General features: G+C 46.0%; 2 protein-coding genes across 2 annotated transcripts; both read right to left on the reverse strand.

The window, feature by feature from the left end:
* Positions 1–15,466: 15,466 nt before the first annotated feature.
* Positions 15,467–25,675, reverse strand: LOC113936360 (cytochrome P450 2B4-like). Its single transcript, XM_027619420.1, is given in 11 exon segments — positions 15,467–15,735; positions 18,128–18,269; positions 20,742–20,938; positions 21,874–22,006; positions 22,981–23,157; positions 23,539–23,663; positions 23,666–23,698; positions 24,353–24,439; positions 24,442–24,501; positions 24,595–24,747; positions 25,507–25,675. Coding segments are annotated over 11 exon segments (1,545 nt in total).
* Positions 25,676–27,337: 1,662 nt separating this feature from the next.
* LOC113936245 (cytochrome P450 2B11-like) lies at positions 27,338–39,051 on the reverse strand. The gene is given in 8 exon segments (XM_027619306.2): positions 27,338–27,867; positions 31,005–31,146; positions 31,353–31,540; positions 32,989–33,130; positions 34,065–34,225; positions 35,452–35,601; positions 35,754–35,910; positions 38,836–39,051. Coding segments are annotated over 8 exon segments (1,302 nt in total). The 5' UTR covers positions 39,007–39,051; the 3' UTR covers positions 27,338–27,676.
* Positions 39,052–71,772: the final 32,721 nt, after the last annotated feature.

The following is a 71,772-nucleotide window of genomic DNA, read 5'->3' on the forward strand; positions in this document are numbered from 1 at the left end:
TTGGATGTCTTTGATTTCTTTTTGTTGTCTGATTGCTGTGGCTAGGACTTCTAATACTATGTTGAATAGCAGTGGTGAGAGTGGACATCCCTGCCGCGTTCCTGACCTTAGGGGAAAAGCTCTCAGCCTTTCCCCATTGAGAATGATATTCGCTGTAGGTTTTTCATAGATGGCTTTTATGATATTGAGGTATGTACCCTCTATCCCTATACTCTGAAGAGTTTTGATCAAGAAAGGATGCTGTACTTTGTCAAATGCTTTTTCTGCATCTATTGAGAGGATCATATGATTCTTGTTCTTTCTTTTGTTAATGTGTTGTATCACGTTGATTGATTTGCGGATGTTGAACCAGCCTTGCAGCCCAGGGATAAATCCCACTTGGTCATGGTGAATAATCCTTTTAATGTACTGTTGGATCCTATTGGCTAGTATTTTGGTGAGAATTTTTGCATCCATGTTCATCAAGGATATTGGTCCGTAATTCTCCTTTTTGATGGGGTCTTTGTCTGGTTTTGGGATCAAGGTAATGCTGGCCTCATAAAATGAGTTCGGAAGTTTTCCTTCCATTTCTATTTTTTGGAACAGTTTCAGGAGAATAGGTATTAATTCTTCTTTAAATGTCTGATAGAATTCCCCTGGGAAGCCATCTGGCCCTGGGCTTTTGTTTCTTGGGAGATTTTTGATGACTGCTTCAATTTCCTTAGTGGTTATAGGTCTATTCAGGTTTTCTATTTCTTCCTGGTTCAATTTTGGTAGTTGATACATCTCTAGGAATGCACCCATTTCTTCCAGGTTATCTAATTTGCTGGCATAGAGTTGCTCATAATATGTTCTTATAATTGTTTTTATTTCTTTGGTGTTGGTTGTGATCTCTCCTCTTTCATTCATGATTTTGTTGATTTGGGTCATTTCTCTTTTCTTTTTGATCAGTCTGGCCAGGGGTTTATCAATCTTGTTAATTCTTTCAAAGAACCAGCTCCTAGTTTTGTTGATCTGTTCTACTGTTCTTTTGGTTTCTAGTTCATTGATTTCTGCTCTGATCTTTATTATTTCTCTTCTCCTGCTGGGTTTAGGCTTTATTTGCTGTTCTTTCTCCAGCTCCTTTAGGTGTAGGGTTAGGTTGTGTATTTGAGACCTTTCTTGTTTCTTGAGAAAGGCTTGTATTGCTATATACTTTCCTCTCAGGACTGCCTTTGCTGTATCCCAAAGATTTTGAAGAGTTGTGTTTTCATTTTCATTGGTTTCCATGAATTTTTTTAATTCTTCTTTAATTTCCTGGTTGACCCATTCATTCTTTAGTAGGATGCTCTTTAGCCTCCATGTATTTGAGTTCTTTCCGACTTTCCTCTTGTGATTGAGTTCTAGTTTCAAAGCATTGTGGTCTGAAAATATGCAGGGAATGATCCCAATGGTACCGGTTGAGACCTGATTTGTGACCTAGGATGTGATCAATTCTGGAGAATGTTCCGTGGGCACTAGAGAAGAATGTGTATTCCGTTGCTTTGGGATGGAATGTTGTGAATATGTCTGTGAAGTCCATTTGGTCCAGTGTGTCATTTAAAGTCTTTATTTCCTTGTTGATCTTTTGCTTAGATGATCTGTCCATTTCAGTCAGAGGGGTGTTAAAGTCCCCCACTATTACTGTATTGTTGTCAATGTGTTTCTTTGCTTTTGTTATTAATTGCCTTATATAATTGGCTGCTCCCATGTTCGGGGCATAGATATTTACAATTATTAGATCTTCTTGTTGGATAGACCCTTTAAGTAAGAAATAGTGTCCTTCCTCATCTCTTATTACAGTCTTTGTTTTAAAATCTAGTTTGTCTGATATAAGGATTGCCACCCCAGCTTTCTTTTGGTGTCCATTAGCATGGTAAATGGTTTTCCACCCCCTCACTTTCAATCTGGGGGTGTCTTTGGGTCTAAAATGAGTCTCTTGCAGACAGCATATGGATGGGTCTTGTTTTTTAATCCAATCTGATAGCCTGTGTCTTTTGATTGGGGCATTGAGCCCATTTACATTCAAGGTAACTATTGAAAGGTATGAATTTAGTGCCATTGTATTGCCTGTAAGGTGACTGTTAACTGTATGTTGTCTGTGTTCCTTTCTGATCTTTGCTGCTTTTAGGCTCTCTCTTTGCTTAGAGGACCCCTTTCAATATTTCTTGGAGGGCTGATTTCGTGTTTGCAAATTCCTTTAGTTTTTGTTTGTTCTGGAAGCTTTTTATCTCTCCTTCTATTTTCAATGACAGCCTAGCTGGATATAGTATTCTTGGCTGCATATTTTTCTCGTTTAGTGCTCTGAAGGTATCTTGCCAGTCCTTTCTGGCCTGCCAGGTCTCTGTGGATAGGTCTGTTGCCCATCTAATGTTTCTACCATCGTAGGTTACATATCTCTTCTCCCGAGCTGCTTTCAGGATTTTCTCTTTGTCTCTGAGACTCGTAAGTTTTACTATTAGATGTTGGGGTGTTGACCTGTTATTATTGATTTTGAGAGGGGTTCTCTGTGCCTCCTGGATTTTGATGCCTGTTTCCTTCCTCACATTAGGGAAGTTCTCTGCTATTATTTGCTCCAATATACCTTCTGCCCCCCCCTCTCTCTCTTCTTCTTCTGGGATCCCAACTATTCTAATGTTGTTTCGTCTTACTGTATCACTTATCTCTCGAATTCTGCCCTCGTGATCCTGTGGTTGTTTCTCTCTCTTTTTCTCAGCCTCTTTATTTTCCATCATTTGGTCTTCTATATCACTGATTCTCTCTTCTGCCTCATTTATCCTAGCATTTAGTGCCCCCATTTTTTATTGCACTTCATCAATAGCCTTTTTGATTTCGACTTGGTTAGATTTTAGTTCTTTTATTTCTCCAGAAAGGGTTTCTCTAATAACTTCCACGCTTTTTTCAAGCCCAGCTAGTATCTTTAAAGTCATGATTCTGAACTCTAGGTCCTACATCTTACTAATGTCCGTATTGAGTAGGTCCCTGGCTGACGGTAGTACCTCTTGTTCTTTTTGCTGAGGTGTTTTTCGTCTTGTCATTTTGTCCAGAGGAGAATAGATGAATGAGAGAACAAAATGCTAACAGGTTTACAACATCCCCAGCAAATATACTGTATACAAATCAGAAAAGACCTGAAACCAGGGGAAAAGAAAGGGAAAGAAAGAAAAAAGAAAGAGAAAAAAAAGATAAAAACAAAAACAGAACAATACAAAAAAAGCAGAATATGATCAAATATGATTAGGCTAGTGCATAGATCAGTGCCACACACTAGATTTTGGGCGTATTTTGGTCTGTTAGAAAAAAGTGCCTCCTAAAATTTTAAAGGAAGAAAGACATATATGTACAAAATAAGGGTTGATACAATGAAGGGATGGAAGATGACTGTAAAGATGAAAATTATAAAAGATTTTATAAAAGGACTTGATAAGATAAGAAGTTGTTTGAAAAAAGAAAGAAGATTTAAGAAAAAAAAAAGGAAAAAGGGAGAGAATGTGATCAGGCAGGAGAGTAGAACAAAGCCATACACTAGTGATTTAGGGTATATTTTGATCTGTTAGAAGAAACTGTATCTCAAAATTTTAAAGAGAGAACAACTTATATATATATGCCAAAAATAAGGGTAACTACTATGAAGGGATAAAATATGACTCTAAAAATGAAAAATAAAAAATGTTTTTTTTTTAAAGGATTGATAAGATGTTGGTTGAAAAAGGGAAAAAGAAAAATAAAAAAAACAGTTAACAAAAATTAACTTTGATGAACTAATGAATCATGGTAAAAAAAAAAAGCCATGAATTCTATGTGCAGTATTCCCCTAGCGCTGGAGTTCTCCCGTTCTCCTTGATCGGTAAACTTGGTCTTGGCTTGCTGGCTGTTCGTGCTGATCTTCTGGGGGAGGGGCCTGTTGCTGTGGTTCCCAAATGTCTTTGCCGGAGGCTGAATTGCCCCGCCCTTGTCGGTCCGCTCCGGGCTAAGCAAGCTGCTCGGGTTTGATCTCAGGAGCTTTTGTTCCCTGCAAGCTCTCGGTACAGCCTTGGAGGACCACGGCAAAATGGTGGCCTCCCAATCTCCACCCGGAGGAGCTGAGAACTCGGGGCCCCGCTCCTCAGTGCGCCCCCATAGAAAAGCAGTCACTCCCGTGTCCCCGGTTTCCGGCTGCACTCCGTGCTCACCCGGCCTGTGACCGAGCATTGCTATCTCTGGCACCTGACCCCGTGTGGAGTCTCCAAACCCAGCAGATCCCTGCGGTGCGTTCCTGTGCCGCTCCTCCCTGGGAAGGAAGGGGAGTCTCCCCAGCTCCGCCACTTGTTGGGTCCCTGCTGGAGGAGCAGTGGCCCATAAACTGGGCCGCGGATCACAGTTTATGGCAACCCCGAGCTGAGAGCCCGCGCCTCGGCTCCGTCTCTGCAGCCGGCTTCCCCGCTCCAATACCTGGGTGCTCTGGCGCACTCAGGCACCCCCGGTCTTTCTGTGACCCCAAGGGTCCTGAGACCACACTGTCCCGGGAGGATTCCACCCCCTGCTTAGCCACTGCAGCAACGTCCCTCCACGGAGCCGACTTCTAACAGTTCCGATTTTGTGCTCCGTGGCTCTATCACTTGCCAGAAGCGGCCGACGGAGGCCCCCCCCCGCCATCTATCCTCCCGAATATTGCCTTGGATTCACTTCTCCGCACGTCCTACCTTCCAGTAAGTGGTCGCTTCTCTGTTCAGAGAGTTGTTGCTACTCTCCTCTTCGATCTCCTGTTGAGTTCGTAGGTGTTCAGAATGGTTTGATCCCTATTCAGCTGAATCCCTGAGACCAGATGAAATCTAGGTCTCCTACTCCTCCGCCATCTTGCTCTGCCCCAAGTCAATCCCATTTATTTTTCCTCCTTTTCCAGCATTGTGTTTGTTTCTGTAGCAGCTGTGTACACCAATCTTTCCTATATATTGTCTTTTTGCTGGAAAATGTATATTGAATCAAACTTTCTATAAAAATTAGAGATGGAGGCACCTGGGTAGCTCAGTCAGTTAAGCATTCAACTCTTGGTTTTGGCTCAGATCATGATCACACAGTTGTGAGATTGAGCCCCACATGGGGCTCTGCACTCAGTGAAGAGTCTGCTTCAGATTCTCTCTCCCTCCCAGTCTCTGTCAAATAAATAAATAAATAAAATCTTTTTAAAAATTGGAGAGAGAGGGAGAGAGAGAAAGGGCCACCTCACCCAAGGTCATGCCCTTCCTAGGGCAGCCCACTTCAGTGAATGATGGAGATGCAAGACAATTCTAATGGTCTGTGTTTGTTCCAGAGTGCCCACGAAATTGGCCAAGACTGGTGTATCTTCAACAGAGCTGAACTTCTCCCTCCACCCACTCCTGCTTCCTTCTCTCCCTTCTACAGTTGTTGGTTGATCCCAATAACACTCCCTAATAAATAAATATCTTGCACACAAAACTCCATATCAGAGTCTGCTTCCCAAAGAACCCAACTTTCTTTTTTTCATGCAATAGCCATGAACTGCATGAAGATGGTCATCTAAGTATCTAAGTAGATAGAAGTTAACCGTGTGTTCCACTGGGAGAGCACCCAATGTTGTGGGTGCATTAAGAAGTACATTCAGGACATGCCTACCACCTGCTGGCTATCTGTCACGTGTCTTTCATGTTGTTATGTGCCACATCCACTTCATACACCATGGAGGGAACCACAGGAGGAATCTGGAGAGAGAGTCTGAGAATTGGTACCATCAGGAGCTTCTTAGACCTCTGAGACTCTTCAGATGCCTCCAGTTTCCTTGGCCTGTGATCGCCCAAGTGGATTCAGGTGAGCCCAGGTTAGCTTGCCAAGGATATCCCTTCTTTGTGGTTCTGTTCTCATGACCTGAGTTGTGTAAACTGTAAAGCCATAGCAGATATGAAATACTGGAGACTAGGTAAACTGGGTAGCTAGGATATAGGTGGAAACGTGACCATCACCATGCAAACAGAATGTGCCTGATGGGTGCAGCCAAACCACAATGACATGGCCTATTTCACTAGATAAGGATATGAGCCTGGTACACATTGTAGTCAGCTCCAGCTGCCATAACAAAAAACCCACAGACTGTGTGGAAAGTCCAAGATCAAGGTGCTGGCAGATTCATTTCTCAGTGAGCAGTTCTGGCTTGCAGATAGCTGCCTTTTCCCTCTATCTTCACATGGTGCAGAGAGGATACAAGGTGCCTGCTGTCTCTTCTTTTTTTTTAATATCTCATTTATATATTTTAGAGAGAGAGAGTGTGTGCACACGGGGAGGAGAGGCAGAGGGAGAGGGAGAGTCTTTGAGTAGACTCTGCACTAAGTGCAGAGCCCAACATGGGGCTCAATCTCACAACCCGAGATCATGACCTGAGCCAAAACCAATAGTTGGACACTTAACTGTGCCACCCACTGTCCTACTTCCTCTTCTTATAAGTGCACTAATTTAACCCAGGGGGCTCCACGTGCATGACCTCATCTAAACCTAATTTCCAGGGTTGCCTGGGTGGCTCAGTCAGTTAAGCATCTGCCTTCGGCTCAGGTCATGATCACAGGGTCCTGGGATAGAGCCCCACGTTGGACTGTCTGCTCAGCGGGGAGCCTGCTTCTCCCTTTCCCTCTGCCTGCTGCCCCGCCCCGCTTGTGATCTTTCTCTCTCTCTCTGCCAAATAAATAAATAAAATAAAATAAAAACACCTAATTTCCTCCCAAAGGCCCTATCTCTTATACCATCACATTGGTGGTTAGGGCTTCAACCTCTTACTTTGGGGAAAACATAAACAGTACAGCATCTTTGTTTTCTAGTTAATCACTTGAGACCTCACATGCCAATATTAGCAAGAATCCAGTGTTTACCTCTCCTTCCCAAATTGTTGAGGAATCCGCTCAGGTCATGATCTCAGGGTCATGAGATTGAGCCTCATGTCAGGCTCCATGCTGGGTGTGGAGCCTGCTTAAGATTCTCTTTCTCCCTCTCCCTCTGCCCTTCCCCTCTCCCTCTCTAAAAAATAATAAAAAGTAAAAAAAAAATAAAAATCTGGAGATGTTTCAATATTAGGAAATGTATTAATGTAAGCCATCACATTAATAGATCAAAGGGGAAAAACCATATACTCTTACTATGGGCCAGGCCCTGCAGATACTGCAGAGAGTGACATCATAGTGTAGAGGAAGTAGACAATAAAAAAAATTAACACATAAACAAGGTGTTGGCTAGTGAGTGTAACCAAGAAAATAAAACAAAGTAAGAAAATTAAAAGTAATTTGGTTGGAGGGCTACTTTAAATAAGTTGATTCAATCTTACAAAGAGCATTTATGCAGAGGTCTGGAGGATGAAAGTGAAGCCACCTGAGAAATAAAGAGGAAAGAGAACCACAGGCAAAGGAACAGCAAGTGCAGGAGCCCTCAGGCCAAAAGGGTGTCTGGGGTTCAGGAAACAGAGAGGCCAGTGGGACTGGGGTGTGGTGATTGATGGGGGATGCGGCAGAAGAGGATAACTCTGGCTAGGTCTGGAAACAGGAGTCTGGGTTCTCCCGTTTGAATCACTCAACCACTCAAAATTCAAAATCCAGGGAGGAGTACTTGATGGATCTGATGTGGATCATGTGGCCCCGGGGAATTTGCAGGGGCAACTTGATCAACCCCCAAATAGATTTCATCTAGTAGGGATGGGGAGATACCCAGAGCTAAATACAGGGGCTCCTACCTGAAGAAGGGGTAATGGAAGCTGGGAGATCCCAAACAAAAGATACCCATTGTACCAATTCAGTGGCACAAGAGCTTCACCCCCAGTGAGAAAAAAAATACAGTATTTCTTAATAGGAGCAATTGTTGGAAAACGATGTCAACATGAATCTCTCCTTCTTCCTGGCTCTCTGTGATGCTACCACTTCAAAAGCTTTTGTACATTTGTTTCTCCTTCTGTTCAGGTGCCTTTCCTTCTCTTTCCGTAGAATTCCTTCTTCTGCTGCATCAGATGCTTTGGAGGTTTGTGGAAATTCCCATTTCTTCAGGACTGGGAGAAAGAGCTACAGGACAGAAAGGCAACCACTCCTCAGCACCACGAACAGCGGCCCACAAACTTCCTTTTCCCTCCCAAACATTTTCCAACCTCATGGTGGTTTTTAGAAATGCCCCTAAATTCTATGACACTCCTCCAATCAGAGGAAGAGTCTTATGCCCCTTCTCTTGAATATGGGTCTGACTTCCCAACTTGTTTCTCTTTGAGTCTGGTGGACGAATGGTCTGATTGGGCTGGTGATTAAGCAAGGCCCATCTAGAATAATCTCCCTTTTGATTAACCCAGTTAAGGAAATGCAAGTAAAAATACAGAAGGTACTTTCATGGACCCCATTATGGGAATTAGGGCTGTATCTCAATATCTCTCTCTGGGGACTCATAGCCTGTTTTGCTTCACTCAGCATGCCTACTTATTCCCCTTTCTGTAGATCAACTTCTTCTAGATGGCTTTTAAAGATTTTATTTACTTATTTATCTGAGAGAGAAAGAGAGAGAGAACATGCATGTGCAAATGAGGGGCAGAGAAGAGGGGGAGGGAGAGGGAGGAAGAATCTCAAGCAGACTCCCTGCTGAGTGTGGAGCCTGACACGAGGCTCAATCTCATGACCCTGAGATCATGACCTGAGCCAAAACCAAGAGTCGGACACTTAACTGATTGAGCCACCCAGATGCCCCATTCTAAATGGCTTTTAATTTGTGAACCTACAAACTATAGCATGAATATGTCTCTGGCTTTCCCTGGCATTGTGTCTTACCCAAGCAAAAGTGACTTTGGGTTCATAGTGTCAAAAAAGAGAATTAGATCGATCTAACCCATGGATTGGTTCCTTGTCCTCTCACCATGTCAGAAGATAATCCTTAGTCCAAACCACTGTGGCCAAGAAGGTGAGGTAATATAGTAAAAATTATACGACTGCCTAACACATCCCTTTGGAAGAGACTAGGGGTGGGGAATAATTTCAAAATGTCCCTCTGGCCAGATCTTTGTCAATCTCATTGACCACCAATCCAGCCTCTAGAAAGCTGCCTTCTTTTGGTGCAGATGTGGAAACTCTGGGCTTGGGAACAAGGTCACATGATGTAAACCATGGAAACTGATGCAGAAGGAACCAACCTTTTCTCAGAGGCAGATATTGAGACTCTGATGGATTCCCTTCTGGAACACTTTTCCAAGTATCTTCTAGACTGTCTCCTAAGTACTGAATCCTCCAGGGTTCCTAAAACTTGTCACAAGAAAGACCTGGGGGGAAGGGGTCTACAAGAATGGACTCTGGCAGAACTCCTGCTGCTGACAGCTTAAATGAATGTTTGTGTGGATTAAAAAAAAAAATAAACAACTGGATGACTTAGGAAGAATGGATACTCTAAGTAATGAAGAACTGGTAGAAATGGCAGAACTGGTAGAAAGCGTGGGCCCTTGGAGAAGAGTCGCTCTAGAGGCAAGAAGTGGTAGAAGCTCTTAGTACAGGTGATAGGCTTGACTCTGCTATCTTGAGCGGAGAAAAAGGTCTTGGAAGGCTGTAAATGAGTCATAGAACCCATGACTGCTGATGGCTGACCTCCAAACATTGTGTCTTTTTTTGTCGTCACTGGCTCAAAGCCCAAGGAATGAGCACTTGATGAATATAGATTAGATTAGGTGCCTGCCCTCTGGCTATATGGTGGCTGGGTAAGAAAAGAAACTTACTCTCTGAAAGAGACTAAATTGTTCCCAAATTTTCACTTTTCCGGTATAAAGACTATACACCCACATCCTTTGCCAAGTACCTTTGCGATGCCTTTCATTTGGGGAAGAATGTATAGCCCAGCCCCACTGATGTTGGGCTTGATCACGTGACTGCTTTAACCAATGGAATGCAAGCAGATGCTTTAAATCTGTGGGCCCAAGTTGGGTAGCTTCTTCTTCTTCTTCTTTTTTTAAAAGATTTTATTTATTTATTTGAGAAAGAGAGCACAAGCAGGGTGAGGGGCAGAGGGAGAAGCAGAATCCCCACTGAGCAGGAAGCCTGATGTGGGGCTGATCTTGGGACTCTGGGATCATGACCCAGGCGGAAGGCACACGCTTAACCAACTGAGCCACCCAGGCGCCCCAGGTTGGGTAGCTTCTTATACTGCTATCATCTGTAGCAGCTCAAGTAGCTGCTTCCCCATCAGTTTGGGCCCCAGAAGGACTGAAGGACTCCAGACGTTCAGTTGGATTCAGGTCTCAACAAACAGATTTTCTGGTATATATATATATATAATATATATATGTGTATATATATTATATATATAACATTATATCAAACAATATGAACATACCTGCTACATTGCCTGGCACATAAAAGGTCATTTCATTCATTCACTCATTCAATTCATTCATTCATTTACCATCTTCCTGTGTATCTTTGTCACACTATTACCCACTATTCTCCCTCCTTCTAGTCTTGCCCTTCCTTTCCTTTGCCTCTCCTCCTCTCCTTCCTCTTTCCCTGATTCTTTTCCTCACACACTCCCTTTGCTCTTGTGTCTGACTTGTCATCCATTCTCTGACACCAACAAGGTGTTATGCAATCCAGCTCCGTTCTGACACTAACTGTCTGGGGTTAACATCAAATTTCATAGATTGAAGGGCTCCATCCCACAAGACTGTCCGCACTTCAGATGCTACCTTCAAGTTTCAGGTATCCTGAGGCCACCCACTCTTCTGCCTAACTGGATACAAATTCACGGCTTCCTACAACCCTCTCATTAATTCACTAATTCACTAAAACAACTCACAGAACTCAGGAAAGTACTATACTTAGGACTACAGTTTTACTACAAAGGATACAACTCAGGAACAGCCAAATGAAGAAGGCACACATAAGGGAAAGGGATGCAGAAATTCTGCTCCCTCTCCTTGTGGAATATGGGCATCCTCCCAGCACATCAGTATGTTTGTCAACCAGGTAAGGATAAACCAGTTTTTATCTGGGTTTCATTATACAGGAATGATTGATTAAATCATTGGCCACGTGATTGAATTCAGGCTCCAGCCCCCTTCTCCTTCCCAGAGGTCAGACTAGCTTAAAGTTCCAATTCTCTAATCATGTAGTTGGTCATTCTGGTTGACCAGCCACCATCCTATCTCAGGGCCCACCAGGAGTCATCTCATTAGCATAACAAAGTCTTAAGAACCAGGAACAACTACTAGATATATAGTTTTTAAAATCGTATTTTATCTCATTTTCTTATATTTAAGATTTGTCCATTTGTTTCCCATAGGGAGACTGAATAAATAGGGAACAAGGGTGCCTCTCCCTGGTCCAGTAGAAATCAGTCCCAACACCAAGTCCCCATGTGTGGAGAGTGGATGTGATCTGCCTACCTCAAGAGATGGGAATAAAGACCAGATCTTCCTCTAAAGTCTCTTCCTCATCTAGGCTAAGAAAGAAAATATTTAACTTCTCACAACAGTGAAACCATAAAGGACTAGGCTCAGGGTAGAGTATATCCTGGGGTTGAGTGATCCTAGGAGAGTTACACAGTCTCCTTCCCAAAAAAAGCCTGGGAGAAAACCCTCAGTGCACTTCAGTGAACAAAAGAGTGTCTCAGGATAAAGACCCTCATTCCAAGTTTTCCTGGCCCGAACTAGTCTTATCTTGGGGGTGAATTATTGCTAAAACTAAGACTTATTGGGATGGCAAAGCACTTCAACAAGGGGGAGGTTACAGGGTCTCTGGATCTCACGAGGAAGAGCTTTAGTTCAGACATTTTTTTCTATGTGGTCAAGTGCTTGTGGGTCAGCAGGCCAATCACCTTGTAAACCTCTTCCTGTGCTTCTCCTGGATGAAGTAAGTCTTGGGGAACCTCACTGACAAGGAGCAGCCTTCCAAGAAAGCCTTAGAAGGACTGGCGAGTCTGGAAAAATTGGTCCCAAATGGTTGAGTCATGTCCATTCCATACTCTAACCAATAGGATCAAAAGTCAGGTCTCAGATACCCACTATTTAGTGAGATCATCAAGTGTTGTATGAATAAAAGTCCTATATGGACATTCCTTTGATTTTTAATTCCAGCTTATTTTTGTAAACCTGCATTGTGATGGAGTGGGGGAAGTCATGAGGAGTCTGGAATCCTGGATTCCAAATTTTGCCCACACTACTGATCTCCTTTGAGATATTGGATAACCACCTCCCTCTTTAGATCCTAATGTCTGAGATGTAGGGTTGGTCTAGATAACATCTTCCATCTCCCAAAGCTATCTGAAGAGTCAAGCGTGATGATGACTGCAAAAGTGCTTTGTAAACAGGAAAACATTTTGTAGATGGCCAGTTGGTGGGGGATGTCTTTTGCAGTGTTCTCTGACTGAATATTTTTTCTCTAAATTAGCTCCCCACCTCTTCCTTTTGTTTCCTATCTTCACCAGTTCTGAGCTGTCTTCATAGCGCTTATCACTGTCTGCCATGATTTTGTTTATTTATTTTCTCCCCCACTTGATGTCAGTTCCAGTAGGGCAGGGACATCTCCCTGGTTTGCTGCCTAATTCCCATCTTAGCATCCTAACATCAGATGAAAGCTGGAGGGCCTGTAAACTGCACCCCAAGTGCTTTGGAACCATTTAAGCCTTCATCAAGTGCTGTTCTATTCTGACTTGTTCTATAGGTAGAAATAAAGCCCTTTGTGAATGACAACTTCTCTGTGAATATTACAAAGGAATGAATAAATATGCACTTTGTAAAATGGAAAAATCACTTTATTACAATGCACCGTGCCACTCTGCTAAGATTTTTGTAAACAGAAAAATTTTTATGTTACAAAATGCTGTACAAACCACAATGTTTACAAATACTCTATCCCATGTGCCGTCTGGAATCTTTGCAAATGGTAAAGTGCTTTGTAAATGTCAAACTACTTAAAAACTACAAAATGTTCTGTAAACAACAAGGAGTTCTGTATACTACAGAATCCTCTGCAAACCTCAAAGTGTTTTGCTGAAGGTAAACAATATTTTTATTTTTTTATTTTTTTTAAAGATCTTATTTATTTATTTGACAGAGAGAGACACAACGAGAGAGCGAACACAAGCAGGGGGCAGTGGGAGAAAGAGAAACAGGCCTCCGCTGAGCAGGGAGCCCGAGGCGGGGCTTGATCCCAGGACCCCGGACCACGACCTGAGCTGAAGGCAGACGCCCAACGACTGAGCCACCCAGGCACCACATGCAAAATTATCTGTCCACATCAAATTCCTTTGTAATTATAAAGTGCTCTTAAACTGCAAAACACTTTATATTTTGGAAAGATAAATAAGTTGCTACGTGCTTCATAGTAAATTACTGACAAGAGGCAAAGTCTCTTACACAATGTAAAGTCTATTACTGGTAGTAATAGTAATTTGTAAATAGGTGCATGTTTGTTGATGGTCACCTCCTTTGTTAAATACATGATTTGTTGATTATCCAATGTCATCTCTTTCCCCTCCTCTGGAATCTGGGTGGAATTCGTAGCTGCCTTGGCCCATGGAATGCATAGGAAGTAACAGTGCCAGACTTCCAAGGCAAGGTCCTAAAACGAGTAGTTTCTACCGGGCTCTCTCTGCTCCACCCTCCACTCACTGATTCCCCATGAGACTAGTGTCAGCAACCCAATCTCATCCCTACTGGAGGATCCCTGGACTGTTCCGTCAACTGCTCTTGAGCAACCTCAGTCCCACACAGCTCAGCCACTGACCAGAGCCCTTGGAGGAAAGACCGATGCCCTGTTTTCCTCCTAAAGCTAGAGTATAGCTTCCAGTTTTCCTTCTGGCCACCTGCTTCGGTTGAACCTGAATCTTACTGCCCATGACCCCTATAGGGAAGGGAAGGAACACTGGTTAGGTCCACACGTGACCTCGACCATGACCCATCCCTCAGCAGTGAAGGTGTAGCTCAGACTGTCCAAAGACCATAATCTTACTACTAATCTTACTACCAAAGGCAGTAAGCCCCTCACCCATGCCAGACCCCAGCCTCCCTTCTCCTGAGCACTGGGATCAAGCACCTGCCTGGGGTTGAGGCAGAGAGGATGGAACAGGCAAGGGGGGTTACCTTGGCTGACTGGGACCCCCATCCCTACATCCATCCTCTCAGGCATAGGAACCAGCTACTTCTCCCACCCTTCTCTGTGAAACAGCCTCACTCCAGACATGCCTTGAATGGCCCCTCAGCATGAGACAGGAGGAAAACCGAAGCACAGGGCTGATGGGACAGGCCACCCCTCTCCACAGCACCTCAGTGTCAAGAGCTCAGCCTTGGGAGTCACTGGCCTCTGGTGTTGTCAGGCTCTGCCTTCAGGCCAGTGACTTCACCTCCTGGAGAATGTATTTACTTGTCAGACACTTCAGTGGTATTCACTTGGTGCCAAACACTGTTCTAGCCACTCTGTCAGTACTGTCTCATTGAATCTGCAATACTGCCTGTGAAGAGCGTTTGGGTGGGGAGGTCTGGCCCTGTCCTTCCAGAGCCTCAGGTCCGAAGGCAGAAACTAAAGAACACCTGCCTTCCATTCCTGATGGAGAGTAAAACAAACGCAGGGCCACCCTGCATGCTAATAGCCACAGTGGCACTGTTGACAAAAGCCAAAAGGTGCCAACAACCCACATGCCAATTACCTGATGAAGGGATAAACTAAATGTGGTGTTTCCATACAGCAGAGTATTATTCAGCCCTCAAAAGTACAGAACTTCCTTTTGGGGTGATGAAAATGATTGGACCCTGGACAGAGACAATGGTTGCATGATACTGTGATTGTACTGAATGCCATTGAATTGTATACTTTAAGATGGTTAGTAGTTAATTTTATGTTATGTGAATTTTAGCTCAAAAAAAGAAAAAAAAAAGCATGGTAGCACAAATAGCCACTGGGTCCAGAAAGAGCAGAACTTTATTTTGATCTCACTGGTTTTGATGGATATGATCAGAGAAATATGGACGATGTTTTATTTTATTTTATTTTTTTTAAGATTTTATTTATTTATTTGAGAGAGAGAGAATGAGAGATAGAGAGCACGAGAGAGAAGAGGGTCAGAGGGAGAAGCAGACTCCCCGCCAAGCAGGGAGCCCAATGCGGGACTCGATCCCGGGACTCCAGGATCATGACCTGAGCTGAAGGCAGTCGCCCAACCAACTGAGCCACCCAGGCACCCTTTTTTTCTTTTAAAGATTTTATGGACGATGTTTTAAAGTCACAAGCACAGAGGCTGAGGGCTGAAGTGGCCTTTTCAACTCAAGGAAAGAGCAGGAGGGTTGGGGGGTGGTTAGGTATACATGTGGGCCTCAGTTTCCCCAACTATGCTATGGATGGTGATGACACCAAGTTACTGAAGGTATTTCTTGGCCCTGAAACCCAAGGTTTTACTCTCCATCAACAGTGCAGGCCATCTGGGGATGAATGGTGTAGACAGCAGCCTGGACAAAGGAGAGACTACAGAAGGGAGAGTGAGCAGGGAGGAGTCAGGATGCCTCCGCGGATTCCCTGTGGGCAGAGGTGGGGGCTGGATGGAAGGGCTCTGAGAGGATCTGCATCCCTGGTCCCACTCCCTGGCGGGGCAGGAAGCAGAGCTGGAACTCAGGGGGCATTTTCACCAGCCCGTTCCTCTGGGGCTTGATGTCAATGTCTTCCAGGGCCTTGTGAGAGCCCATGGTGAAGTTCTGCAGCACCAAGGTCAAGATCTGGAAGAGCTCAGAGCGGGCCAGGCTCTCACCCAGACAGAGGTGTCTTCCTGAGGGCGTGAGGGGGGGATGTGTCATTGGGGGCGCCCTCAGGAGCACTCAGCTGCCTACCCCCACTCTCCTGGACATTTGCATGCTCATTTACATAGATTTACATGTGAGGTACTTCTATTCTTGACCTCAATACCAGCAACACCAGTGTACGTGTGCATGCATGTTTCCATCTGGTCCCACTTCTTCTCAGCCTGTCCTATATTGTGCCCTCCTCTCTCTCTCTTGGTCCCCAGTCTTTGCCTGTTAGGAGTTCTTTATCTTTCTCTGTGTATCTCTGGTTAAGTATATTCTCAGCTCACCCAATTTTTTGAGAAAATGTGCAAATAGTGGAAAAAATCTTGCTAGTGTGCCCTGCGTATGAGGAATCATGAGAGAGAGGTAGAGGGGAAATGAAGCCTCTGAGGTCCTGGGCCTCGGCCTATGTGCAGTACGCGGGCCCCAGTACTAAACAGGCTATTAAAATATAGAGCTACTGGGGTGCCTGGGTGGCTCAGTAGGTTAAGCTGCTGCCTTTGGCCCAGATCATGATCCCAGGGTCCTGGGATCAAGCCCCACATTGGGCTCCCTCTTCAGCAGGGAGCTTGCTTCTCCCTCTCCTCCCAACTCATGCTCTCTTTTGCTATCTCTGTCTCTTACTCTCGCTCTCAAATAAATAAATAAAATCTTTAAAAAATATATAGAACTACTTCTGAACCCTCAATGTGCTGTAGCTGCTACTCTAAGCTTCTGAGTGTCCCACTCTTCTGGTCACCTTGGCCTCCAAACCCCCCAGACCTACCCACAACCAGTACTAACAGCATAAGCCTCCCAGACCCGGTCCCCACACCCCAACCAGTGACAGATCCAATTGCTCGGTGGGCCCCATCATGCTTGATAAACATTCAGAATCGCACCCCTGCCTCTCATACCTCCCTGCAGGATGGGGTCAACCACCACAAAAGTGTCCCATCCAAATAGAGCCTGGGTGGGATCCCATCTGCTGGGAATTTTCTAGAACATAGCTAGTCTATGTCATTTTTTATGGAAGCCTGAGCTGAGGGAGACAAAGAGCCTCTGTGAACAACAGCCACAATCTCTTCCCGCGTTTCTTAGAAATAAATTTAGCCAGAAATATGCAAAACTTAAATAAGAAAACAAAAGCCTGAGATGCCACCAAATCATGCAAGAGTTGCTTCAGTGGACACACACTCTAGTTTTGTCTGGGGTATCTCAAACTTCTCAAGTTGTCAAAGCTATCCAAATTCATCTGCAAATTTGAGTTAATCCTAGTAAAATTCCAGTGGGATATTTTGAGACCTTGAAAAAAAAATTCTAACGTATACTTGGAAGAAAAACAAAATGTGTTACAAGAACCATGTAACTCTCTGAGAAAGAAGAGTAATGGAGGGAGACTAGACCCTGTAAAATAATAGAACTTATTATACAGGTATAATAATCCAAATAGTATGGTATAGCTAGAAAAAACACATCAGTGAATCAGTGTGGGTATGGGTTGGTATTAGTAAGCCAGGAATAGACCTAAGGAGATTTAAAATGTTAGCATATGATAAATTTCAAGTTAGTGGCTAAAAGTTGAATTAATTGATAGGTGAATCAAGGCACTTGTACACCTATAACAGTGAATGAATATTCCTTACATTTTTTGCCCTAGGTGCCTCCTGGGCCTCATTCTAGTCTGGGGCTTGGATTTCAACAACTAGCTAATAAGAAATAAGTCAATTCCTTTTCCTCTTTTCCTTTTCTTTTATCTACTTACCTATTATCTACCTACCCATCACCTACTTTTGTGTGTGTGCATATATTTAACAAAAAATTTGGAAGGACATCCTCTGTGATATTAACAGGTCTGGGTTTTGGAGCCCCTCTCTACTTGCTAGATGGGATGCTTCCCAATTCATGAATCAGTTAATAAAGCCAATTAGATTAAAAAAAAACAAGTCTGATTTTGGTAGTGAATTACAGGTGATTTTCACTTTCAATTATATTGCCTCCTTACCTGTATAAAAATTAGATATAATAAAGTTCTTTTTATTTTGAAAGAAAAGCTCAAATACCTTTCTCAACTCTTGGCACATAGCCAAGAATGCTCAATAATGGATCACTCATTTGTCTGTTCTTTGTGTGAGAATGTGCAAACATGTGTGTGTCTTTGTCTTTCGCTTCATCTCCGCCATTGACTTAGTCTCTACCTTCCCCATTTACCCCCTCCTTTTCCTTCTCCCCACACCATCTTTGTCTCTGTAGATTTCTTGCTTTCTCTTTCCTTCAGAATCCTCATCTTTTTCAAAAATCTTCACCCAGTGTTTGGGGTTGGACAAAGGGAGAAAGTCACACAAAGGGGAGGTGGTGAGCAGGTGTTCTCAAAATGTGGGGAAGGACCCAGCTTACCCAGGGAGAATGGGATAAAGTCCCCCTGTGTCCTGAAGTTGCCCTCTGCATCCAGGAAGTGGCCAGGGTGGAAGGCTTCTGGCTTCTCAAAGTGGCATGGGTCATGGAGGACAGAGCTCAAGATGGGATACACAGTAGTGTCCTAAGAGGGTATCAAAGCCAAGAGGACCCAAATGGGCATGAACAAGGAGTGGCTGAATCAATTATTGTACATCCACAACTGATTAATAATGAGCTTCATCCACTGTATGGTTCTAAGTTGGTGGCTGATATTTTGAATAACTTTGGTTAACTTTGCCCCATTTGGTTAATAGTTGTGTCCCAAGCCTTCCAGGTATCCCCACCAACTACACAATCCCCAAGACCCTTTGGACTTCTCCATAATCCATCAACTAAAAGGTTCACATGTGGCTCAGCAGGAGCCTCCAAGGACCCAACTCAAAAACAAGAGCCAGGATCTACAGGCATACCTCAGAGATATTGCAGGTGTGGTTCCAGACTACCGCATTAAAGTGGGTCGTGCAATAAAGTAGATCAAATGAATTGTTTTATTTACTAGTGCATATAGAAGTTATGTTTATACTATGCTATATTAGGTGTGCAATAACATTATGTCTGGAAAAAAGTTTAATAATTGAAACTAATTAATTTTAAAATACTTTATTGCTAAAAAATGTTAACCATCATTTGAGCTTTCAGCAAGTCATTTCTTTCTTTCTTTCTTTCTTTCTTTCTTTCTTTCTTTCTTTCTTTCTTTCTTTCTTTCTTTCTTTCTTTCTTTCTCTTTCTTTCTGTCTTTCTGTCTTTCTTTCTTTCTTTCTTTCTTTCTTTCTTTCTTTCTTTCTTTCTTTCTTTCTTTCTTTCTTTCTTTCTTTCTTTCTTTCTTTCTTTCTTTTCTTTCTTTCTTCTTTCCTTCTTTAATTAAAGTAAGCTTTATGCCCAGCATGGGGCTTGAACTCATGACCCTGAGATCAAGAGTCACATGCTCTACTGACTAAGCCAGCTAGGTGCCGCTGGTTGTGATAATTTCTTAAAATAAGACAACAATCAGTTTGCCTCCTTGATTGACTCTGCCTTTCACAAACAATTTCTCTGTAGCATGTGATGCTGTTGGATAGCATTTTACCCACAGTAGAACTTCCTTCAAAATTGGAATCATTCCAGTCAAACCCTGTCACTACTTTATTATATAAGCACATGAGTATAAGAACATGTGATATTCTAAATCCTTTGTTGTCATTTCAACAATCTTAAAAACATGTTCACCAAGAGTAGATTCCACCTCAGAAAGCCATAAGATCACCATAACAAATATAATAATAATGAAAAAGTTTGAAATATTTCAAAAATTACCAAAATATGACACAGAGACATCAGGTGAGCAAATGCTGGTGGAAAAATGGCACCGACAGACTTGTTCAATGCAGAGTTGCCACAACTTTCGATCTGTAAAAACGCAATATCTGCAAATCGCAATAAAGCAACATGCAATAAAATGAGGTATGCCTGTGTTCTCATGGGTTAGTGCCCGTTAGGTGATTAGATATTGTGAATATTACCCCTAGGTAATATTCAAGTATCTGTGCTTGGGAATATGTGCAACCACAGAAAAAAATGAGTTAGAACTATAGGTATTGACTTGAAAATATACTGATAGCATACTACTGTTATATTATAAAAAGAAAGACACACACACACAAATACAAAATAAAAGATAAGTTGCACATTGCAATGATATGCACAGGAAGACAGGAGGGGAAGGAGACATGCACGCTGGACACACAAGTTTCAAAGTGATAGATAAAACATGAACCGAATCATCAGGGCATTGGCGTGGCACAGTTAACTGTCTGACTCTTGGTTTTACCTCAGGTTGTGATCTCAGGGTCATGAGATCGAGCCCTGTGTCAGGCTCTGTGTTCGGCCAGGAGTCTACTTAAGACTCTCTCTCCCTCTGTTCTTCCCCCCATGTGCTTCTCTCTCAAATAAATAAATAAAACCTTAAAAAATATAAGCTCATCTTTGTATGTGTATATATGGGGTACATTTTCATATAAACTTAAAGAGATTATGGAAAGAGAAACATCAAACTTTGAATGTCTTCTCTTGAAGGAGGAAGGCAGGGGAGATGACAAAATAGCTTTTTAAAAAAAAAAAAGCTCGGGGCTCCTGGGTGGCTCAGTCGGTTAAACGTCTGCCTTCGGCTCAGGTCATGATCCCGGGGTCCTGAGACCGAGTCCCGCATCGGGCTCCCTGCTCAGCGGGGAGCCTGTTCTCCCTCTCCGTCTGCCTCTCCCCCTGCTTGTGCTGTCTTTCTCTCTCTGTGTGTGTCAAATAAATAAATAAAATCTTAAAATAAATAAATAAATAAATAAAATAAAAAATACAGCTCTATTGTAATGCATATTTCGATAAGTATATGTTTTTTTTTCTCCCAGTGTATCCAACATCTAATAAAGGTGAAAAAAGAAAACAAAAGAAGGAAGGGAGAGGACTTTTCCACATTTCTAAAATCTCTCTCCCTCCCATAGAAATCTGGAAATAAAAATTCTCATTGTGGTCCATCAACCAGAGACATGAACCATAAGACTACACCAAGGTTCTGTGGCCTCACCTTAGGGAGATGATATCCCTGGAAGTGAGTGTCCTTGATGACTGAGTGGGGAATACCAAGGGGGATGACATCACCAAATCTCTGAATTTCATGGATGACAGCATCTGTATAAGGCATTTTTGCCCGATCTTCAAGGGCTGGGAGATGGTGTGAGCCAATCACTCTGTCAATCTCCATCTGGACTTTCTCTAAAAATGGTAAGGATGGAAGGAGGGGGTAACATCAGTGAATGCCAATAATAGTGCGCTCAACAAAGTCACACAAAAGATGACCTGCAGACTGGGTGAGGGGTGTCTTGTGAACTCTTTCCTAAGATGTTGGGTTATTATTCCTTCTCAATGAAAGGCTAGTGAAAGAAAGTCAAAGGCTTCATTGTGGGGAAGTCTTGTCTGATGTTTCCACTTTAGTTATGAGTGGGGATCACTTGGGTAATGATGGGTGGGTGGAAACTCATTCAATACTTAAGGCTACCTTTTTCGTTCTTTCTTTTTTTTTTTTAAACTAAAAATGGGTGTGGCTGGGACTGGTGTCATATCCTTTTGTCCCAGTAACTTTCTATGTGATCTTGAATAAGCCACTTCCTCACTCTGGCCCTCAAATTGATTACCTGTAAAATAGGGGAATTTGATTAGATAAGAGTTTCTCCAAGTCTGATCTGCAGACTGTGAGCATGAGAACCAACTGAGGGGCTTTTTAATTAGTTGTAAATCAACAATATACTCCAAAGAGTCAAGTCCTTTGTTAACCTCAAAGTGTTCTGTCAAGAACCATGTGCTTTTGTAGACTGCAAAATGCTTTGTGAATGGTACTCCTTGTGACTGGAGCACGCTTCCTACACCATATAGCACTTTACAATTCACCTTGTGTACTTTATAAGTATGAAAGTCCCTTTCAAACCATAGGGGCTTCATTAAATGAAAAACATTTTGTAAACTGTAAATTACCCTATCAACTCCAAAATGCTTTGTTAGCCGCAAAGCTTTATAATAAGCTACCAATCCCTACAGGGGTGGATCTTTGCTGACAGAAGTTGTCTGTCCTCACCCATCACACAACCACCTACCAGCATGCCTGTAAGACCCTCAACTCTTTCTGGCCCTCGCCCACCATGAGCCTGGCTCATCTAAAACATCAGGGTTCTTAAGAAGGAGTAGAAACCCACGCAAGAGAGTGTTGCTGGAGCTCTCCGTGCTGGCGAAAAACAGCAAGAGAACCGTGTAGACAATGTTCTTATAGTGGAACTCACTCTCAGGATCAGAGCGCTCCTGAGGATAGCGATAGACAATCCTTAACATCTCTCCTTGCAAAGATTCTCAGCTTCTGGGTCTTTTCTCCCTGCCCACCTCCATGTTACTCTGTGCCAGTTTCTTTCTTTCTTTCTTTCTTTCTTTCTTTCTTTCTTTCTTTCTTTCTTTCTTTCTTTCTTTCTTTCTTTCTTTCTTTCTTTCTTTCTTTCTTTCTTTCTTTCTTTCTTTCTTTCTTCTTTCTTCTTCTTTCTTCTTTCTTCTTTTCTTTCTTTCTTCTTTCTTCTTTTTGGTATTTCCTTTTTTTTCTATTTAAGGCCAACAATGTAGCAAAAGAGTGGGCTCTGGAGCCAAAATGCCTAGGTTCAAACTAAAGTCCTACCATTCACTAGTTGGAAGTCTTTGGGTAAGGAGCTTAACCTCTCTATGCCTTAGTTCATCATCTGGGGTTGTTTTGATATTACGTTTGTAAGGACTCAATAAATGTTAAGGATTAATATTTTTTGGTGGTTCTTATCCTGTCTTTGGGTGTCTTGCTTTCCTTGCAGTTGTCCATCCAGCGATGATACTGAATATACTTAACAATCAGCAAGGCACTTCTCAGAAGAGACACGGGCCTCTCACTAATCAGAACAGACATGGGCCTCCAACCAATCAGAACAGAAATTGGTCTCTGACCAATTAGAACAGACATGGGCCTCTGACTAATTAGAATGGGAGGAGGTAAAAAGGGTCCCGAAGACCCCCTGTGTGGAGCAGGTGGTAGCTAGCTCTTTTAGTTGCTACCTCATAACATGCATTCCAGGAGAACCTGGGGAAGCTGAGGAAGGACTGGGAGGCAGGAAGGGAGGGCGGACTAGTGGCTTTCTCAGCAATTTGTAGGGAAGTATTTAAACATTTAAACATCACATACATCATAACCAACCATATTAACTCAATGTCAGTAGTGTGCCCATCTCTTTCCTACCCACTCCCCCATCCAGCATGGCCCTTGCCTTGTCCATGTGGACCAGGAAGGAATCAATGAAGTCCTTCGGAGTGCTGGGGTCCAGCATTTCCCTATGCCTCTCGATGTTCTCAGTGATAAAATCTTCCATTTCTTTAATTTTGCTGTGCACGCGAGTGTGGATGCCAGGAAAGTGTTTCAGGATGCCGGAGAGGAGTTCAAACATCTACAGGGAAGCAAGGAGGTCCCGGAGTCTGTTCTCTCTGGGCTGGCACTGCAAGGTTGAGGTTAGCAGAGCAGAGCAATATCTGAAAGGCTTAATTCACCCCCTGGCTTTGGGGAATGTGCCTCCCAGTCGAGCAAACATGCACATACATACACGTACTCAGTGGTGTGTGAACAAGTACAGCCTGCCCCAATCACACTTACCTCTACAGGGATTTCTTCTCTCATAGGCCTCCCTTTCCTGAGGCCGATTTCCCACCTCCAGTCTGACTCATCACCTTTCGATGCCTTCTTGCATCGGTGTTAGGACAAAAAGCATCTGGTTTTTGCCCAGGGTCCACCCATCCCAATTCTTGGCCCACCATGGAAACTTTGGCTTCACCTGGCCGTAGAAAGAGCTAGCAAGATCGGAGAGATCTTTCATTAAATGTAGCAACTGTAGGAATCTGGGGTCCTGGTAATTAAAGCGCTGGCCAAGGATGATGGTACAGATGATGTTAGCCATGGCGAGTAAACGACGAAGGTGGGATCCGGATAGGCTGCTGTGAACAGGAGTTCTGTTACAGTGGGGCCCTACATGGTCCTTCTGGGAGGCTCTGACCTGGCTGCTGCCATCTTAGCTCAGTTAGTTGGTTTCTTTCTCTTTCCCTTGGCCAGATGACTTTCGCTGGGTCTCTTATCATGCCTTTTTCTGGACATCTCCGGCTCTGTGTCTCAATGGTTTTCTTGGGCTCTGTCTGGGTCTGACTTTCTTGGTGCACCTGCATCTTTCTCTGGTCTTGTCTCTGACTCTTTGAGACTCAGCCCCTTCTTCTCTGTCCTCTCTCTTTTCATGGCCCTGTCTTCATGGCCCCCTCCTTGGCCTTGCAGTCACTTTGTGTCTCCCCTGACTCTATTCCTCTCTTTACCCTTTTCTTTCTAAGTCCTTTCCTTACAGTTTCTGCTTCTGGATCAATCTTTGTCAGTGTCCTGGGTTTTTCCTCTGACTTGCTCTCTCTGTCTGTCTGCTTTCTCTGCCTATTTCTCTCTCCATCCCTGTTTTCTTCATTCTCTTTCTCTTTTTCTGTCTCTGTCTCCTTCTCCCTTTCCCTGAACTTGTCTCTGTATCTCTCTGTCTCTATCTCTGGGTCCTTCTGTCCCTATCTCACCCACCCCCTGCCTGCCCGTCCATCCCCTGCCCCAGCCCCTGGGCTCACCCCGGGATTTCTGCAGCTCCTTCACCAGACACTGAGCCTCCTCCTGGATTCACTTCTTAATGCTCTGCTTCCCCATCCCAAAGTCCTCATGGTGAGCTGAGAGAATTGCCGAAGGGCTTTCCAAGACTTTCTACTGGCAAAGACCACACCTGATTGATGGGGCATGGAGGGAAGGTAGGGAGGAGGACACATGAGGTGTCCCCTCGTCTTTTCCCCAACCCCCACCCCCGTGCCCCACTCACCTTTTCCCCTGAGGATGGGATCAATGATGGCAATGTGCCCTCGGCCAGAGAAAGCTTCAGCTTGATCCATCAGAGCCTCCTTCACTGCCTTGTACCCACACAGGATGACAACAGGCCGGGGTCCCAGGTAGACTGTGAAGACGTCCCGTATTTCTTCTGCAGCTGTGGAGGCGGGGTCCAGCTCTCACTCTCTCACTCAAGAGAAGAGTCTTCCTCTTACACCTGGATCACACCCTCCAGCTTAGCCTAATGACCACCACCCGTCCCCATCGAATCCCTATCAAGGAAGAAGGGACACCTGAACTCTGTGGCCTCATCCAAGCCTCCCTCATATGCCCTTGCCCCAAATGTTCTCCTCTCTCAGCTTTTCCAAGAACTCTCCCAGCTTCGAATTTTAAAAAATGACGGAGACTCTGGGCACCTGGGTGGCTCAGTTGGTTAAGCGTCTACCTTCGGCTCAGGTCATGATCCTAGGGTCCTGGGATCGAGCCCCGCATCGGGCTCCCTGCGCAGCAGGAAGTCTGCTTCTCCCTCTCCCTCTGCCCCTCCCCTGGCTCCTGCTCTTTCTCTCAAATAAATAAATAAAATCATTTAAAAAAAATGACAGAGACCCCTCACATGTGAGCTCTAGTATCTCTCCCTCCTAAATCCTGCAGGACACAGCTCAAAGCCCCACATCTATCATCATAATTTATCCCTCCAGTCTATCTTCCCTGCATTCCTTCTTATAGGAATTCCAGAAGCTTCTCTCATGGACATATTGAGCCAGATGGCAGATGGAGGCTGGAAGAAGACAATCCCCAAGCTGGCCTGAGAAGTCCCACCCACAGTTTGAACCCCACTACCCGGCTGCCTGTGAGCTCTTACCTGTCCACTCACCTCCTGCTTTCCACCCTCTTCACCCTCCCCAACTCTCCGCCTGGAAGGTCTTGAGAAAGCCCTGGTGGTCTATTTGCAAAATGTTCCCCAGGAAGGGCAGAGGCCAAGGTCCTGGAGGAAGGCGGCCCCGGGAGGCTGGGTGACCCCAGAGTAGCAAGAGGCCAATAAGGACTGTGAGAAGCAGGAGGGCTGACAGTACCATGGTCCTGGCTGTGTCTGCCTTCTATCCTGCCATCCCTCTTTAAAGGGAGGCTGCTCTGTTGCTTGTCACCTTTTATCCCCCCGTGGTCTGTGTGGGTGGGTATGCCATAAATATACCTTGGGATACCTCTTGGTAACTCTCCAGTGGCAACAGGGAGCCCAAAGGCGGCAGGTGCTGCAGAAGCCAGGAAGTTTAGCATTTCACATGGGTCCCAAAACCATTCTATTGGCCTCTGGCTGGCCCAAGGTATCTTAGCAGGCAATGCCCTTGAACCTGGCTTCCTGAAGGAAGGATAGTGGTGCCCGCAGGTGGAACATGTAGAGGCTGGTGAGGGATGGTTGCACCACAAGGATGGCTCTTGGCCAGTTTTCTTAGAGGGTGGCATTGCATCATGAGGGACTGAGAATAGCTCGAAGGCAGAATTGGTGCATCCTGTGTTCTTTGGGAACAGGGATTTGTTCTGGGCATCAGAAGAAAGTGAGATATGAAGAAAAAGACAAGGTCTGATGGGGGAAGGCTAGCTCCATGTTGGACGTATTTGGGGTTGCCTGATTCAACCATTCATTCATTCATTCATTCATTCCTCAACAAATATTTTGCCTTCTCGGAGCTGGCATGGTAGTGAAGAAGTTCTCACCTTCCAGAAAGATCCCTAGTGATCTGACAATAAATGGGTCTCACATAAAATAGCATGGATCACCATCTGACTAGGGGATGTCAGGCTTTGGATGTTTGAGTGTCAGGGGGATTGAAGGGCACTATCAGGGAATCCAAGGCACCAGTTTAGAATCATGCACCTCAGGTGGCCGTGGGCCGAGGGCGCCCTTACAAGAGGGAAGCACTAGGGAAAGTCAGTGAGAATGAAGACAGCAGTGTACAGCAATGGTCTACAATGTGGGTGAATCTCAAAAATATTATGCTGAGTGAAAGAAGCCAGACACAACAGAGCACATATTGCATGATTCCATTTACATGAAAATACACAGAATAAGCAAAGCCCTAGAGACCAGAAGCAGACTGGTTGTTGCCAGGGGCTGAGGGGAAGGGGGAATGGAGAGTGACTGCTAATGGGTACAGGGTTTTATTCTTCGGGGATGAGAGTGTTTGGAACTAGTTAGTGGTGGTGGTTGTACACCGTTGTGAATGAACTCAATGCCACTAAATTATACACTTTAAAACGCTTAGTTTTATGTTATATGAATTTCACCATAATTTTAAAATATATTGCGGGGGGTGGGGGCATTGGGTGAAGAATTTGAGTTTGAGAGCCAGGGAGACAGAGTATGAATCTTGCTCCTCCACTCCCAGCCATATGACCTGGGACAACTGATGCCAGTCCTTGGCCTTTGTATACTCATCTGTAAAATGGGCACAATCATTATACCCACCCCATGGAAATACTGGAAGGAGGATTCAAGTGAGATCATGTTTGCACAGATCATGGAGCACAAAGAGTTGCTACATGGAGGTGGTGGTAGTTCTATTTTTTTAAAAGATTTTTATTTATTTATTCATGAGAGAGAGAGGCAGAGGGAGAAGCAGGCTCCCAAGGAGCAGGGAGCCCGATGAGGGACTCGATCCCAGGACTCTGGGATCATGACCTGAGCCGAAGGCAGATGCTTAACCATCTGAGCCACCCAGGCGCCCGGAGGTGGTGGTAGTTCTGAGGAAGGGGGAAGTCACTGGGGGTAGCTGCGGCTTGAGAGGCAGAACTGAGCCAAGTCTCCTCTCTTCGCCCCCAGCTTTTATATATACACCACATCCGGAACTCTGTTAACAAAGGAAAGAAAACACTTGCACGAGTCTTTACAAGAGCTGCAGAATGATGGACAGAGATGAGGTGGCAGAGAGGACTTTCCCAGGGAGGTGGCACCCAGGAAGGGAAGGTTGCTGGTTGGCAGTGGGTCTCTCAGTGACAGGAAGACCCAGAGAGAGGCAAGGAGCTGTTCTCTGCAGAAGTGGGGATACTTCATGATCCTGGAATCCTTTGGCCCCCTTCCTTCAGCATTCTCTATGAGCCAGAAAGCTGATCTGGTACACTAGGGGCAGTTTGCCCACACCATTCTCCTGGGGTGTGACGTCAATGTCCTCAGGGGCCACAGGGCTGGCCACAGAGAAGTTCTGGAGGATGGTGATGAAGAAGAGGAATAATTCCATGCGGGCGATGCCTTCACCAAGACAAATGCGCTTCCCTGTGGGCACAGAAGATCGCCAATATGGGCACAGAGCCAATGTACATCCTTTGCCCTCTCACAGCCCAAATCCAGACATCTGTGTCCATTGCAACAGATTTGTATGGGACTGGCCTTTAACCTGCAATTCAGGGTGGAATTTTAGGGGTTCCTGGGCCCTCTGAAACCAGGTGCAAACATTTGGGTGGATGGGCCTTGCACATCTTTTTTCCAGGAGAGAGTTTGTAGCTACTGTTAGATTTCCAGAGGGTTCAGTGGCCCCCAGAGAATAAAGACACATTTCTGGTTGCGTGTGTGTGTGTGTGTGTGTGTGTGTGTCTGTCTGTCTGCCTCCACTGTGTAGGTATGTGCACATTTCTGACATTTTTAATGTCTTTCATTTCTAATATGGGGAGAATAGTACCCATCAAATAGGGCTATTGTGAGGTTAAAGAAATTAATAATTATAAAAATTCTTAGACTAGCTGTACTAAGGATACTATAGGTGGTTATTGCTTTGTGTTTCTTTCTGGGTGTGTGTGGTGGGGAGTGTGTGTGTCTGGGAAGAGTGTGTGTGTGGTAGGGAATGCATGTGTGGAGGGGCGTGTGTGTGGTGGGAAGTGTTTGTCTCTGTGTATGTGGCATGGATTGTGTGTGTGGGCAGTGTGTATGTGGGGGGGAGTGTGCATGTATGTGGCAGGGAGTGTGTGCGGTGGGGAACTGTGGGGCAGGAGTGTAGGGAGGAGGGTGTGTGGTAGGGAGTATGTGTGTGGCAGGGAATGTGGGGGGTAGCGAAGGGGGACAGTGTGTGTATGTGTCTCTGTGTGTGTGTGGTGGGGAGTGTGAAGGTGTGTGGGGAGTGTGTGTGGGGGGGATTGTGAGGGTGTGGGGAGAGTGTGTGGTGGGGATTATGAGGGTGTGTGGGGAGTGTGTGTGGGGGGGATTGTGAGGGTGTGGGGGGGATTGTGTGGTGGGGAGTGTGAGGGTGTGTGGGGAGTGTGTGTGGGGGGGATTGTGAGGGTGTGGGGGGGATTGTGTGGTGGGGAGTGTGAGGGTGTGGGGGGTAAGGTGTGTGGTGGGGAGTGTGAGGGTGTGTGGGGAGTGTGTGTGTGGTGGGGATTGTGAGGGTGTGGGGGGGATTGTGTGGTGGGGAGTGTGAGGGTGTGTGGGGAGTGTGTGTGTGGTGGGGATTGTGAGCGTGTGGGGGGTAAGGTGTGTGGGGGGGATTGTGAGGGTGTGGGGGATTGTGAGAATGTGGGGGGAATGTGTGTGGTGGGGATTGTGGGTGTGTGGCAGGGAGTGTGTGTGTGATAGGGGTGTGGGGGTGTACCTGATACTGTGTGTTTGTCCATCTCTGGGTTGTCATCTTATCTCAGTCTGAGATACATGGGCTTCAAGAGTTTTGGGAAAAAACCTAACTGCACATAAAATGGTGAATGGGACTGGCGTCTATGAGAGGGCAGTCTCTGGCTTCCAGTAGACCCTCCGATGTGTGAGAGCCCCCCCAGTAGGTTATAGAGCATGGGCTTGATGAGAAATGAGGACACAGGGAGTGGAAACCTCAGGCAGAGACGCTGAAAACCTCCTCCTTTACTTCAGGGGCTCTTGATCTGCAAGCTGACCACCTTGGAAAGGCCATTCCAGACATTTCCTAGACTTTTCATTGGGCCTGCGTGGAGGTTTCTGAGGGGAAGTGTCCACATCTTTTTGGCACATCAGAAGTTAGGAAATAAGAACTTAGGAATACTCAGGGCAGGGCTTGGGGCTAGTTCTCCTGCAACTGGTTCTGCAACCCAGTTCTCTCCTGAACAGCCTGACCCTACTCTCTCCCTCCCACCTTGTCTTCTTCATCCTTGGAGCTGTCCACTGGGACACCTTTGCTATCCTTTTGGCTCTAACATCTTTTTGCCTTGGTTTGTCTTTCTTTCCTGCCATGGTGATCTTGGCTCAGTCTTTTGCTCTGTCTGTACCTTGTCTCCTTCCTCTTTTGCTCACCTTCTTCAATTTTAAACTCCCTGTCGCTGTCCATTTGCATCTGATTCCATCTGAAACTCTCCCTCTCCCCTTTTCTGTCTCTCTCTCTTCTTCCTCACTCTATTGTCTCATGCTCACTCTCTTTCTGTCGCTATGTCCCCTGTCACTGTCTCCCTCTATGTCTCTCATTGTCCCTCTCTGTGTCTCTCACTCTTTCTTTGTCTGTCTGTCTCTTTCCTTCTTGCTCTACATGTCTGCCTTGATTCCGCGGTCCTTTCTCCCAAAGGATGAGGACCCTGGACATTGGGGTTGTCTCTGGATGGGGCCAAAAGGTGGAGAATGGGGATAGAGACAAGTCAGAGCATGTCAAGACCCTCCCTGGTTCCCAGCAGGTTAAATCCAAACATCCCCCAGCTTTCATGGCCCTCCAGCTGAGCTCTTCGCCCTGGTCCCCTTCTCTAATCTATACTCCAGGCTCCCATTGTTCATCTAGTTTCTCAAATATGCCTCCACCTTCAGGCTTTGACCTTGCTGTTCCCTCTGCCTGGACCACTCTTTCTAGAGGCCAATTGATATCCATCCTTGACATCTTAGCTTAGAAGCCAGTGCTTCAGGGAAACTTTTCCTCACTGAATCAAGAGTAGTCAGTCCTTCCTATTTTGTGTTCCCAAAGCCCCTTTAGAGCATTTATCACAATTATGATTCATTGTAATAATAATGACCACTTCTGTGAGCACTTACTTTGTGGCAAGCAGTTCTAAGCACATTGCAAGCATTGATTAATTTAATTAGGTACTATTTTGTGGCCAAATGATAAATGCCCATCTTCCCTGCTGGACTGTAAATTTCCCGGGGCAGGAACCATGTCTCCACATGACTTGTCCAGTGCATTATTTTCAGCCCCCCAGAGAGCACTGAGCTCAGAGTAGTGCCCAACAGATATTTTATACCAAGGTATAGAGAGGTTAAAATATTTTCCCACGGTCCAGCTTACCAAAATGTGCCTTTGGGACATGATCTTACTTCTTAAGCCCCTTCTAGGGTTCCAGTGAAGATGGAGCAGATTAAAGCAGGTAAAGCAACTGGCATATACTAATAGCTCAATAAGCAAAGATCTCTCCTTGATGGTCTCACGGAGGGGGTGGCACCTGCACTCTGGGGAAGGGAGTGCAGGCCTGGCTTACCTATGGAGAAGGGGATAAAAGCTTTATTCTTCTTCAGTGACCCATTGGCATCCAGAAAGCGGTCAGGGTTGAAGATTTCTGGTTTTTCAAAGTAATGGGGATCATTGAGAGCCGAGTGCAGGATGGGAAATACTTCAGTGCCCTGAGGGAGGGTGACAAGGTCAAGATATTGCCATTCCCTTCCTCAGTCCACCCCTTAAAAAACAAAAACAAAAACAAGAGGGACCTAGTGATAAAACCAGACCAAACCAAAACAAAACAAAAAATTAGAAAAATAGGTCAAGTCCAGAGATTAAGAGAATGCGGATGGGCCACACAAGAGAGATGTGGGAGCCCAGCTGGCCTCACCTTGGGAATGATGTACCCTCTGAAGTTAGTGTCTTTGGTGACATTTTGGGGCACACCAATCGGGATGAGGTCCCCGAATCTCTGAATCTCATGGATGACTGCATCAGTGTATGGCATTTTGGCTCAGTCATCAAGGGATGGAAGGCGGTGTGGGCCAATCACCTGGTCAATCTCTTTGTGGATTCTCTCTGCACAGATGAGTGGGGCCAGGGAACCTCATTTTAAAAAGACATTTCAGCAGGGACATTTCTTTCTATGGACCAGTGAACCAGGGAAAACATAATAAATGGTTAGGTCATTGACACCTCTCAGAGCAACCAGCCTGAGGAAGGGGTGGAGGGGGAAGCAAGAATTCTCACCTTTTGAAATCTACTGAATGCTATGACTTCTCCCCATGGGTCACAGGTAAACACACCCACACACACACCACAATTTTGCATAGAATTTCAGATTAAGAACTCAAGGCTATAAGCCTGCCAAAATTCTCCCTCTAAAAGGAGTCGAAAATGAACTAATAATTATTGTGTGTGCGTTATAGATAGCACACTGTGCTAGGTCCTCAGGAATATAACAATGAAATAGATCAACAGATTAACCCACGAAAAACTGGATAAATAAATGAATACGTAAATCAATCAACTTGTGAATGGAAAGATTGATGAATGGAAGAGCATTAATGAATGCATGTATGTATTTATTTCTCAATATGTGAATTAATGAATCATTAATCATTGATTAATAAATGGCCCATAGACAAATAAATGAACTTGATTAACCAACAAATCACATAAATGGATGGCTGGCTAGATCTATAGAGGAATAAGTAAATAATTTAATGAAGGAATAGTAAATAAAGGAATGGATGGATGGATTGAATGATAAGTCAATAAATCAGTGATGAATAACTGAGTGAATTAATAAATGAATAATAGATGGATGAAGGATGGAGTGAAGGAATGATGGAAGGGGCGCCTGGGTGGCTCAGTTGGTTAAGGATCTGCCTTTGGCACTGGTCATGATCCGGGGAACCTGGGGATCAAGCCCCACATCAGGTTCTCTGCTCAGCAGGGAGTTTACTTCTCCCTCGGCCCCTCACCCTGCTCTGGTGCACTCTCTCTCTCTCAAATAAATAAAATAAAATCTTTTTTTTTTTTTTAAGAAAGAACGATGGAAGAATTAAGGAATGAAATCTAGTTCATAAGACAGATGGATACGTGCATGAACGAATGAGCCAATGAATCAATGACAAATACTTCATTCGAGTAATCACTGTTTCAAAAGATCAACAGATGAATCAATGAATCCAAATAAAGAATGGAAGTTTATGTCGTTGGATTAAACATTGATGAAAGAATCTGAGTGTACAGGTTAATTAATAAGTAAAAGGATGCATGGGTGGGTGGATGGATCAGTCTGCCTTTAAGTGATGGGAGGAAACAGTGGGAGAACACACTCACAGATTGTTCATCCATCCACCCACAAGACTGACTTAGGGGCTCATTCAATACCTGCAGTGGTCCTCGTGTAAGAGATGAACACTGCCTCTCTCATTTGGGAAGGACACCAGGCCCAACCCCCTGCAGCCCCAAAAGCGGTCAGAAGATCCCCCCTCCATGGGCTGACCCCGCCCACCCACCTTTGATGTGGGGGTATTTGAGCAGGAGCAGGAATCCATAGCGGAGCGTGGTGCTGGTGGTCTCCCTGCCGGCCAAGAAGAGCGACAGCGCGGTGTAGATGAGGTTCTGCTGGTGGAACTCACTGCGGGGGTCGGCCTTCTCCTGAATCCATAGGGAAGCAGGGGGGCTTTGATGCACACTCGTCCCTCGTCCCTCCCTCGGGGCGCCCTCCGCAGCTTTCCAGATTTTTGGAGCAGACCCTCCAGTAGGAGGTCATAGGAATTTGTATTTGTGAGGGTCCTACGCACGCATCTGACATCCATTCCTGGTTAAGAACTATAGACAGGCATAGCGCTCTTAAGTTTAATTTCTTTTCTATTTTTTTTTAAGAGAGGGAGAGAGAAGCGGGGGAGGAGCAGAAGGCGAGGGAGAAAGAGAATCGTAAGTAGGCTCCATGCTCTGAGCGAAGCCTGAGGTGGGGTTCCATCTCACATCCCTGAGATCAGGACCTGAGCTGAAATCAAGAGTTGGAGACTTAAACAACTGAGCCACCCAGGTGCTCCTGCAGTTTAATTTTTTAAACTTAATATACAATTGGGGTATTTCCAGGTTCGTTGAGAAAGAGAAACTATACTATTTTGTTTTAAAAGCGGAGCATATTACTTTATAATCTGGGAGACATTTAAAAAAAAAAAACAGAAAGAGGAAGGAGAAATGGCAAAAACAAAGAAATGTCATTCCTTATTTTCATGTGTCCTTTGAATTGTTTCAAGCAAGAGGCTTTGCCAAAGACAGAGGTGAAGGTTTGGAGAAATCAGGGACAGAAGAGGAGAGAGCCTGACAGTCTGACACATATTCTGTCCCCCTGTCTCTTCATCTTTGCCTGGTCATACTAGGTTCTCCAGTTCCTGTCTCCCATCCCTCCCTCCCGCCCCCCAGCACTCAGTGTCCCTGGCTCAGTGTCTCCGTCCCTCTCCGTTGTCTTTGCCCCACCTTCCGGCCTGAAGTTGCATTGCTGGGGCCCCAAAGCAGATTGCCCGTCTCCTCAGCCCTAGATGCCCACCTCATGCCCACCCACCTGCACCGTCTCCCTGACCTGGCTGGAGAAGGAGCTGATGAGCATGAAGGACTGGTAGAACAGGTCCAGCAGCTGCAGGAACTCAGGGTCTCTGTAGCCAAAGCGTTTTCCAAAGACAATGGAACAGATGATGTTAGAGGTCATGGAGTGGAAGAAGAAGGTGGGGTCCTGGAGGGCTCCTAGGAGGAGGAGGCACAAGTCATGGGACACAGACTCAAACAGACACCTTGGGAGCATTTGGCTACCACCCCATGTCTGCATGTCTGCCCTCCCTCGCCCAGTGACGGTAAAGAAGGGACAGGAACAGCTAACATGCACCAGCCCGGATGATGTGCCAGGCCCTATTCTAAGCCCTGCGTGTATTATTTTCTTAAATTCCCACCACAACCCTGGGAGGAGAGTGCCATTCTGTTATTATTTCCATCTTATAGATGGGCAGAGAGGTGGAGTAACTTGACCAGGGTTCCCCAGCTCCTCATCCCTGGGGTCGGGATTCAGACCCAGGGGCTGTGGGGGTAGTCCCTCTCTGGTCTCAGCTCTGACCCTGGGAACCAGGAGTTAAGTCCCAGAGGCAGAGGGGTGCAGAGCGGGTGATCAGTCAATCACATGCGCAAATTAAAAAGCTCTGCTCTCCTTATCCCTTGTCTGTCACTCCCCCTTCATCTCTTCTCTCCACCTCTAGGGCTCTCTCGTGTCCAGAGAATTGTTCTGTACTTGCTAGTTGATGTCTGTATACATCCTGGTCTCCCTGACTGTGTGCCCAGGAGAAACATGTCATCAGCCTCTCTCTGCGAGTCTCACCTGTCCATCTGCTCTTGTTCCCTCAGCAGACCCTCCCCTGAGCCTGTCTGTCTGCCTGTCTCATTTTCGCTGCCTTGGTTTCTTTCTGCCTATCTCAGGCTCTTCCAGTCTCTCTCCGTCTTGGTCTCTCCATCTCTGCCTCTTTCTCCTTCCCTGTCTCTCCATTTGAGTCACTCTGTTTCTTCCGGTCTGTCTTCTTAGTCCTCTGTCCCTATTCCTCTATTGCTCCCTATGTCTCTGTTTCTCCCTCCCAGCCTCTACATCTATGTCTCAAAATATCTCTTATAGAAGGACCCAGACATCTTTATGTCCCCTTTCTCTCTTTGCCTTCTTTTTATAAGTCCTGTTTTCGCCTTTGATAGATACAATTAATCCATGAGTTGGTTTCCCTGAATCCAAGTAAATAGCGTGCTAATATCTAAGTTTATGCCTTTGAGTTATTCTCGACACTATACACCCCACACCTCTTCCGGCTCCCCGTGTTCCTCTCCTACTCATCTCTGTCTGTCCCTCTGTCTGCTGATCTCTCGGGATCATTCTCTACCTCTACCTCTCTTTCTCTACCCACAGGTATCCCATGCACCCTGCATTCCCCGGGACTCACCCTGGGTTTTCCCTAGCTCCTCCACCAGACACTGAGCCTCCTCCTGAATCCGCTCCTCCACACTCTGCTTCCCCATCCCGAAGTCCCTCGTGGTAGCCGGAGAGAATCGGTGAAGGGTCTTCCAATGTTCCCCATTCGCAAAGACCACACCTGGGGGCGTAGGGAAGGCATGGGTTGCTGAGGAGATTGGAAGGGGGCTCTGGGTCCCTCAGCACCCCCTCATCTTCTCTTCCCGGATCCCTCCTCCCCAATTCCCCTTGTCCATTATTCCCCTCCAGCTGCCTTTGAGGCCCTTACCATACCCTGGAAGACTGGCTCTACTATAGCAATTTTCCCCCGGCCAGAGAAGGTCTCAGCCTGGTCCCCCAGGGCCTCCCGTATGGCCTTTATCCCACATAGCATGACCACGGGCCTTGGCCCCAGGTACACCGTGAAGACATCCCCGTACTGCCCTCGGAACTGTGAAGCATATCCACACCCAGGGTTGCTATTAGTCCATATGCACCAATGCGGCCATCCCAGTTGTTAAACCATAAAGACACTTATGTATAAATTGATCTTGCTGCCCCCAAGACCCTCCACCCCAGGCTGCCTTTCCCCTTCCCAGGACCCAGCAACTAAAGGATTAACCCATGACCCAGCCAGGCTCTGCATGATTGGTGCCCTAAGCAGTACAGATGGTTACTATCTCTCAATCCTGCCCATACCTCTGAGTCTAGCCAGATCTCCCCAGCATTGAAACTGAAGGGTCATCCTCCTTGTGACCCGACATCAACCTGCTGTCTGCCTCCTGACTTTATTTCCCCACAGAACTGCCCTGAACCACCCGCTGGGCAGACACGAAGGGAAAACAATGGCTTCTGGGATGATCATGAAATCTGAGGAATCATAACATCAGTGCGGCCACTTGCAAAACTGCTCGGTGCTGGGGACACCTGGGTGGCTCAGTCGTTAAGCATCTGCCTTCGGCTCAGGTCATGATCCCAGGGTCCTGGGATTGAGCCCCGCATCAGGCTCCCTGCTCAGCCGGGAGCCTGTTTCTCCCTCTCCTACTCCCCCTGCTTGTGTTCCCTCTCTCACTGTGTCTCTCTCTGTCAAATAGATAAATAAAATCTTAAAAAAAAAAAAACTGCTCAGTGGTATTTACTGAAACTAAACACATGTATACTCAGTGACCCAGCAGCCCCACCACCAGATGCACGCCCAGCAAAAATGTGCACATAGGTTCACCAAAATACAAACAAGAAGATTCCTGGAAGCTCGGCAACACAGATGGAGGATAAATATATAGTGATATAGTCATGCCGTGGAATACTATGTAGCAATTAAAAAGAACGGGCTCAAGATGTCCATCGACAGATGAATGGATAAAGAAGATGTGGTGTATATATACAATGGAATATTATGCAGCCATCAAAAGGAAGGAGATCTTGCCATTTGCAACGATGTGGATGGAACTGCAGGGTGTTCTGCTGAGTGAAATAAGTCAATCAGAGAAAGACATGTATCATATGACCTCACTGATATGAGGAATTCTTAATCTTAGGAAACAAACTGAGGGTTGCTGGAGTGATGGGGTGGGGTGGGAGGGATGGGGTGGCTGGGTGATAGACATTGGGGAGGGTATGTGCTATGGTGGGCGCTGTGAATTGTGCAAGACTGTTGAATCACAGATCTGTACCTCTGAAACAAATAATGCAATATATGTTAAGAAAAAAAGAAGAAGAAGAAGAAGATAGCATGAGGGGAAGAATGAAGGGGGGGAAATCGGAGGGGGAGATGAACCATGAGGGACGATGGACTCTGAAAAACAAACTGAGGGTTCTAGAGGGGAGGGGGTGGGGGATGGGTTAGCCTGGTGATGGGTGTTAAAGAGGGCACGTTCTGCGTGGAGCACTGGGTGTTATGAACAAACAATGAATCATGGAACACTACATCAAAAACTAATCATGTAATGTATGGTGACTAACATAACAATAACAAAATTTAAAGGAAGAAAAAAAGAACGGGCTCTGCAGCCAACAACATGAATGAAACTCAACAGGCATAGTGTTGAGTGAAAGCACTCAGACACAAAAGTGTCCATAGGTCATAATTCTATTTATTTATTTAATTTATTTTAGAGAGAGAGCACACAAGCAGGAGGGAGTGGGGGAGGAAGGGCGGGGCAGAGGGAGAGAGAGAGAGATGATCTTAAGCAAGCTCCATGCCCAGAGTGGAGCCCGACGGGGGAGGGGGGTGTTCTATCTTACAACCTTGAGATCAAGAGTCCGATGCCCAAAAAACTGAGCCACCCAGGCGTCCCCGGTCATAATTCTATTTATATGAAGCCAGGATAGTAGGAGGGTGGCGACTGGAAGGGGGTTCCTGGGGACAGAATGTGTTGTTATTTACCTGTATGTCAATTACATGAGTAGGCTCCTTTGAGAGAATTCACTGAGCTGAACACTTAGGGTTTGTGCACTTTCAGGGGTGATGCTAAACCTCAGTAACAGTTGACTTAAAATCATAAAAAAGTTAAGGGGTGCCTGGGTGGCTCAGTCGTTAGGCGTCTGCCTTCGGCTCAGGTCATGATTCCAGGGCCCTGGGATAGAGCCCCGTGTCGGGCTCCCTGCTCGGCGGGAAGCCTGCTTCTCCCTCTCGCACTCCCCCTGCTTGTGTCCCCTCTCTCGCTGTGTCTCTCTCTGTCAAATAAATAAACAAAATCTTTTTTTAAAAAAATAATAAAAATAAAAGCAAAAGGATGGCAAGGCCAAGATTCAGGAGCGTGGTCGCCATGGGGCGAGGGGTGGACCCAGGAGAATGGGGCAGCTGGAAGTTCCTGTTGGTCGTCCAGTTCCTCTGTTGGGAAATCGGTTCGTGGGTGTGGACAACATTATTAATAAATAAATGGATCATCAAGCAAGAAATCATGCTGGAAAGCAGTGATCCGGGGCCTGGTAAATACTCCAGCGTTAGCTATTACAGCTCATTCATGGTCATTATTGCTAAGCACTCTGTGCCTGGCCTCCTGTGTCCTCCTCACCGCTCTTCCTCCCGACACCGACACCGGCACCGACCTGAGCCAGACTGACCTCTTTTTTTAGCAGAGGAGAGACCTATTTGATTGGTGGCGCCGCCCGTTTTCTTTTGTTCTCCCAGCGCCCCGCAGGCACCCGAGGGGTGGCTGGAGAATGAAATTCTACACCATGGTTCACATCCAGACACCTCTTCAAACCCACTTGCCCGCTCCAGAGACAGTGCCCACACACTTCGACTGAGCAGCATCCCGCATGCTGCACCTCCATGCCCCTTCCTCACCCCACACCCATGCCTTCTGGGGGGTGATCTCCAAGCATGGAGGCAGGGAGCCCCCCCTCAGATCCCATCCAATCTGCATCTCACCCTGAGGAAGGATTTGAGTAAGCCACTTCTGTCCATCTGAAGAAGGTTCCCCAAGAAAGGCAGAGGATGGGGGCCTGGCGGCAGGCGTCCATAGGCCTTCGGGTGGCCCCTGGCCAACAGAAGCAAGAGTCCCGTGAGGAGAGCAAGGAGGAGAAGGGCGCTGAGCTCCATGACTTGGTCTGGCCGCCTTCCTCCCAACTGCCGCCTTGAGCTGGGACTTTTATCCCGAACCTGCCTCCCCACCATGTTATGTAACTTCATCCCCAGCCCGCCTCTCCTCTCATCAAGCCAGGAGTGTGAACTTGAAAGAAAGAGTGGTACTGACAGACCCATACTTCCTGATTGGGCAACCCTATGTGTTGGCAGAGACAATGTGGTAACAATTCCAAAGTCCACAAGAGTATGTGTGTAGCGCTCATGTTGTATTTATCCTGCAGGCACAGGTCAGCATGCACTGTCCACTTGTGTGCATAAGCTAGCGTGTGTGCGTTTAAGATTTTATACGTGAAGCGGTGTTTGCATTGCGTGAATGTGCAGATGTGTTTCTGTGTATGAGTCTGCATGAGGTCGTGTATATATTTTTGCATGTGTATGGGCTTATATGTATTTATGTGGCTTCATATACGAGGGTGTGTTTGCATTTGGGTGGTGGTGGTGGTGTGTGTCCCTGTGCATGGGTCCGTGTGTGCCGGCGTGTTTGGGCATCCCCCAGTCCCTGTCTGCGGGGCCGTCAGGTGCTCCATGTCTACCTCCAACCCTCTATCCTTCACCCTCCCTTGGCAGCTGCCACAGATGGGAGTGATGGGGCAACAGGACGGTGGGGGTGGGGGGGGAGAGACACAGAACTGGTGAGACTCAGAGGTGCAGAGAGAGAGAGACTGAGGCCACACAGGTGCAGCATTCAGGCCCCCTGGCTCTCTGATTGCTCTGAGTAGGGCCAGGCACTTCTCTCTCTGCCTCCAACTCCCGTAGGACATTTCTCTGACCCTCTCTTTGTGACTGTCTCTCTCTTGCTATCCCTCTCTGTCTCGGTGTCTCTGTTTCTGCCTTTAGACTCTGAGCTCGACGAGCACAGAGACTGGGTCCATGTTGGCGGATGTCCCCTGGGCTCCTGTCTGTCTCCATCATAGCACCGGACCTCTGGCAGGCTCAGTCCCGTATTTCGCCCAGTGTGTGAATGAATGTGGCCACATTCACCAGTCGTGCCCTGGGCCTGGCTTTCCACCTCTCTCTGTCTCTCTCCTTTAAAAGGAAATGAGGCCGGGGGGAGGGGGGGGGCGGGGGAGGCAGCGCCTGAGTGGCTCAGTTGATTAAGCATCTGACTCTTGATTTCAGTTCAGGTCATAATCTCAGAGTCATGATATGGAGCCCCACGTCATCGGGCTCCGCACTTAGCGGGGAGTCTGCTTGAGATTCTCTGTCTCCCTCTGCCCCTCTGCACTGTGTGCACACTCTCGCTCTCTAAAGTCAATCAATCTTCAAAAGGGAATGGGGAGCGATGAGGTAGCAACAATCTTGCAATGTTGGGTAAACCCTTTGCAGAACCCAGGACTCTGACCCCAGCAATTGACTCATACCTCTCTGACCCAGGAGAAAAGGACTGATAGTCCTGATATTTTGAATTCAGGGGTGGAACCTGCACTTTTCTGACCTGGGAGAGGTGTCAGCATGGACTTTCCTGACCCAAGCCCTGGCTCCTGCTGTATCCTAAGATCTGACACTGAGCTTGGGCTCATTCCAGCTCCAGCAAATACTGATGGGGACCCATGAAGTGCTCTACACAGAGTCACTCACTCAATCCTCACCCTTTGAGGTAAGTATGGCTGTTATCCCCACTTTATACATGGGGAGAGCAAGGCATAGAGTGGTTTAGAGTGTTACCCAAAGTCACACAGCAGGTTGGAGCTGTTCAATATGGTAGCCACTTGCCACATGCAACTATTAAGCACTCAAAATATGGCTAGTGGAAAATGTGAAATTTAATTTTAAGTAGAAATGGAGACTCAATTCAGTTCTTGGAAAACTTCTCAGTACATTTGGAACAACTTGGGTATGTGAATCTACTTTTTCAGTTACGTATTTCATGAAATCTCAACACAGATCAAGTATTTCTGAAGAAAAGTCAAAGTCTCAACAAAGATGTTCTGTAAGTGCAAAGTACACACCAGATTACAAAGATTTATAATGAGAAGAAGATATGCCAAGAGGCAGAGAGGCCAAGAAATAGATGAGGACTGTAATATGGGGATGGAGGCAGAGAAAGGGAGGGGAAAAGGGAGACAGCAAGAGAACAGAACAAGAGAGGCAGAAATACAAAGACACAGGGACAGGGCCTGTGGGGGGCGCAAGCAGAGCTGGCTAAGTGAAAAGAGCTGGTTTTCATATGTAAAAGTATGCTTACTTTTTTTTTCCATTTTTAATAGCTTTCCTGAGGTATAACTGACATACGATAAAGCTGCATGTAAAGTACAACTTAATCGATTCTGAAATATTGCACACCTGGGAAACCATCATCACGAACAAGATGATGAACATAACAATCACCCTGAAAGTTTTCTCACGGCCTTTAGTGAGGCCTCTCTTCCCGTTTTTAATCATCCCCTCCTTTGACAACCACTGATCTGTTTTTTGTCACTAAAGATTAGCTTGTACTCTTCTCAATTTTATGTGAAGGGGAGTCATGTGGTATGCACTATTTTTTGCCTGTCTTCTTTCCACTCTGTATCATTATTTTAAAGTTTGGGGTAAGCTGAATAGTGGCCTCCCAAATATGTCCTTGTTCTAATCCCCATAACCTGTGAATGCTACCTAATATGGTAGAAGGGATTTTGTAGATGGGATTAAATTAAAGACCATCAAGTGAGGAGTAGGCCAATGCTATAATCAGTTGGCCAATTATAAGGCGGCCAAGTACATAACTCACCACCCATCATCACTCATCATCAGGGAAATGCCGATCAAAACTACAGTGACATATCACCTCACACCTGTTAGGATGGATGTTATTACAAAGACAAGAAACAGGGGTGCCTGGCTGGCTCAGTTGGTGGAGCATGCGACTCTTGATCTTGGGGTTGTGAGTTTGAGCCCCACATTGGGTATAGAAATTACTTAAAAAAAAAAAAAGACAAGAAACAACAAGTGTTGGTGAAGGTGTGGAGAAAAGGGAATTCTTGTGTACCACTGGCGAGAATGTAAGTTGGTGCAGCCAGTGTGGAAAACAGTACGGAGTTTCCTCCAAATATTAAAATAGAACTACCTAACTAACAAATGGAACTATCCAACTAACCCAAGCAGGAGCTTGCTCGGTCCACTCCACACATCGTCCTGGTATTATAGTACTTCCAGGAAAGGTGCATCCCTCCCCTCAGGGGCAATACTAATGGTGCAAAAAGCAAAAAAAAAAAAAAAAAAAAAAAAAAAAACTACCATAGGATCCAACAATTGCAATTCTGGATATTTATCTGAAGAAAATGAAAACACTAACTCCAAAAGATATCTGAACACACACACACACACACACACACACACACACACACACACACCGTTTATTGCAGCATTATCTACAACAGCCAAACATGGAAGTACTCTGCCGTTGCATGCAGTAGTATATAGTACCATGGTACTATATATTTACAGGTGTAAATTACTCAAGTCAAATTGGTTGATAGTGTTGTTCACTGCTACTATATCCTGGTTGAGTTTCCACCCACTTGTTCTATAAGTTATTAAAAGAGAGGTAATCAAATCTCTGAGTATAACTGGGATTTGTCTATGCCCCCTTGCAGTTTTGTTTTTGCTTAATGTATTTTGAAGCTTAGTTATCAAGCCCATACACTTTTGTACTTCTGAGTCACCCCACATGCATGGGAGTGAGGCAAGGTCAATGCTTTATCTGAGTTTGAAAGTCAAAGCTTCACCCCATATGCCTCTAACCCAAGAGGAGGGGACTGACAATCCAGACACCTGGAATTCAGGGGTGGAACCTGTACTTTCCTAACATTGGAGAGGTGCCACTGTGGACTTTCCTGACCAGAGGTCTTGACTCCTGCTGTGCTGTGTGATCTAGCACTGAGCTTGGGGCCTCATTCCAGCCCCAGGAGTCACTAATGGCAAGGCATGAAGGGCTTCACACAGAGTAACTCACTTAATCCTCACCCCCTCAGGTAGGTATTGCTGTTATCCCCATTTTATAGATGGGGAGAGTGAAACCCAGAGAGGTTAAGACCATGCCCAAGGTAGCACAGCACTCTAGAAGTATGAATCAGGTGTCAAATCCAGTCTTGTTGCAGAACATGCTATTCAACTACTTCATTCTACTGCCTTTCTGAGAGAGACACAGAGACACAGAGACACAGAGAGAGATAGCAGATGGTGAGAGGCAGAAGAGGACAGTAAATTCTGGGGAAAAGGGATTCTTTGGAAAAATAATCCAGGGAGAGACTGGATTGAACAAACTGGTTCCTTTCTTGCAGGACTTCTCAGGGCCTTTAGAATGCTAATTTGCACTAATGACCCAGCAAAAGGGGAGGAGGGTTGACAGCAGCTGCTCAGCACATCTGACTTCATTTTTTTCTTTCTTTCCCTCCTTTTTTTTTTTTTTGAAGACCCATCCTCACCTCCAGATCTAGGGCTAGGCTCTGAGGGGACACACTCTAGGAAGCGCTCATGTGTCAGAAGAAAGCACTAATCAGACAGACTCAGTCTCAAACCTCAGCTTCGCCCTGTACTAGTCATGCCAAAGACACCTGGGCAAGTGTCTGCTTCTCATGAGTCTCAGGTTGCCTCCTGGAGAGTGTGGGTACCTAGCCCATGGGGTCACTATGAAGATGTAGATGAGATCCGATACACATGGCCTGGCACATAGTAAGTGCTCAGTGAATGCACCGTGGCCACAGGAGAGACCCAGAGGCCCAGAGGCCAAGGCTAAAGGGAGTAGAGGCTCAGACAGACCCAGAAGGAGGGACTCGTGATGTGACCAAGACGGCAAGAGAGTGAGAAATCGATGGCGAGACAGCGAGACACAAGACAACATTTACTCATTCATTCAACAAACATTCATTAGGCACCGGGGAGGCAGCAGTGAACAAGACAGGTAAATACCTGGCTCTCACAGAGCTAACATGCTAGTGGTGGAGACAGACGACAATGAGACAGAAATAAATACAGAGTAATTCAGAGTAACATTCAGGCATCGTGCCCTCAGTTGTCTTTCCTGGCTGTTTCCACTCCAGTGCTCATTGTGGTCGGTCAGCGGCTCTGGGTGCTGAGAGGAAGGTAATGTGAGCCTCTCCTTGGAGGGCAGCAAGTCTCACTATCTGGGCAGGAGGCAAAGGGTGGAACCCTGATACCTGAGGCTGTGAAGGGAAAGATGGGACCAAGGGGCAAGCGGAAAGATGACGAGATGGCCGGAGAGACACGGGAGCCCAGAGACTGAGGACCCGAAGACAGACAGACTCATGGAGAACTGAAGTCTCACCGAGAGGCAGAACAGGAAAGACATGGGTGCTGAGAGACTAGTGATGGGCTGAGGGATTAGGCAGGGGCTGAGGGACTAATGAGGGACTGAGGGACTAGAGAGGGGCAAGGGAAGCTAGTGAGGGGTTGAGGGACTAGTAAGGGGCAGGGGGAGCTAGTGAGAGGCAGGGGAAGTTCCTGAGGGGCTGAGGGACTCCTGAGGGGCAGGAGGACTTAGTGAGGGGCTGAGGGACTAGTGAGGGGCAGGGGAGCTAGTGAGGGGTTGATGGACTAGTGAGGGGCAAGGGAAGCTAGTGAGGGGCTGAGGGACTAGTGAGGGACAGGGGGAGCTAGTGAGGAGCTGAGGGACTAGTGAGGGTCAAGGGAAGCTAGTGAGGGGCTGAGGGACTAGTGAGGGGCAGGGGGAGCTAGTGAGGAGCTGAGGGACTAGTGAGGGTCAAGGGAAGCTAGTGAGGGGCTGAGGGACTAGTGAGGGGCAGGGGGAGCTAGTGAGGGGCTGAGGGACTAGTGAGGGTCAAGGGAAGCTAGTGAGGGGCTGAGGGACTAGTGAGGGGCAGGGGGAGCTAGTGAGGGACTGAGGGACTAGTGGGGGCAGGGGAGCTAGTGAGAGGTTGATGGACTAGTGAAGGTCAAAGGAAGCTAGTGAGGAGCTGAAGGACTAGAGAGGGGCAAGGGAAGCTAGTGAGGGGCAAAGAGAGTGAGGGTGGAGCTGCGGCAATGAGAGTTAGGAGCCAGGCTGAGAGGCTGAAAGGCCAATGCATCATGGCCCAGTGGTTAACTTGAGTTCAAGTCCCAGCCCCAGCACTTTCTATATGACAGCTGGAGGGTGACTTAGCCTCTCTGTGCCTCTTTCCTCACCTGTAAAATGGTATAATTATGTTCATTCCCCAATCCCAGGGATGCTGTGAGATTTCAGTCAGTTATACGTGTAAAGCACTTAGATCCTGGCACATAGTATGTGCTCGCTGAACATTTGTTTTTCTGCTAAAAGCCAATTCATTCGACAAGAAGTTTGCTACAAATCCTCTTTTGCCCATTTACACATCCCAGTGCACTATGGTGCCGTGGGGGCTCTTAGGATAATGGGTTTGTTTGTTTATTTATTTGTTTGTTTATTTATTTATTTGACAGAGACAGACACAGCAAGAGAGGGAACACAAGCAGGGGGAGTGGGAGAGGGAGAAGCAGGCTTCCTGCTGAGCAGGGAGCCCGATGCGGGGCTCGATCCCAGGACCCTGGGATTGTGACCTGAGTCAAGGGCAGACACTTAACTACTGAGTCACCCAGGCGCCCCTTAGGTTAATGTTTTTAACTGCGTAAAATCGAATTCATGAAATAAGCCAGACATAAAATGTCACATATTGCCTATGATTCCATTGATATGAAATGTGCAGAATAAGCAAATCCATAGACACAGAAAAGCAAATCTGTCTTTAACGGGAACTGAAGGAAGAGGAATGGGGCGTGACTGCCTAATGCTACAGAGTTTTCCTTTTGGGGTGATGAAAAAAGTTCTGGAACTAGCTAGTGGTGTGGTTGTACAGTATCGTGCATGTACTTAATGCCACTGAACTATATAATTTCAAATAGTTAAAATAGTAAATCTCATGTGTATTTTACCACAATTAAAAAAATTAATTCATAGGATTCCCACAAAAATGAATTTTATTGAAAGTTATCAGATTTTCTTGATTTTCTTAAAGATTTTATTTATTTATTTATTTGAGAGAGAGAGAGCATGACTGGGGGGCAGGTGGAGGGACAGGGGGAAAAGCAGACTCCTTGCTGAGCAGGGAGCCAGAGGTGGGGCTTAATCCCAGGACCCTGAGATCATGACATGAGCCAAAGGCAGATGCTTAACCGACTGAGCCACCCAGGTGCCCCGAAATTTACTTGGTTATTTAAAAATAAACCAAGGGATGCCTGGGTGGCTCAGTTGGTTAAGTGGCTGCCTTCGGCCCAGGTCATGATCCCAGAGTCCTGGGATTGAGTCCCACATCGGGCTCCTTGCTCAGCAGGGAGCCTGCTTCTCCCTCTCTCTCCTTCTGCTTGTGCTCTCTCTGTCAAATAAATAAAATCTTTAAAAATAAATAAATAAATAAAAATAAACCAAATGTGTGATGTAGTATGTTCTTCCTCATAAACACATCAGATAACAAGATCTAGTCTTGGGTCCACAGCACCATAATTTCAGAGTGGTAATGAATCTAAATGATATTTCAAGAGCTAAAGCTGTGTATATATAATATATAATATATAACATATATTGCTGAATTCTGTGTGTGGGTCCCCTTGCTCCTACATACAGAAACACAGAATGTCAGAATCAGCGAGGAGCCAAAAGAAGCCATCTAGCTAGACCAGGGATGACAGACACAGGATACTCCTTAGCATACTCCCACGTCCTTGGTCTTTGTCCACAGCAGGCATCACCAATCAATCCCAGCACTCTTGTGCAAAAAAACTCAGAATCCTTCTCAGACTCCCATTATCAAATGAGCAAATTTGACACATAAGATGAAGCCCATTTATAGTTCGAGATCTAGCCCAAAAGTTCTGTTATCAATACATCAATTTTACTGATGGAAAACCTGAGATCCAGAGATGCAGAGAAAATTGTACCTGGTCACACAGGAAACTAAGGAGTAGAGTGAAGGATTTGGGACCCAGATCTCTTGAGTCCCATCCAAGGATGCTCCAAGACCCTCAGCCCCCACAGATCCCAGAATGGAATGAATCTTGTTCCAAGCCTCCCCTGCTGCATGTGAATGGGGAAGGTGTCAGTGAAGTCCTGGGAAGAAAGGGGTTCAGGAGAGAAAGTGTCTTGGCACCTGCTGTTCCCTCTGCCTTAGATACTGTTCCCCATCCTTCTTCTCACTTCTGCTGATTCATGCACAGTCCATTCTGAGCTGATGCTGACTTGTGACTGTTCCATTTCCCCCTCTGGATTGAAAACTCCATGAAGGCAGGTCCCAGGGCTGTCTTGGTCACCTGTGTCTCAACATCACCCAGCATAGGTTGGCATGGTGTAGTGGGTTCAGTGCACATCAACCAAATGATGGTTAAATTTGTCACACTGGGTCATCAGTATCTGGTGACAGGTCTGTCTATCCCACTAGACTGTGAGCCCCATAAGGACAGGACTGGGGCTATCTTGGCCAGTACTGTGTCTCTAGTACCCAGGAAAGAGCTGGATGTAGGATCAGGGTTCACAGCAGACATATGAATTGAATGACAGGATCTTGGAGAAAGGGCTATGGGGTGGGGGTTGGGGGTGGCTTCAGCAGTTACCTACACCTGAAACACGTCCACCTGCTTCAGGTTTTCGGTCAGTAGCCCTAGGAAGTCCTAGAGTCTTGAAGTCCTCATCCTGGTAGTCAAAACGATGGCTAAAGACCACAGAGCAGATGATGTGGAGACAGGACACCAAATCAGGAAGGTGGGGTCAAAGGGTGTGCCTGTGCCAAGGCCAGGAGATGTCAACTGCCCCAGTCCACCCTCTACATGGCAGCCAGAGCGATGCCTTCCAAGCACTCATCTGACCATGTCACTACCCTGCTCAAAATCATTCCATGGCTCCACAGTGCACTCAAGGCAGAATTCAAGTTAACATGAATAAAAGGACCTCACATTTCTGGTCCCTCCTGGCGACTCCAGCTTTGCCTCTAACCACCTCCATAGGCTCCAGCAAAATGCAACATTTTCTAGTTTCTCCAGAGCACTGAACTCTCTCATCTCTGGATCTTTGTCCATGCTTTCTTCTTCTCTTCTCTTCTCTCTCTAAATGAATCAACTTCTCATCTCAAATATCAGTTCAGACATCTCCAGGAAGCCTTCTCAGAACCTTCCTTCTTGTCTTGGTCAAGAGCCTCCTCTGGGCTTTCCCCATCATCAACCAGAAGAGTCAGTGGTATAATGGGAGAAGTACAGGGCTCTTGGGAACCCAGAGGAGGTCTTGAGTGGTGGTGGTAGAAGGAGGGTGGTGGTTAGTGCAGAGTTCCTGGAGGAGCAGATGTCTGAGCCAAGACCCAAGTAGTAGCAGGAGTAGTATTTAGCCAAGCTAAGAAAGGGGAAAAGCACATTCCATTCCAAAAGTTTGGCCCAGGTGAAGGCCTCGAGGACTCATTGGGAAGGTTGTTCAGGTTGTACATTGCACAAAGGTGCAGCATCTAAGGGGCATCAATTACACTGTAGACACCTGGATTTATATATCTATTATGACTTGTTTCCAGCAGGCGGTAGTCAGGTGTCTTGAGAAATGGGCACTTTTACTAATTCATAGAGAGGCATCATATGACCTAGCAGTAGCCCTGCCCTCAGAGGCTCTCAAAGGCTTTAAATTTGATATATATGCTTTATTATTGTACTGATGATTAAGGGAAAAGAATTGCTGCAGATGTTAGTACTGCCTTTAAGAATAGGAGCCCCTGGGACACTTCCTAGAGCCCCTGGATTGGAGGTTGGAACTACCAATTGGAAAAGGCTGATTGAATCCAGCAGCTTTTGGTAGTAACACAGAACTGAAGGCTCAGGGAGGGGAAGGGGCTTGTCCGAGGTGATGCACTGAGAAGAGCTGGGCTTGGACTAGTCTGAGCTTGATCCATTGCATGTGTACCCCCTATCTTTCCCACCCCAAATACACCCCTGACCCTCCCATGGCCCCTGGCTCTCCCCACACATCTCTAACTCCTCCTCCAGGCAGCCCACCTCCTGAGTCTGCCCTTCCAGGCTCCACCTGCCCAAGTCTAGATGCCAGGGTGTGGTCAGGCCAAACCTCTCCAGACTTCTCCAGGGCTTACCCTGACTAAAGCAGCCATGAGCCCAGGAACCCAGGCTCTAGAAACTGAAAAGGCAAGGAAATGGGTTCTCCCCTAGAGTCTCCAAAAGGAACATAGCCCTGCAGACTCATTTCACACTCTGACCTCCAGAGCTGTAAGATTAGAAATTCATATTGTTGGGGCACCTGGCTGGTTCAGTCGGTAGAGTGTGCCTCTCTTGTTCTCAGGGTCATGAGTTCAAGCCCCACATTGAGCATGGAGCTTACTTAAAAAAAAAATTCCTGTTGTTTTATGCCACTGAGTTCATGATGATTTGTTATAGCAGTAACAGGGAACTAATACATCATGTGACTTTCCACTTGGGGTCATCCCAGTTTATATTAGTTTGCTTGGGCCAGAAGTCAAGGTGTGGCATTGTTGGATGTGCATTTCAGAGAGCTGGGGGGGATGGGGGAAGGTGAAGGGGAGGGAGGAGGAGCCAGGGAGAGGGAGGGTGGGGGAAGGAAGGATCTCTTCCAGGCCTTTCTCCCAGCTCTCTGAAATGCAGGTCTTCCAGTGGTTTGCTGGCAATCTTTGGTGTTTGCTCTAGATCTCAAACTATCAATGGGCTTCGTCTCATGTGTCAACTTTGTTCATTTGATAATGGGAGTCTGAGAAGGATTCTGAGGTTTAGTGCACAAGAGTGCTGGGATTGATTGGTGATGCCTGCTGTGGGCAAAGACCAAGGAAGTGGGAGTATGCTAAGGAGTGCAATGTGTCTGTCATCCCTGGTCTAGATGGCCTCTTTAGGCTCCTCGCTGATTCTGACATTCTGTGTTTTTTTGTATGTAGGATGAAGGGGACCCACACACAGAATTCACCCAAGAGAATTTGCTCAGTTCTACTCCTGACATCTTTTTGCCAAGATGGAGACAACCAACACCACCCTCAGATATGGGCTCCAGATCCCTCCGAAGTACCCACAGGTTACTCAGCCTCTCCCCCTCATGTCTTCAAGCTGGGTACAAGGACCTAGGACTCCTAGTGTTGCAAGGAGGATGGGAGAGTATCATTTTAGAGGTTGCAGAGTGACTGCCGTTAATGCTATAGTGGGCTTGAAGTTTGGGAAGTTGAGGGTGGGGGGAGATGCCCAGGGCAATAAGCCTTCCCATGGTCAGAAGTTATTCCCACCCTTTTCTGAATGGAGCAGGGCTCAAGCAGTAAGAGAGTGACTGAGTGGTGAGGCGAGAGAGACCACCCTGCCTGGGGGACAGGGCCTGGATGCTAGACACAGATGTTGTCCTCCACAAGATCCTGAGGTTCCCAGACATCATACCTTTGGGTGTGCCCCATGCTGTCAGACAGGACACTCAGTTCTGGGGATACCACATCCCCAAGGTACAGACTGAGTATGGGTCCTCTGAGTTCAGCTGGTGTTTCACATCTCTGAGGTAGAGCTGCCAGACGGGGCATCTCAGTATTTGGTTCCTGGGTCCTTCCAGAGTCTGATCCCTACCTCATATCCTTCAACCCAAAAAGACCTGAGATTGCCAGCTCCCTGATGGAACACCAGAGTGCCACAGTTGATAACTAGGGCCCTGGAGTCATCTCAAATCCCTGTACCGCCACTTCCCAGCTCTGCCACTCTGGACAACTGACTCAACCTCTCTGAGCCTCAGTCTCTTCTTCTATACAATGGGCACAATAGTACTACCTTGTGGTAGTACTTGTCCTACCACCACCACTATCCTTACACTATGTGGTTGTAAGGATCCAGTGGCTTAATGGTCCATAGTAAATGCTCAAAAATTTTAGCTATTTATTATTACAACCAGATATCTATTGCCAACACCAGGGCCAGAGTGATCTAATAAAACTTGTTAGGTCACATTCCTCCTCTGCTTAACACTCCCCCATGGCTCCCATCTCGCTTTGAGTAAAACCAAATGACTTTGCATGGCCTCCAGCCCCCCCTATCTGAGCTCATCTCTTACTCTCTCTTCCTAGCTCACTCTAGAACACTTAGCCTCCTATTAGCTTTGCATATTCCAGGTCTTCTCTCACCTCAGGACCTTTGCATTGGCCAGTTCCCTGGCCTGGCATGCCCTTCCCTCAGACACCCTCATGGCTCACCCTCTCCTCTCCTTCAGAACTTGCTCAGAAGTCACCTTCTCAGGGAGGCCTTCCCTGGCCCCCAAATGAACAACTGTTTGCACAGTTTGTCAAGTATTGTATAGTTTCTATACTCTGGTTTGGTCCGAGTCGGGTAATGTGTCTGTCGAGGGTAGGGTAGTGGAGATGTCCCCATGGAAGAGAGACGAGGCTCCTGGCCAAGGAATTTCCTAGAGAAATCCCAGGTCCATCCCTACCATCTGTGAGCACAGAATGTTTCGGATCAGGTGGCTAGAAGCAGACTCCGAGATGGAGATGCACATACAGAAGGTTCACCAGGGAATGTGACCGTTCAGAGAGAGTCACCCTGACCCCAGGCCCCCCTCTCTTTCCTTCTCACCTGCAGCTCTGTCCTGTCCCCCAGCCCACATGGGCCAAGCTCCCTCCATACCTATATCCAGCCACCCCTTGGCCAACCCTCAGGCCAAGGTGTGCACACACCAGGGGCGCAGACTGCCCGTGGAGGATGGACCTCGGGAAGAGGTGTATCAGGCTCTGGATGTCGACTTGAGGCCATCAGACAAGGAATTCTGCAACTGCAGAAGGGGAGGGGGAGGGGAAGCCAGAGCAGAGCCCCAGGCTCCTGGAAAGCAGGAACCCTCAGCCCACAGGCTCCTTCTTCCCCATGGGCATGGCTGGAGCAAGGTCAGAAGGCCTAGATCTACTTTTTTTTCTTTTTCTTTTTCCTTTACCGTTTTAACCATTTTTACGTGTACAATTCAGTAGCATTAAGTACCTTCACGTTTTGTGCCACCATCCTCACCATCTGTCTCCCAAACTTATCATCTTTTTTTTGTGCTAAGATTTTATTTATTTATTTGACAGACAAAGACACAGCGAGAGAGGGAACACAAGCAGGGGGAGTGCGAGAGGGAGAAGCAGGTTTCCCGCAGAGCAGGGAGCCCGATGCGGGGCTCGATCCCAGGACCCTGGGATCATGACCTGAGCTGAAGGCAGATGCTTAACAACTGAGCCACCCAGACGCCCCGCAAACTCATCATCTTGCAAAACTGAAATTCTTACCCATTAAACACCACCTGCCCTTTCCCCCTTCCCCAGCCCCTGGCAACTACCACTCTCTGTCTCTGTGACTTTGACTATTGTAGGGACCTCATATAAGAAAAACCCTACAGTATTTGTCCTTCTGTGATTGGCATATTTCACTTAGCATCCTGTTCTCAAGGTCCATCCATGTTATAGCACATCTGAGAATTTCCTCCCTTTTCAAGGCAGAATAAGATTCCGTTGTACGGGTGGGCCATATTTTGCATATCCATTCATCTGCGGATGGACATCTGAGTTGCTTCCACCTTTTGGCTATTGTGGATAATGCTGTTATGAACACCAGTGTACAACTATCCCTTCAAGGCTCTGCGTTCACTTCTTTTGGGTACCGGCCCAGGCCTGGGTCTATTCCTGAGAAGCCCCTTTAGACACCCTCTCCAGGCCTGAGTTACAGCATAATAAGGTAAATAAATAAAATCTTTTTAAAGATTTAATAAAAATATTTTTTTTATTTGTCAGAGAGAGAGCACAAGCAGCGGGAGCGGCAGGCAGAAGGAGAGGGAGAAGCAGGCTCCTGGCTAGGCGGGGACCCTGATACGGAGCTCTATCCCAGGACCCTGGGGTCATGACCTGAGCTGAAGGCAGATGCTTAACCGACTGAACCACCCAGGCGCCCCATAAATAAAATCTTTAAAAAAAAGAAAAGAGAAGAAAAAATGTACCGATAGATTTGTTCCATGCAGGGTTGCCACAAACCTTCAATTTGTAAAAAAAAAAAAAAAAAGGCAATGTCCCCTAGGCAGAATAGTGACATGCAAAGTGACATGCAATCAAGAGAGGTGTGCCTGTAGCAGATTTCAAGGAACTGCAAAGTCTCTGTGAGAGTGAGGGTAGGTGGCATGCTGGCTGGGGGGTGTGAGGGGGGCCTTTTTCCTCCCCCTGCGGCCATAGCAACAGTGAGTGGTGCCAGGGAGGAGGAGAGCAGTTTGCCAAGGGAGTGCCGGTACTGTGGTCCTCAGTGCCCTGAATGTTCCCAAGTGCCCTTACATACTGGATGTTTACTTATTTGCTGGAACTGACGGCAAAGAGCCCTTAGACAGAGAGGTTAAAAAATCTAGGACATGCTTAAAAGCAGTCAAAAGAGCTACAGATGACCTAGAATAAGGGCTTGTTCTCACAAGGGACTGAACTCTGTTCTTGAGTTCAAAAGTGATGTAAATCATACCAGGGCGGCTACTAGCCCTTAAGGTGCCCCTTTGTGAGAAAGGCACCTCCTCCGGACAAGTGGCCTATTAAATGCACAGCATGAAGAAGAAGGGCCCTTTTGAGATTTCAGTCCCGCTCTTGCAAGGCGCAACCTTTGTGACCTCATGCAGCAATCCTGAGGAGTAGCAATCATTTACTGAGTGCTTACTATGTGCCAAGTGATCTCACTACTTCACTGACTCTTCTGAACAGATACTAGTATGCCCATTTTGCAGGTGGACATACGGAGGCTCAGAGAGAAGTCCCCTGCCCAGTCACCAAGTTGGAAAGTGACAGAGCTGGGATTCAGAGACCGAAGTCTCCCCACCCTGCTGTTCCTCAGGGGCTCTCCTGGGTGGGCAGCCGTAAACATCTGGACCAGCTCCTCCCACAGGGCGCCATGGTGTTCCTGTTGCTCCACTCTGCCCTCTGTGATCAGTTCCAAGACTCCCTCCTTCCAGCCCAAGAGGTTCCTGGGTGTCAGGGGAACTTTTGAGAGGAACTCCGCCTCTCTGCCCTTCTCTGCACCTCGGCATCCATGCTTTTGTCCTGGCCATGGGGAGCTGCTGTGGGGCTCCAGGGAGGACACCTTCCCTCTCTTTAACATAACCAAGTGGTTCGGAAGGCAGATGCTACAGAGGCCAGGCTCAGGTGAGCAAGGTGGATGGAACTGTGGATTGTACCAGGCCTGTGAAAAACATCCAAAAAAAAAAAAAAAGCTTGAAAAATTTTTCCATTTGCTAAAAACAGAAACTTTTTAAAAAGTAAGTATAATCCTCCAAGTTCTAGAGAAAGCGAATAGCACATTTAATCCAAAATAGCAAAGAGTTTTTCAACGATCACCTGTGTTATAGCTATCTGAAAATTAGAAGTTATATAAACACTGGCTAATATTTTTATTTAAATGAGCGTTTAATTATATATAAGGCAAACATCTGCTAAGAAATAAATCAAGGAGAGCAAGAACATAAAATGAAAGTAAAGTCCTCCTCCTTGATCCTGTCTTAGTCCCTAGATTCTAAGTCCTACAACCTAGCAATAAGTGCGGTTAATGATTTCTTGTGTATCCTTCTAGAATTTGCCTAAGCAAATGCAAGCATAAATATGAAAACACATGTGTCATACAAACATTCGTTCAACCAAGCATCTTGGACATTGTACCATGGCAGCACGTAGAGTTCTAACTCCTCTTCTTACTGCTGCATGGTGTTCTATTGTGAATGCGCCATAATGTATCCACTCATTCACCTAGTCATGGGCATGTGATTGTTTCCTGTTTCCACCTGCCTCCAGTGTACACCGTTCTGCATGGGTCTTGGGCCACATCTGGGAGTATGACTGAAGGAGCAATGGCTAGGATTTCTGGGTCACAGCCATCCACTGAAGAAGCCACTGCCTGATTTTACGGACTACTACTGAAAGACAGAAGGACACAGACCCAAGGATAATCTAACGCAGTGGCCGCGAGTCCATAGTATCCCATCTGACTTTGTGGCATATTTGAAACATGATTGAGTCTGGGGTCTTTGGAAGCCATAGCACTTCAGATATTATCACTCTGGGAAGACACCAGAAGTGCCATTCTCTGGCTCCTCCTTGGAAGGAAGGGCAGCTTCGCTTCTCAGATGGAGCTGTCCACCTGCCCTCTCAGGTAGACAAGAGAATGTGGCATCCTGGCTTATGGGAGAATGAAGGTATATGTTCAAGAAGGAAATCAGGAAAGATTTAGCTGAGGGGTGCCTGGGTGGCTCAGTTGGTTAAGCACTGGACTCTTGGTTTTGGCTCAGGTTTTGACCTCAGGATGGTGGGATGGAGCCCTGCCTTGGGCTCCTCACTCCTCACTCAGTGGGGAGACTGCTTAAGATTTGGACTCTCTCTCTTTCTCTCTCCCTCTGCCCCTCCACCCAAGTCTCTCTCTCAAATAAATAAATAAATCTTAAAAAAAAACAAAAGGTCGTATTTTTAATAATCTCTACACCCAATGTAAAGCTCAAACTCACAACCCCGAGATCAAGAGTCCCAGGCTCCAACAACTGAGCCACACACTTGTCCCCTGGGTTAATTATTAATAGCCCCTCTTTGGCTCTCAAAACAATCATGGTGCAGACAATAAATTATATGGTCTCTGAATTAAATGTACTTTGATTTTACAGCCCAGTTATCTGGGGGGAAAATGGATTTAGGGGCTGGAAGAGTAAATAGTTAACATCATAAATAGGTTGAATCATGGGCTCTTCAAACAACCAAAATAGGTGGCCTTTATTAACCACTTACTCTGGGCCAGGCAATGTTAATATTTTACAGTTATTAACTCAACCTTTCCATAGCTTTGAGAGGTGAATACCGTTATCTCCATTTTGCCGTTGAAGGAACTGAGGCACAGAGATTACCCCCTGGTAATTGGGGAAGCCAGGACTTGAAATGCCCTGCTGTTCTGTGCCCATCTCAGCCCATCAATAATCAGTGTTGTGGTTGGACTCGCCCTGGTGGGTTTTCTTATGATTGCAAGATGCCTTTCAGCACTAACCATCAGGAAACTTTGAAAGAAATAAAGATTTATTACTTACAGGACCTGGGAATTACACGGCATACGTGGGGCCAAACAGTGAGGTTGTGAGAAGAAAGAGAGGGAATCCATGGGCCTGGAGTTCTGCTTTTATTGGGGGCCTTAAGGGTGGTGGCCTAGGGTTTTGTGGGTTCACTCTTTATTGGTGAATTTAGGGCAGAAATTTAAAGCATGGGAACAGAAAAAGCTAAGCGGCCCTAATGGTCAGTTACCAAAATCGACCAAGATCTCTCTAAAACCAAGGAGCCTGAGTAGGGGGAGGTGGCCTGGTACTGTGCTTATTTGAGAAAGCCATTGAAGTGGATGCCTCAGAAATCAAATCTTTAGTCAGGCACTTGCATTACAAAAAGGAAAAGGGGGCACCTGGGTGACTCAGTCCGTTGGGTGTCTGCCTTTGGCTTGGGTCATGATCTCAGGGTCCTGGGATCAAGTCCTGCATTCGGCTCCTTGCTCAATGGGGAGCCTGCTTCTCCCTCTCCCTCTGCCCCCCCCACTTGTGCTCACTCAGTCTCTCTCTCTCTCTCCCTCTCTCTAAAATAAATAAATAATCTTAAAAATAAAGTAAATAACATAAAATAAAATAAAAGTCTCAGGAAGCTAAGAAGTCAAGCCAAGGGCTTATCATAATTTGCCAGCAATACTTACCGATTTGGGTGAATTTCTCTCTTCTCAAGATTCCCCAAATATCCTGGGGCTCCTGGGCCTACCAGGAAGTGACCTTCCTTCCTCACCTGGTAGGGCTTCTGGGTACCCTGCAAGCAAGGTACCAGGCCAATTTTTCCAAGGGGCTTCATTGGCTCCATAAAGTCAAACTTAGTTCCTTAAAGCTCTCTGGTTATATCTGAGTCTATGCATTGTCTCTCAAATACAACATTCCAGTCAAAGCCTTGGTAATATAACCAATGTCTCCAACTGTGTCCTGTTACAAGGAGAACAGATTCTTATGAAACTTATGCAAATAACTATATTGCCATGAAAATCAGAATACTCACTGAGAGTTTCCAAATTCTGGAGGGATCAGGTAGGCAGAAAAAGTAACTGTCTCATCTTTGTTCCCAAAAGTATACTTTACCAAATTGCTGTACGTTGTAGTTAGCTTAAGAGAAAAAGTGTCCTTAAATCTGAAAAACAAAAGAATAAAGAACCAGCAATTTTTCAAAGAAAACATCATAAAATATTGTAATCATCCTCATCACTCCATTCAATCCTATATAATTAATTCTTGATCTGGAACTTTTGCTAGCATTTTTATGAATCCAGCTTTTCCTTAGAGTTCTATCAATTCTTACCCAATGCAGTCATCTGATCTGAAAGTTATCAGAAACCTGTACTTGTCAGAGGTCTTTTTGTGAATCTCCTTGAAGATGAAACACTTTTGCAAAAGCATCAGAGGAAAACAATAACTGCAAATGACAAAAGTCTTAAAAGTGCCCTTGGTTAAAGATCTGATGAGAGTTCATTATAATGCAATTGACAAGGAAATTTGGTTATTTCTGTGACAAATAATATTTTAAGATGATAATTGGAATTATGACTGATAACATTACATATCCAATTATGACTGATAACATATCCAATTCATATAATTTCTGGAACACTTATATTAATAACATATATCCATATAAGAATATCCATTAAGAAGGTTTGGCATTGTTTCTTACTTGACATTGCTTTCTGTGGAATTTAACAAGTCGAATAGCCCAGTTAATGTAATGTCTCTCTTTTTATAACGAAAGAGAATAAATCCTTTGAGATGTTCCAGGGATCCTCTGAAACATCTCAAAGTTAGTCCCAGGTCAGAAAGACTTCATTTAGAATTGGATTTTGAGAAGTCTGTGAATAATATTAAAAGTTTTGGGCACCTGGGTGGCTCAGTCGTTAAGCATCTGCCTTCAGCTCAGGTCATGATCTCAGGGTCCTGGGATCGAGTCCCACATCGGGCTCCTTGCTCAGCAGGGAGTCCGGTTCTCCCTCTCCCTCTGCCTCTGCTTGTGTTCCCTCTCTCACTGTGTCTCTCTGTCAAATAAATAAATAAAATCTTAAAAAAAAAGTTTTCAGACACTTGACAAAATAGGATCACGGATCATTGTGAAACAATGCTTAATTATCTACATAACAAAAGTGACAAGATATTTTTTTAAAGTAGGTTCCACACTGGACTTGAATATGGGGCTTGAGCTCATGACTCTGAGATCAAGACCTGAGCTGAGATCAAGAGTCAGACGCTTAACCCACTGCATCACCCCAGCTCCCCCAAAGTGACAAAATATTTTTTTAAAGATTGTCTTTTTTATTTATTTATTCATGAGAGACAGAGGGAGAGAGAGAGGGAGAGAAGCAGAGGGAGAAGCAGGCTCCCAAGGAGCAGGGAGCCCAATGCGGGACTCGATCCCAGGACCCTGGGATCATGACCTGAGCCGAAGGCAGGCGCTTAACCATCTGAGCCACCCAGGAGCCCAAAGTGACAAAATATTTTAAAAGCAAATACATTGTTGTGAGCAAAACTTACCTCTTTTAATGTTGAGACTTGGCTTTCTTAAGTAATCAAAGACCTGATTAAGACAACACGAAGAATGGAAATTATTTTTAAGTTTTTTATTTACTTAAGTAATCTTTAGACCCAATGTGGGGCTTGAACTCACAACCCTGAGATCAAGAGTCACATGCTTCTCCAACTGAGCCAGGGGGTGCCCCCACAGGAAATTATTTTGATAGGACACAAACTTTTTGCTTTCTAGGTAGATTACTTAAAATGTAAAGAAAACCAAACTGAGGGTTCTAGAGGGGAGGGGGTAGAGGGATGGGGTAGCTTGGTGATGGGTATTAAAGAGGGCACGTTCTGCATGGAGCACTGGATGTTATGCACAAACAATGAATCATGGAACACTACATCAAAAACTAATGATGTAATGTATGGTGATTAACATAACATAATAATAAAAAAAAAGTAAAGAAAACCTTTCACAATATTTTATCTGAAGCTGACAAATACTTCAGGAAAACTTAGTCCTTTCAGCAGATGAAAGAAAATTACATACACATACTATTGATATTAAAGCTTTTTTTTCTTAAACACCTTATAGTTAACAATATGATTTTGGCCAACTTGAACACAAAAGGTAAAATTCTCTCTTTCTCTCTCTCTCCCCAACTTTCTATACCATTTTGTCCTTTATTTTTCTTTTTCTCATTCTGAAACAAGCAGCTTTACTTTAGGACAAAATTATTTTCATTTCCCTTAACAAAAATGCATTTCCACACCCCCTTACCTTTCTTACTCAAAAAAGGATCTTACTTTCCTTGCATACATAAATGTTTCCCTTATTACTTCTAGTAGTTTTAATTACATTTATTAATTAGAATTTTCAATGCTTAAAACCTTGATATCTAGTGAGAACTAAGAAATAAGCAGTTGTGAACTGCCTCTTACACCAACATTCTTTAGATCAGCAAATTTATTAATATACTTCATAATTTCTAGAAACATACATTTCCTCATGGCACAGGTTTTGATGTGGCACAAGATATGTTTACTAAGAGACTCAAGTATTTTTATTTCCTCTGTAATAAAAGGTCAAAAGCAGGTAAACTTAAACTTGTTTAGCAATTTGTGTTTTTGTATTCTATCTTATTTGGAAATGATCTAGATATTCAATGAATGTCTCACCACTTAATTTAACTTAGCAAAACTTCACAAAGTTTCAAGTTATGCAAGAGATTTGGGAAACTATTTTTTAAGATTTTTTAAAAGTAATCTCTACATTCAATGTGGGGCTCGAACCCACAATTATGAAATCAAGAGTTGCACACTCTACAGACTGACCCAGCCATGTGCCCCTGGGGAACTATTTTTTTTTTAAGATTTATTTTAGAAAGAGAGAGAGTGTGTGAGCATGAGTGGGAGTGGGAGGAGGGGCAGAGGGAGAGAATCTTCAAGTCAACTCCCCACTGAGTGTGGAGCATGATGCAGGGCTCGATCCCATGACCCATGAGATCATGACCTGAGCTGAAACCAAGAATCAGATGCTCAACCAACTGAGCCACCCAGGCACCCCCTTGGGAAACTATTTTTAAGTAGACATACCATAACACATAATGATTGCTGAAAAGTTTACCCAAGTCCTTATTCCATTTACATTTATTGGAACCAGTTGCTCTTAACAGTTATGCTGAACTAGTTGTTCTTAACAATTTTGTCGGGCGCCTGGGTGGCTCAGTTGGTTAAGCGACTGCCTTCGGCTCAGGTCATGATCCTGGAGTCCCGGGATCGAGTCCTGCATCGGGCTCCCTGCTCAGCAGGGAGTCTGCTTCTCCCTCTGACCCTCCCCCCTCTCATGTGCTCTCTCTCTCTCTCTCTCTCTCATTCTCGCTCTCTCAAATAAATAAATAAAATCTTTAAAAAAAAAACAATTTTGTCCCACTCATGAAACATCAGACAAAGTCGGCCATCACTCCAAGCTATTTTTCTTGCTGACAAATTTTGTAACATAGATAAGACAGACTTATATGAATAGTAAACCCAGGAAGAGCAAAAGTACATGCCTATTTAGTTAAACCAACAAACTTAATCTAGCTTTTATTCACTGAAGATTATCCCAGAGCACATGAATTTGAAAAACATTTGGGTTATTTCTATATTTCTGAATTTTAGGAATACTTAATTCATAAATGCTTATCTTTAAGCCAATTAAATACCACTCTTTTACAAATTAATATTGGTCGGGAGCCTGGGTGGCTCAGTTGGTTAAGCGTCCAACTCTTGATTTCTGCTCAGATCATGATCCCAGGGTTGAGATTGAGCCTTGCTTCAGGCTTTGCGCTGGGCATGGAGCCTGCTTTGGATTCTCTCTTTCCCTCACCTTTGCTCCTCCCCACCCCTCTCTCTTTCTCTCGCTCTCAAAAAAAAATTAATATTGGGGGCGCCTGGGTGGCTCAGTGGGTTAAGCGACTGCCTTCGGCTCAGGTCATGATCCTGGAGTCCGGGGATCAAGTCCCACATCGGGCTCCCTCTCAGCAGGGAGTCTGCTTCTCCCTCTGACCCTCTTCCCTCTCATGCTCTCTGTCTCTCATTCTCTCTCTCTCAAAATAAATAAATAAAATCTTAAAAAAAAAAAAGAAAATTTAAAAAAAAATTAATATTGGCAATACCATCGGAGGTAGAGAAAAAAACATATACACAACATAAATTCATACATATACATGCAGATAGACACTGAGATCACAGCTTGCTTTTCTTACAAAATTTCAGCCATAAATCTGGTACAATATAAAACTCACTAGTTTGTTAATTATATTTGAATCCACATTGTGTCTGGCAAACAAGAAATTAAGGCTATCCTCTTTAATGGCTAAAGCTTTTTACTAGTATTTGTGCAGAAGACTTTTAAGATTTGTGTTTGTCTTTGACGAGCAATCTTAAGGAGGCTGTGGACTAAATTTTGGGCAAGAGAGCTTTTTAAAAAGATTTTATTTATTTATTTGAGAGAGAGCGAGCACAAGTGGGGGGGGTGGGGAGGGGCAGAGGGAGAAAGAGAAGCAGACTCCCTGCTGAGCAGAGAGCCTGATGCGGGGCAGGATCCCAGGACCCCAGGACCCCAAGATCATGACCTGAGCAGAAGGCAGATGCTTAACAGACTGAGCCACCCAGGCGCCCCTGTGCAAGAGTGTTTATAACAGTTTGCATTTTAAAAGGCCTCTTTTGCATTTTAAAGGACTTCTTTTCCTCTTTTTTTCTTTCCTTCAGTCTCAGGCACATTGTGGGCAGAATTTTAGGCACCTCCTGATGGTATTTACGTTTCAAAGACTTGGTAAGATGTACATCTTCAAGGGAACTAGAAAAGGAATGCACGTTTCCTCCCAGGAGATTAGGGCTTTTGGGATGGTTTTGGCAGTCCCCCCAAAATGTAGCAGTGCAGCCCTGTAATTAGGGGGAGCCCTGGTAAAAATAATTATCTGGACTCAGTGTCAAGTGGGGCCCCTTCAGGGTTGGAAATGAAGAGGGGGTTACTGGAATCACTATGGTCATGGGAATGAGAGACCCATTAGACCATGCCCTTTGTTGCACCCAGGAGTTGGGCCTCACCTTAATGTTTTCCATTCACTGCAAGCCTTAGCAGCGATCACTGTCATGGCAGGACAGGCATGGTGCCGGGCAGTGAATGTCCAAGGGAAGAGAGGGAGGGCCCTGGTACCAGTATCAGTGCTTCTGGGAGCCTTTGCCTTCCCTTTCCCCTTTCCTTCTCACTAGAGGCCTCCATGACCCTGTCAGCTTTTCCAAGTGGCAGGGACGCCATTTCTTAGTTCTGCCCCATTCAGGGGAAAGCCAAGGGGACTCAGCATCTGTGGTATCTCAGAGGAAATGAGCACATGGCCTGGATGGATCTTTAAGAAATTTCTGGCTTTTAACAATAGAAGTACCCTACGACCCAGCAATTGCACCACTAGGTATTTATCTAAAGGCTACAAAAATAGTGATTCAAAGGGTTACTTGCATCCCAGTGTTTATAGCAACATTATCAACAATAGCCAAACTATGGAAATAACCCAAATGTCCATCGACAGATAAACGGATAAAGAAGATGTGGTGTGTGTGTATATATAATACACACACACACACACACACACACACACACACACACACACACACACAATGGAATATTACTCAGCCATCAAAAAGAATGAAATCCTGCCATTTGCAATGATGAGGATAGAACCAGAGGGTATTATGATGAGTGAAATAAGTCAGAGAAAGACAAATACCATATGATTTCACTCATATGTGGGGTTTAAGAAACAAAATAGATGAACATAGGGGAAGGGAAGGAAAAATAAAATAAAATGAAAACAGAGAGGGAGGCAAACCATAAGAGACTCTTAACTCCAGGGAACAAACTGAGGGTTGCTGGAGGGGAGGTGGGTGGGGGGATGGGGTAACCAGGTGATGGGCATTAAGGAGGGCACCTGAGGTAATGAGCACTGGGTGTTACATGCAACTGAAGAACCACTAAATTCTGCCCTGAAACTAATAATACATTATATGTTAACTAAATTGAATTTAAATTTTAAAAAAAGAAAAAAATAAAGCTATGGATTTTTAGGGTCTTTAGAAATACCAGCCAGGTGACACATTTTGGCAGCTGTGAGTAACAATTCAGAGCCTGTTTCTAACAAACAAGAAAATTCAAACTAGCGAATTAGCTCCCCTCTCTCCTTCCTGCTGCATAAAATCTTTAAGAAAGATTTGAATTTCAGGTAAGGTATAGTTTTTGATCTCAGTTTCCACTTCTTGTTTTTCTCCTGTTGCCTTAATCATATGTGCTGTTACTGGCAAGTTTTGGATGATGTCATCATGAGCCCTCTTGGTAAGTGGCCACTTTCCCGTCCAGGGTGTTCCAAGAGACCTCTTCAGGAGGGAGGGTCTGCCTCCACTAGTGTGATATCTGCAGGGTCTTTGGGAACAGCCCTTAGACCTCTGGAGTCTTAGCATGTTCGTGTGCATGGCCCAGGAAACACCCGTGGAGTTTTGCATTTACCAAGGAGCTGCTGTACCTTCCCAGGGTCCTTAGATGGCAGTGGCATCAGATGTTCAGGACATAGATATCTGTCCATTAATTTTTTGGCAACAGGAGCGCCTGGGTGGTTCAGTTGGTTAAGTGCCTGCCTTTGGCTCAGGTCATGATCTCAGGGTCCTGGGATCGAGCCCCGCATCAGGCTCCCTACTTGGTGAGGAGTCTGCTTCTCCCTCTCCCTCTGCCCCTCTCCCCCACTCGTGTTCTCTCTCTCTCTCTCAAATAAATAAATAAAATCTTAAAAAAAAGTTTTTTGGGGGGCGCCTGGGTGGCTCAGTCATTAAGCGTCTGCCTTTGGCTCAGGTCATGATCCCAGGGTCCTGGGATCGAGCCCCGCATTGGGCTCCCTGCTCGGCTCTCTCCTGCTCCCCCTGCTTGTGTTCCCTCTCCCGCTGTGTCTCTCTCTGTCAAATAAATAAATAAAATCTTTAAAAAAAAATCTTTTTTAACATCATGCCAGGGATTGGACCCATAAATGCCATGGGGTCAGGAGACCAAAGATTAAGAGCAGCTCATGAAGTGGTGGTGGGAAAGACCACAGGCTTTGGTCATGCTCTCCCGCTGCTGGTGCCATGGACTTCTCATCTCGAGTCTACTTCATTCCTCTGGGTTAAGACACATAGTCCATGCATGACCCACTGACTCAGTGGATCATCATGGCGCTGTGACCTTTTGGGTTGGGTACTGTAGGCAACATGGGACAGAAGCAAGATGTGGAAGCACAGAGCAGTGTGACAGACCCCAGCAAGCAGTGCTCCTTTCCCAGACGGTGTTACCCACCTGAGTTGGGTGGTTAGTAAGCAAGTCGCAGGTAAACGGAATTCCCCTCCATGAATCTCAAGGGCAGTTACACAATCCCACCCACTATGCCAATTTTTCTTGCCCATCAGTAATCAGTGTTGTGGTTGAACAGGCCCTTGAGGTTTTTATTACAATTGCAAGATGTCCTTCAGCAGTAACCATCAGAAACTTGGAAAAAAATCAAGATTTATTACTTACAGGATCTGGGAATTACACAGCACACCTGAGGCCGTACAGCGAGGTTTCGAGAAGAGAGGAAACCCATGGGTCTGGGGTTCTGCTTTTATTGGGGTCTTAAAGGTGGTGGTCTAGGGGTTTGTGGGCTCACTCTTTATTGGTGAATTTAGAGCAGAAGAGCAGAAATTTAAAGCATGGGAAGAGAAAAAAAAAGTGGCCCAAATGGTCGGTTACCAAAATCAACCAAGATCTCTAAAACCAGAGTGCCTGGTTGGCTCAGTTGGTTAAGCGTCTAACTTTGGCTCAGGCCATGATCCCAGGGTCCTGGGATTGGGTCCCACATCAGGCTCCCTGCTCAGTGGGGAGTCTGCTTCTCCCTCTGCCCCTCAACCTGCTCATTCTCTCCCTCAAATAAATAAAATCTTTAAAAAAAAACTTTAATCTTGCAAGACTGAAACTCTAGACCCATTAAACACTGACTCCTCATTTTTCCCCTCCCCCCAGCCCCTGGCACCCACTACTCAATTTTCTGTTTCTATGAATGTGGCCACTCTGGGGACCTCATATAAGAGGAATCATGCAGCATTTGTCCTTCTGTGTCTGGCTAATTTCATTCAGCGTAATGTCTTCAAGATTCATCCATTGTGTATGTGTCAGAATTGCTTTCCTTTTTTTTTTTTAAAGATTTTATTTAACAGAGAGAGACACAGTGAGAGAGGGAACACAAGCAGGGGAGAGGGAGAAGCAGGCTTCCTGCGGAGCAGGGAGCCCAATATGGGGCTCGATCCCAGGACCCTGGGATCATGACCTGAGCCGAAGGCAGACACTTAATGACTGAGCCACCCAGGTGCCCCTGGAATTGCTTTCTTTTTTAAGGCTGAATCATATTCCCTTGTATGGCTAGACCACGCTTTGTTTATATATCCATCCCCTAGGTCAGTTTTATCCATTCACTCACTCAATAAATTTTACTTGGTACCTACTATGTACCTAAGACAAGAGCTACAAATAAAACTGACAAAATTTCCTGTCTTCAAGTGTTTCCAGTCCAGAGTGTTTGGAAACAGATGATAAATAAACAAGGAAAGTATGTGGTACATCAGATGGGTGGTAAGTGCTGTGGTCAAAAATAAAGTAAGGAGGGGGCAAAGGACATGCTGGGCAGAGGGGAGGTCTCCCTGAGAAGGAGAGTATTTGAGCAAGGACCTGGACGAAGGGAGGCTGGGAGCCATTTGGATATACTGAGGGAGAGTATTCTGCATTCCAAGCAGAAGAGCGAGCCAGTGCAAAGGCCCTGAGGTAGGTGGGCATGGTGTGTTCTCAAACAGCAAGAGGAGGGAGAGGTAGGTGGACTTGAGTAAGCAAGCTGGACTTGAGTAAGCAAGAGGAGGGAGAGGTAGGTGAGGAAAGAAGGCCTTTCTCAAGGTCACACAGCAGGTAGGCAGCAGACCTACAACTTAAACAGGGCCTGCGTGACCTCAGAGCTCAAGCTTTTAACCATAACATCATTTTGTCTCACAAATAATCCAGCAACAACTCCCATGCAGTGGTCATTTACTTTGTGCTTCCTGTGCTCATACATGACAAGCATTATTATGTATGGCTTGGTACATGATACAGGAACTCCAAGAGGTGAAGGAACTGGAAGGGCAGAATTGAAGGCGAGGCTGTCTAAAATTTAACTCCATGCTTTTCCTGGGTATTGCTTCATTGACACATGGAGCTATGGAGTCCTTAAATTATGGAACTTCATCATTTTAGGATCTTGGGGCCACAGCTGACATGCCTGTAATGTTGGTAAAATATCTAAGTACTTCCCAGGCTGGTTGGTAAATAGCCACTACCCCAAATCCCAAGGATTTCCCCATATGGCTCCCATATGGCTCCGGACCGCCCCAGAATCCAACACCTAAAGGGTTAACACTGGGCGCAGCCTCCCCACCCTACTCCTGCCATCTATCAGATGTCTAATTTTATTGTACAGTTGTCAGACACTTGTAATACCACGCCTAGTTGAGCCTATGATGTGTCATTTCTGGAAGGAGACGGGATCTTCAGCTCAAAGAATTAACATCAAGTTCACCTGGCAAAGGTACAGAAAAAGGGGCCAAAGCTGGGGCGTCTTCTCAGTAGACATTCCTGAGTGCAGATCTCATCTCAACCCACCTCCCAGGGCAAATACATCCTCGGCACCAAGCCTTTAATCTCCAGAGGAATTCCACCCTCATTACTGGAGCCTGCTAATATCTGCTGTGTTGTGCACCAAATTACTGCAGCTATCCGTCCATTCCTTCCAATGAAGGGAAGGATGTGGGCTCCTGTCCTGCTTCTTCTGGCCGACCCTGGTCAACACACTACACAGCCCTCTGAGATTCGCCGTGTTAGTGGTTGAGGCAGAGGGCACCTACAAACACCAATACTCAGCTTCCCTCCCCTCCCCCGGCACAAACCGGGACAACATTTCCCAGCCTCCCTTGTAGGGAGGCGTGGTCAAGTGATGCATTCTGGCCAATGGGATGTGAGCGGAAGTCGTGTTCTCTGCAGGTTGCAAACCTGCTCTCCAAGAACCTCCCACATACGGTGCTCTTTCTGTCTCCCCGCTGTTGCTGGCTGAGTGACAAGGACTCTGTGAACGGCAAGACGGAAGGAGCCTGAGTCTCTGAATGATCACAGGAAAGCCCACCCACCAACTACATACACCTAACTAGAATTTACATAAGTGAAGAGTAGATTTCTATTGAGTTAAGTCAATAGACTTTGGGAGTTTGTTACAGAAACTGGTGTTACTTATCCTAATTAATTCAGTTTTGTCAGGAACTTGACAAAATCATCTCGCCTGTCATCTATGAAATGGGAATAATGAAACGCATAGGTTGTTGAGAAGATTAAGTAGGATGGTGTATGAGTGGTGCACCTGGGTGGCTCAGTTGGTTGAGCGTCTGCCTTCAGCTCAGGTCATGATCTCAGGGTCCTGGGATCCAGCCCCTCATTGGGCTCCCTGCTCAGCGGAGAGTCTGCTTCTCCCTCTCCCTCTGCCCCTCCCTCCCCACTGCTCATGCTCTCGCTCTCTCTTCTCTCTCTCAAATAAGTAAATAAAATCTTTTTTTAAAAAGCTGGTGTATGAGTATTGCTGGGACATAGACATTTCAGTTCATAGACATTTTCTGGACTCATCTTTTTCCTTCCTTCCATTTCTAATATGTCCATAATACAGGCTACTAAAAGTAGGGGACTTCCATAAGTGAGGTATCACAGGAGTCTGCAGATGTGGTGCTCTGTGGATGGGCAGGAGACTGTGGAGGAAGGGCCATGGCTGAAGTGATCTCTGGGGAACTCCATATCTGATGCTTAGAAATTAAAATATCTCCCCTGCGTCTAAATGAACAGAGCCAGGACAATCTCAAAATAGCAGGTGACTGCCAAAAAGTAGATCTTCCAAGAGACTGGAAAATTAGCAGCCCTAGTTCTTATCCTGGCTCCAGAATGAGCCTCTACATTCCAGAAGAATCAGCAGGAGAAAAGTCAGCAGGCATGAAAATGGATGGTGTTCTGGGGGTCTAGTGAGAAGTGCGGGTTACTTAGAAAAGAGACATGTAGAGAAGATGGTGGGAGAAGGGGCTGGGGTTTGAGGGAGCAAGTCTTCCGTGTCAGGCTGAGAATGCTTGTCATCCAAAGGATGATGGGGAGCCATGGAAGCTTTTAAGCAGGGAGTGATATGGTCTAGCTATGTTCTAGAAAATTCGCTGTGGGTGGGCTCAGTGGATGGTAATTTACGACTCCACCATGAATTTGGGAAGACAGAAGGGGACAGCAGAGGGGCGCCTGGGTGGTTCAGTTGGTTAAGTATCTGAATCCGGATTTCAGCTCAGGTCATGAGCACAGGGTCCTGCAATCAAGTCTGCTTGTCTCCCTCTCCCTCTGCCCCTCCCCCTGCTCCAGCTTGCTCTCTCTCTCTCTGAAATCAGTAAATCTTAAAAAAAGAAGAAGAAGAAGAAGAAGGGGACAGTAGAGGAGCATGAGCTCAGAAAACATTCATCTCCCTTTTCACATTAGACATTTGAGGACCAGGGAGAGGATGATACGCTGAGGAGGAGGAGGAAGGTATGGCTAGAGACACAGATGGGGTAGCCCATTGTCATCACCTGAACAAAGACAGTTAGTTGCTGCTTCTGACTGATGATTACCACTCCATTAGGGGGCTACTTTAGCTCAGGGGAAGCTGCATGGGGCTTCCAAATTCTGAGAAGAATATAGAGTATGGATGCATGCCATGTTGGGAAGGAGGAGTCCTTTGGATGACTTAGTAGTGGCTGGTTTCCTGGCTTGCCTGTCTAACCTGGAGAACTGGGGGGTCAAGGGTGGGGAAGGAGCTCCCGCATAGCCACCTGTTGTTTTCATGTGAGAATCACTGTTTTAGAGAAACCCTATGGGGCTAGAGCCCTATGGGGTAGATGGTGGGAGAGGAACCCTGAGTCCTTGTAAGTAGGCAAAGGTTGAGGGGGGTGGGAGATACAGCAGGAGAACGCCATGCAAGGCAACTTCTATTTGCCTTCGGATCCACTCTGTCCTCCTCCACCTGCTCTGGGCACCAGAGGCTGGTCTGTATGGACAGCCTCAGATTCCAGTTGGGTATGGCCAATGAGAAACCACAACAGAAAATTAGAGGGAAGGATTAGTGCTATGGGCTGGATTCATATGTGGAAACCCTGCCCCCCAATCTCTCAGGAGGACCATAAGCAAAACAGGCCATGAGGGTAGGCCCTAATCCAATCTGACTGGTGTTGTTATAAGAAAAGGATGTTTGGACACATAGAGAGACACCAGGGGCACATTCCCATAAAGGAAGGAGCACACAGCAAGAAGTCTGCCATCTGCAAGCCAAAGAGAAAGGCCTTACCAGAAACCAACCCTACCCACACCTTGATCTCCACACGGCCTCCCAGAACTGTGTGAAAATAAATTCCAATTGTTCAAGCCACCCAGTCAGTGGTGTTTTGTTATGGAAGCACCAGCATGCTGACACAGTCCCTTTATGAAACTCTTCTCAACTCCCTGGCTAGAGGATGCAGCTGGTTTCCCACTAGAACCCCAACTGAGTCAAATAGTAACCAAGATTTCTTTATTTCTTCCTGTGTCTTTGGCTCTTTGCCGATTTGGCCAAAGAGGGTATTTTGCAATTACCGCTTCATGGAAGGGACGGTGCAATAGAAACAGAAGAAAGAGGAGTCGTTTCTTTGCTTTTGGGTTTCTAAAATCTAGCCCACAGTGAGCCCCATCTGGAGCCAGGCCAGGACTGGAGGTGTGTGGGTACCATGCCCTGGGTCTCCCCATCTCCATGCCCTGCTCCTCTGGGGCCTTGCCACTAGGTGTGGGATACTCCACCTGCCCTGCCCAGCTTGACTCCTTCTTTCCCAATGGTCTGGCCCTGGGGATGCTGGTTGTGGGGGGGTACAACACAATCCCAGTCTGTGGTAAGCTGGGGAATAGCCCCCAAAGACACCCACCTTCCGGTCCCTAGAACTGGAGAAAATGTTACCTTGGGTGGTAGAAAGGCCTTGACAGCTGTGATTGAGTCAAGGATCTCGAGGTGGAAGCTTATCCTGCATTATCAGATGGGCCTGGTGTAACCACTAGGGCCCTTGTCCCGGGGAGGCGGGGGAGCAGGAGAGAGAGGAAAGGGGATGTGAGCTTGGACGTGGAAGTTCAGAGTCAGAGGAAGAGCTTGTGGGTGCTGCGGTGCTGGCCTTGGAGATGGAGGAAGGGGCCACGAGCCCAGGAACACGGGCTCCTCTAAAAGCTGGAAAAGGCAGGAAAACAGATTCTGCCCAAGAGCCTCCAGAAAGAATACAGCCCTGCCAACAGCTTGATTTGGGCTTAGGAAACCTGGTTTGGTCTTCTGACCTCCAGAACTGTAAGAGAATAAATGTGTATTGTTTTAAAAAAACAAAAACAAAAACAAAAGCTAGCCCACAGTGGGATAGAAATTATTTAGGGGAGAAGGCAGTCAACTCTGCCCCCTAAGTTGATGGAGATTTTCTGGACTCGAGGTGAGGAGCAGAAATGAGTGGGAGAACATTGGGCACCCCTGAAAAGGGAGAATTGGTGTCCTTTCTCCAGTCCACACACCTTCCCAGACATGGCTGTTCTGGTTCAGATAGAACTGGGCCCACACTGATTGGTCAGGACATGGGGCAGCCTGGGGGTGCCTCTGGCAGAACCCACTGACAGCCTGCACCAGGCCTCTCGCCAGGGGCTTTGGCCCAGAGATGGGGACACCTCAAGACCCGATTCTGATGCAGAAACTCTGAGGCAGAGGTAAAGCCCAAGGCAATGGCAAGAAGAAGCGACTGACTGGGTCAGAAGTTGACTTGTGGGGCGCCTGGGTGGCTCAGTCGGTTAAGCGGCTGCCTTCGGCTCAGGTCACGATCCCAGGGTCCTGGGATTGAGCCCTGTATTGGGCTCCCTGCTCAGCGGAGAGCCTGCTTCTCCTTCTCCCTCTGCCTGCCGCTCCCCCTGCTTGTGCTCTCTATCTCTCTCTCTTTGTCAAATAAATAAAATCTTAAAAAAAAAAAAAAAAAGCATCTGCCTTCAGCTCAGATCATGATCCCGGGGTCCTGGGACTGAGCCCCACATCGAGCTCCCTGCTCAGCGGGGAGCCTGCTTCTCCCTCTACCTGTCTGCTTGCCACTCCCCCTGCTTGTGCTCTCTCTCTGTCAAATAAATACAATCTTTAAAAAAAAAAAAGCCGACTTGTGTCTCCATCCCTCCCACCCCATACTCACATGTCAAACTCCCAGCCCCCAGCATCTCAGAACATGACCGTATTTGGGAACAGGACCTTTGCAGAGGGCATTAATTAAGATGAGGTCATACCGGAGTAGGGTGGGCCCCAAATCCAATATGGTGGTGTCCTTCTAAAAGGGGGAAATTTGGACATAGACACGCACACGCGGAGAACGCCGTGCAAAGATAAGGGCAGAGATTGGGGTGATGATTCCTCAAGCCAAGAAATGCCAAGGACTGCCAGCAAAGCACCGGAAGCTGGGAGGGAGGCAGAGAGCGGGCTGTCCCTCGCAGCCCTCTGAAGGAACAGGCCTTGCCCACACCTCGGTGATGGAGTCCTGGCTCCCGGAACTGAGAACATGACATTCCTGTTGTTTAGGCCGCC

Source organism: Zalophus californianus, chromosome 17 (genome assembly GCF_009762305.2).
Source record: "Zalophus californianus isolate mZalCal1 chromosome 17, mZalCal1.pri.v2, whole genome shotgun sequence".
Classification (NCBI taxonomy): domain Eukaryota; kingdom Metazoa; phylum Chordata; class Mammalia; order Carnivora; family Otariidae; genus Zalophus; species Zalophus californianus.